Source organism: Thalassophryne amazonica, chromosome 1, assembly GCF_902500255.1.
Source record: "Thalassophryne amazonica chromosome 1, fThaAma1.1, whole genome shotgun sequence".
In the NCBI taxonomy this organism is placed as follows: Eukaryota; Metazoa; Chordata; class Actinopteri; order Batrachoidiformes; family Batrachoididae; genus Thalassophryne; species Thalassophryne amazonica.
The window spans coordinates 8,923,522-8,995,610 of record NC_047103.1 but is presented as its reverse complement, the minus strand read 5'-3'; the positions used below and the strand labels follow the sequence as shown (position 1 = coordinate 8,995,610).

The 72,089-nt window shown below is 40.1% G+C and overlaps 1 protein-coding gene and 1 pseudogene across 1 annotated transcript; one reads left to right on the top strand and one right to left on the bottom strand.

The window, feature by feature from the left end:
- Positions 1-28,363: 28,363 nt before the first annotated feature.
- Positions 28,364-30,132, bottom strand: LOC117501713 (annotated as a pseudogene).
- Positions 30,133-35,562: 5,430 nt separating this feature from the next.
- bmi1a (bmi1 polycomb ring finger oncogene 1a) lies at positions 35,563-68,680 on the top strand. Its single transcript, XM_034182172.1, has 18 exons — positions 35,563-35,701; positions 36,663-36,681; positions 37,058-37,171; positions 45,538-45,601; positions 45,693-45,727; positions 50,010-50,070; positions 50,151-50,207; positions 50,285-50,338; positions 50,565-50,613; positions 55,605-55,739; positions 57,946-58,042; positions 59,353-59,408; positions 60,682-60,729; positions 60,860-60,968; positions 61,336-61,375; positions 65,576-65,674; positions 65,751-65,831; positions 68,330-68,680. The coding sequence occupies exons 1-18, from the start codon at positions 35,563-35,565 to the stop codon at positions 68,678-68,680; spliced, it is 1,608 nt and encodes a 535-aa protein (XP_034038063.1).
- Positions 68,681-72,089: the final 3,409 nt, after the last annotated feature.

Genomic DNA, 72,089 nt, shown 5'->3' with positions numbered 1-72,089 from the left:
ATCAGTAAAGATACCTGAACTGGACATTGGCAGCTGTAGGAGCCTTAACCGAACAACTGCATGCCACCTCGCTAATGACAATGCAAAATAGATTAGCTATCGAGATGATGATGGCTGATGAACAAGGAGTTTGTATTATGATCAAAGCCACCGAATGTTGCACAGCTATTCCCATGCGTACAGGGGAAGACGGAAATTTGACAGAGCTCTTAATCACACTTGAAGAGATGCAACAGGAACTGTTAAGTAACTCCATAGGAGGGAGAAATGAAACTGACGATTCTGGATACATTGTAGGGAATGGAATGAATATTGGCCCACTGTTTTCACTGTTTGGGACTCTAAGGAGAGGGTGGATATCATGGAAAGACTGGTTATACCAGATAGGTGTAATCTTGGCACTAACAGGGGTGGCGGTCTTGCTGGTAATATGTTGTGGTATTCCCTTGATAAAATTTCTGGTCAATAAATTGCTTTCATCCACAGTAGGACAGCTCCCACTGTTAGCCATCCGAGCCCTAGAAGAAAGCACAAACGAAACAGACAGAGAACCAGAATATATGGAAATGGATGAAATACCAATTATCCTCCCCGACAGCCCCCAGCTCCCTAATATTGTGGCGTACACCCCAGATAGGGAGGACTGGGATGGACCGTGCTTGGTGATATTGTAGACGAGGAAGAAGACATGCACGCACATTTACATTCACACACATGCACCCACAAAAATGAGGGATAGGATAGACAATATCTGAAAGAATGACATGGAGCTGTAATAATGAACGTATATGTATATTACTAGGACACAGGAGTATGGCTGAGAGACCAGACTCCTCTGATCAGGGACCTATGCCTGATCTGCCTCTATCAAGTCTGATTGGACTCTCAGAACTGTTTGGAGAAGAGGATATACAGGAGGGATGGTCGAGATATGATTGGTCGCCACAGCCGCCATCCATCCAGCAGCTAAACCAGTTGGCAACAGAAGGATCTTCATCGTTCCAGCACCTGGCGATGACGGCTTCACAGAATCTGCCTGCAGCAAGAGTCGGCCCGAGGACTCCACCATCACCTGAAGGACCCTTTGGACTCAGGAACACACCCCTTCCGCAGATGCCATGGAGACAGCCACATGTGCCAGTGGCAACGATACCCTCCAGGGGAGGCAGCCAAGGTCGGCCATATGCAGCAACTGCCCGAGTGCATCCTAGACCCAATTCACTGCTAGGACCTGTCCCCAGCTTTCCACCCCCAAGGCAGGAGAGATATTCTGATCAGCCCAGTACCTCTGGAGGAGGATCAGCAGGGGTAGACCTTAGCCGAACTCACCACCAGGACAGAGGGGAGCTTTGTACAGGCTGCTAAATGCCCAGAGTGTCCCACCCACTTGCCTGTGCGACATCAACAATACTCCCCCCACACACGAAATGCCTTCCCCCTTGTACTTCCTGTCCCCTGGACTGCACAACCTTAATCTGGTCATGGTCACCCCACAGTACATGGCAATCTTGGTTCGAGAGCTTCGTCTTCCACAAGAGTCTGTTCCAAAAACCTTGGAGCAGCTCCTGCCCCTCACAAATCACATTCCCCATGAGCTATTTGAGGAAATCATGCCACAACTAAGTCAGACAGCTGCATACCTGTTCAGGATACACCGTGACAATGCCAACATCTCTTGTGCTCAGGAGGGCCTCCATACTCAACTGTGTGGTCTTCAGTCTAGTATGGACATGCTAGCCTGCATGATGGAGCATATGGAAAGGGAACAGCTAGGGCTGGCCACCACCACCCTGAATGTGGGCAAGAATTCTCTGGGGGCCCTGTACAACCTGGCCAAGCAGCACAAGGAGCTGGAAAGATCCATCAGAGAACTGCACGACTGTCTGAAAGCCAGAATTCCTGATCCTCCCCCCACTACCCCTGAAAGGCCAACCTCCCCATGTTCCCCAACTTCTCCCAAAACTTCAGATGCTGAGTAAATGCTGAGGAGCGCGGACTGACGTAATGGCACTGAACACGGACTATGATCTTGGTTCTTGAGTTTGAATTGCGGACTGGTTTCAGAAATCTGAGTGTAAATAAAACAAAGAAGGATATATGTTAGTAACGAAAGTTGGGTAAATGTCTGTCCTTACCATCATCTGCGTAACACAGATAAAGCTAAATGCATACACATAGATATCACATTGCAAAGTTATAAAAAGGGGACCCTTACACGGCGTGTTTGTAGATTTAGTAGTAAAGATGCACCATAGGGACCCCTTTTTTCTTAAATTATAGCATGCCTCAAGAGACATGCATTGCCTAAATTTGGTGTCTGGCCAAAATGGGCATTAGAAAACAAGCTGAAAAAGAAGAAAAACAAAGTGGAGAATGTTGAGAAATGGCCTATAATGAAAACCATTATACGACTGACTAAGGCAAATGACTTCAGGACGGACATGAAGGGAAACCATTTATTGTGTTTATCATTTAACTAGACATAGCTGCGCTAACCTTAGAATAGTTACTTGATTGGTTGACTAAATAGTGGTAACGTAGGGGTTATTTGATGCATTTAAATAATAAATGTGTGACGCTTTAACAAAATAATATGTAGAACCAAGTATAATGGGTTGGAGCCTCTGGTTGAGTGAGTCAATAGATGCCAGAAGATGATTGGTTGCACTGATGTCAATGTGAAGCCTTTACTTTGCCATGATTAAGAGGTTGATGTAACTTGTTTTATGTGGCCATTTTAAGTGCCTTGAATTACACCAAAACTCAATGTTTGAATGTCACCTTGTGTTGATATAATCCAGCTAATTGCTCACCTTGTGCCTTAGTATGTAGGTTCACCTGCACTGCAATATATTTACCGTGTGAAGTATCACTGATATTCATATCCGCACCAGAGTTATCAGTAAGTCGAGTGCTGTGTTTTTCTTTTATATTGCAATGCACAAATGAGGATGTCTTGTCAGTAAACAACCCAAGAGTATAGTTGATGTAATGGGACTCTTTCGAGTCCCAGAGGAGGGACTGTAGAAGAATTTTTAGGTCCATATTTGAACTGTGATGAACTATCAAGTGTCCTGATCCGAACTGTATGTCCTCTGGTTGAACTAGCAGGTGTTCAACCCAAAAAAAGGGCTCTATTAGTCATTTAGTCTGTCAGGGGCTTTCCAAGGCCTTTTAGGTGCTTTCCCGCAGGCCGCGTGCAGGGGCCTCAGGCCAGCTGCACGTGTGGCTGAGGCCACGTGCGGAGGGGGCCTCAGGCCAGCTGCACCTGTGGCTGAAGGTCTTTTAAAAAAATCAGTTGTAAATCCTTCATGTTTTAATGGGAGCGTTTGTCACATTGAAATAATGGCCTAACACCTGCTTAGGGTTCACTAGAGGACGCTTCCAATAGAAAACCATGTCTTGGGAATGAAATAAATAAAAAAGTCGAAGGAGGAGCGATGCCCGCGGGTCTCCAATAAATAGACGAGCGCGGTTGTCATATTCAGTCTCTCTAGAGGACTCAGTTTGTCTAAGCTTTGTGTCGAAGGCTTAAATAAACTTAAAACTCTGTGCATTTTATCTTGCTTAAGGCTGAATTATTCTAAAGTGTTGTGTCCTCTTTCTAGCATATCACTTGCAATTAGTTTGTGTTATCTAAAAGACGACATCCTGAGAAGACCAAAAAGACGAGCCGCGACACATTGTTTCATTTAACGTTTCAGCATTTCAAAACAAGTCATTTTTCTGAAGCCATTGTTTCATTTAGAGTTTCAGCATTTCAAAATGAGTCATTTTCTGTCACTATTGTTTCATTTAGAGTTTCAGCATTTCAAAACAAGTCATTTTTCTGAAGCCATTGTTTCATTTAACGTTTCAGCATTTCAAAACAAGTCATTTTTCTGAAGCCATTGTTTCATTTAGAGTTTCAGCATTTCAAAATGAGTCATTTTCTGAAGCCATTGTTTCATTTAGAGTTTCACCATTTCAAAACGAGTCATTTTCTGAAGCCATTTTTTTCCATTTAGAGTTTCAGAATTTCAAAGCAACAAATCATTTTCTGAAGCCATTGTTTAATTTAAAGTTTCAGCATTTCAAAACGAGTCATTTTTTGAAGCCATTGTTTCATTAACGTTTCAGCATTTCAAAACAAGTCATTTTTCTGAAGCCATTGTTTCATTTAGAGTTTCAGCATTTCAAAACGAGTCATTTTCTGTCACTATTGTTTCATTTAGAGTTTCAGCATTTCAAAACGAGTCATTTTTTGAAGCCATTGTTTCATTTAACGTTTCAGCATTTCAAAACAAGTCATTTTTCTGAAGCCATTGTTTCATTTAGAGTTTCAGCATTTCAAAATGAGTCATTTTCTGAAGCCATTTTTTTCCATTTAGAGTTTCAGAATTTCTAAGCAACAAATCATTTTCTGAATCCATTGTTTCATTTAGAGTTTCAGCATTTCAAAACGAGTCATTTTTTGAAGCCATTATTTCATTTAATGTTTCAGCATTTCAAAACAAGTCATTTTTCTGAAGCCATTGTTTCATTTAGAGTTTCAGCATTTCAAAATGAGTCATTTTCTGAAGCTATTGTTTCATTTAGAGTTTCAGCGTTTCAAAACGAGTCATTTTCTGAAGCCATTGTTTCATTTAGAGTTTCAGCATTTCAAAACAAGTCATTTTCTGAAGCTATTGTTTCATTTAGAGTTTCAGCATTTCAAAATGAGTCATTTTTTGAAGCCATTGTTTCATTTAGAGTTTCACCATTTCAAAACGAGTCATTTTCTGAAGCCATTTTTTTCCATTTAGAGTTTCAGAATTTCAAAGCAACAAATCATTTTCTGAAGCCATTGCTTAATTTAAAGTTTCAGCATTTCAAAACGAGTCATTTTTTGAAGCCATTGTTTCATTTAACGTTTCAGCATTTCAAAACAAGTCATTTTTCTGAAGCCATTGTTTCATTTAGAGTTTCAGCATTTCAAAACGAGTCATTTTCTGTCACTATTGTTTCATTTAGAGTTTCAGCATTTCAAAACGAGTCATTTTTTGAAGCCATTGTTTCATTTAACGTTTCAGCATTTCAAAACAAGTCATTTTTCTGAAGCCATTGTTTCATTTAGAGTTTCAGCATTTCAAAATGAGTCATTTTCTGAAGCCATTTTTTCCATTTAGAGTTTCAGAATTTCTAAGCAACAAATCATTTTCTGAATCCATTGTTTCATTTAGAGTTTCAGCATTTCAAAACGAGTCATTTTTTGAAGCCATTATTTCATTTAATGTTTCAGCATTTCAAAACAAGTCATTTTTCTGAAGCCATTGTTTCATTTAGAGTTTCAGCATTCAGCAATTGCAGAAGCTTCCTCAGCTAAAATTCTTTTTAGAGTTTCACATTTCAAAACGAGTCATTTTCTGAAGCCATTGTTTCATTTAGAGTTTCACCATTTCAAAACGAGTCGTTTTCTGAAGCCATTTTTTCCATTTAGAGTTTCAGAATTTCAAAGCAACAAATCATTTTCTGAAGCCATTGTTTAATTTAAAGTTTCAGCATTTCAAAACGAGTCATTTTTTGAAGCCATTGTTTCATTTAACGTTTCAGCATTTCAAAACAAGTCATTTTTCTGAAGCCATTGTTTCATTTAGAGTTTCAGCATTTCAAAACGAGTGATTTTCTGTCACTATTGTTTCATTTAGAGTTTCAGCATTTCAAAACAAGTCATTTTTCTGAAGCCATTGTTTCATTTAACGTTTCAGCATTTCAAAACAAGTCATTTTTCTGAAGCCATTGTTTCATTTAGAGTTTCAGCATTTCAAAATGAGTCATTTTCTGAAGCTATTGTTTCATTTAGAGTTTCAGCGTTTCAAAACGAGTCATTTTCTGAAGCCATTGTTTCATTTAGAGTTTCAGCATTTCAAAACAAGTCATTTTCTGAAGCTATTGTTTCATTTAGAGTTTCAGCATTTCAAAATGAGTCATTTTTTGAAGCCATTGTTTCATTTAGAGTTTCACCATTTCAAAACGAGTCATTTTCTGAAGCCATTTTTTTCCATTTAGAGTTTCAGAATTTCAAAGCAACAAATCATTTTCTGAAGCCATTGTTTCATTTAGAGTTTCAGCATTTTAAAACGAGGCATTTTCTGAAGCCATTGTTTCATTTAGAGTTTCACATTTCAAAATGAATAATTTCTGAAGCCATTGTTTCATTTAGAGTTTCACCATTTCAAAACGAGTCATTTTCTGAAGCCATTTTTTTCCATTTAGAGTTTCAGAATTTCAAAGCAACAAATCATTTTCTGAAGCCATTGTTTAATTTAAAGTTTCAGCATTTCAAAACGAGTCATTTTTGAAGCCATTGTTTCATTTAACGTTTCAGCATTTCAAAACAAGTCATTTTTCTGAAGCCATTGTTTCATTTAGAGTTTCAGCATTTCAAAATGAGTCATTTTCTGAAGCTATTGTTTCATTTAGAGTTTCAGCGTTTCAAAATGAGTCATTTTCTGAAGCTATTGTTTCATTTAGAGTTTCAGCGTTTCAAAACGAGTCATTTTCTGAAGCCATTGTTTCATTTAGAGTTTCACATTTCAAAATGAGTCATTTTCTGAAGCCATTGTTTCATTTAGAGTTTCACATTTCAAAATGAGTCATTTTCTGAAGCCATTGTTTCATTTAGCGTTTCAGCATTTCAAAATGAGTCATTTTCTGAAGCTATTGTTTCATTTAGAGTTTCAGCATTTCAAAACGAGTCATTTTCTGAAGCCATTTTTTCCATTTAGAGTTTCAGAATTTCAAAGCAACAAATCATTTTCTGAAGCCATTGTTTAATTTAAAGTTTCAGCATTTCAAAACGAGTCATTTTTTGAAGCCATTGTTTCATTTAACGTTTCAGCATTTCAAAACAAGTCATTTTTCTGAAGCCATTGTTTCATTTAGAGTTTCAGCATTTCAAAATGAGTCATTTTCTGAAGCTATTGTTTCATTTAGAGTTTCAGCGTTTCAAAACGAGTCATTTTCTGAAGCCATTGTTTCATTTAGAGTTTCACATTTCAAAACGAGTCATTTTCTGAAGCCATTGTTTCATTTAGAGTTTCAGCATTTCAAAACAAGTCATTTTCTGAAGCTATTGTTTCATTTAGAGTTTCAGCATTTCAAAACGAGTCATTTTCTGAAGCCATTTTTTCCATTTAGAGTTTCAGAATTTCAAAGCAACAAATCATTTTCTGAAGCCATTGTTTCATTTAGAGTTTCACATTTCAAAACGAGTCATTTTCTGATGCCACTGTTTCATTTAGAGTTTCAGCATTTCAAAACAAGTAATTTTCTGAAGCCATTTTTTTCCAGTTAGAGTTTCAGCATTTCAAAACAACAATCATTTTCTGAAGCCATTGTTTCATTTACAGTTTCAGCATTTCAAAATGAGTCATTTTCTGAAGCTATTGTTTCATTTAGAGTTTCAGCATTTCAAAACGAGTCATTTTCTGAAGCCATTTTTTCCATTTAGAGTTTCAGAATTTCAAAGCAACAAATCATTTTCTGAAGCCATTGTTTAATTTAAAGTTTCAGCATTTCAAAATGAGTCATTTTTTGAAGCCATTGTTTAATTTAAAGTTTTAGCATTTCAAAACAAGTCAATTTTCTGATGCCATTGTTTCATTTAGAGTTTCAGCATTTCAAAATGAGTCATTTTCTGAAGCTATTGTTTCATTTAGAGTTTCAGTATTTCAAAACGAGTCATTTTCTGAAGCCAATTTTTTCCATTTAGAGTTTCAGAATTTCAAAGCAACAAATCATTTTCTGAAGCCATTGTTTCATTTAGAGTTTCACATTTCAAAACGAGTAATTTCTGAAGCCATTGTTTCATTTAGAGTTTCACCATTTCAAAATGAGTCATTTTCTGAAGCCATTTTTTTCCATTTAGAGTTTCAGAATTTCAAAGCAACAAATCATTTTCTGAAGCCATTGTTTAATTTAAAGTTTCAGCATTTCAAAACGAGTCATTTTTTGAAGCCATTGTTTAATTTAACGTTTCAGCATTTCAAAACAAGTCATTTTTCTGAAGCCATTGTTTCATTTAGAGTTTCAGCATTTCAACATGAGTCATTTTCTGAAGCTATTGTTTCATTTAGAGTTTCAGCGTTTCAAAACGAGTCATTTTCTGAAGCCATTGTTTCATTTAGAGTTTCACATTTCAAAACGAGTCATTTTCTGAAGCCACTGTTTCATTTAGAGTTTCAGCATTTCAAAACAAGTCATTTTCTGAAGCTATTGTTTCATTTAGAGTTTCAGCATTTCAAAATGAGTCATTTTTTGAAGCCATTGTTTCATTTAAAGTTTCAGCATTTCAAAACAAGTCATTTTTCTGATGCCATTGTTTTATTTAGAGTTTCAGCATTTCAAAATGTGTCATTTTCTGAAGCTATTGTTTCATTTAGAGTTTCAGCGTTTCAAAACGAGTCATTTTCTGAAGCCATTGTTTCATTTAGAGTTTCAGCATTTCAAAACGAGTCATTTTCTGACACTATTGTTTCATTTAGAGTTTCAGCATTTCAAAACAAGTAATTTTCTGAAGCCATTTTTTCCAGTTAGAGTTTCAGCATTTCAAAACAACAAATCATTTTCTGAAGCCATTGTGTAATTTAAAGATTCAGCATTTCAAAACGAGTCATTTTTTGAAGCCATTGTTTCATTTATTATTATTATTAGTAGTAGTAGTAGTAGTAGTAGTAGTAGTGGTGGTGGTGGTGGTGGTGGTATTAGTATTATTATTAGTAGAATTATTATCATTTGTGTTGTTTGTTTTTGTAAAAAAAAAAAAAAGAAATGCCCAATCTATAAAATCTTGAGCTGCACCTAGAGTCTTTACATCAGAACAAATAACTAACTGAATACTGGAAAAATAAATTCCAGCAGTGCTCTGTATTAGAATTATGAATAAATGTACAATAACTGGTTCAGATTGTTACTGCGGAGTCCACTGCTAACACACACACACACACACACACACACACACACACACACACACACACACACACACACACACACACACACACACACACACACACACACACACACACACACACACACACACATATATATCCACAGTGATATTCCAGAGTTCTTCCTGGTCATTGAAAAAAGCTGCTCTTTGGGAGTGGCCAGGTTTTGAAGAATGTCTTGCACAATGTCCTTGAGCAAGGCAGTGAACTAAAAAAAACTACTCAGCCTTGGAGCACACTCCACAGAAGTGTTGGAAAAGATTTAGACAAATTTCTATATCGCAGCCACAAGGACCCAAATGTGATTTTCAAAGCATTGTGTTTCAAAGTAACAATTAAATCCCCTCAAGCTCATGTGACAGAAACACAGCAGTTTAGCTCCTATCATTAGATCTTTATTGCAGAAACTGTGTAGACTGAAAAAGATTTATGGATGGATGGATTTATGTCCTACACATCATGTTAATGTACACATCACCCTGGAGCTGTAGGCAGCAGCTCCACTATTCATAACATAGGATCCCGGTCCTTCTGGACCCTATAAAATGGGCTTTCGGATTTAAGACTGCAATATAATAGAAGAAAACAAAAACGTTCAGGAGTTTTAATTTTGGCACTTACGAGACATTTACTTCCTTTCAGCAAAATATATGGATGTCTGTTGCTACCAGCTGAAAACAAAAAGTTCTCCAGGATTATCAAACAGGATAATTTAGCATATTTCAAGTAATTATTAGGAATGTCAAAATTTTAACTGAAATACTCATAATTACAATTAGTATCTCATTAGTCTATGATAAATTAAAGCTGTTGACTATGACTTCTCATCTCATGTCCATATATTTCATTATTATGACTTAGAATTTCATAGTTATGACTTGGTGTAACTATGAGATGCTAGTGCTATGACATGGTGTCTAAAACTTGTGACTTAGCGTGCCATAATTGTGACTATCTCATAAGATAGTCACAATTATGAAAACGTGACACTCATTACTTAGGTATCACAGTATACCATAGATATGACTTAGTATTTCATTATGTTGTATGTTGCGCTGTAATTATGAAACACTATCAAGTCACTTAACATCTTGAAATTATGACTTGGAATATCATATTTAATACTATTTCATACAATAGAGGTAATTATGAGATACTAATGCTGGAGATCTATGACTCCCCATCTCATGCCCAGGCATTTCATAATTATGAATTTCATAGTTATGACTGGGTATCTCAATAAATACCCAGTCATATCTATCACAGCTTGGGACTCCGGCGAGGGCGGTCGCATTTCCTCCTCTCTCCTCTCCTGTTTGCCTCTATATCTGCCTCAACCTTCAAAGTCCCAGCTTCACCAGGCTGTGAATTCTTCGAACTACAGTCGGAATAACCATGGAACTGATCAGCTGGTCTCTCAATGCTATTGACACCATCTTTTCAACAAGGAAATCAGGGTTGGGGGACCCTGCGTGCCCAGAAGGAACCTATCCCGTGGGCTACATTCTCGACACCTGGAAGAATTGGCGCGTAGCGTGCTTGGTGCCACTCTCCGTGGAAGACATCAAGGATCTGTTCTTTTGTCTTTATGGTAGGAGGGCTTCTGCTTCTAGGATTAGGCGCTGCCCTGATCTACTGGAAAAAATGCTGGAGATCTATGACTCCCCATCTCATGCCCAGGCATTTCATAATTATGAATTTCATAGTTATGACTGGGTATCTCAATAAATACCCAGTCATATCTATCACAGCTTGGGACTCCGGCGAGGGCGGTCGCATTTCCTCCTCTCTCCTCTCCTGTTTGCCTCTATATCTGCCTCAACCTTCAAAGTCCCAGCTTCACCAGGCTGTGAATTCTTCGAACTACAGTCGGAATAACCATGGAACTGATCAGCTGGTCTCTCAATGCTATTGACACCATCTTTTCAACAAGGAAATCAGGGTTGGGGGACCCTGCGTGCCCAGAAGGAACCTATCCCGTGGGCTACATTCTCGACACCTGGAAGAATTGGCGCGTAGCGTGCTTGGTGCCACTCTCCGTGGAAGACATCAAGGATCTGTTCTTTTGTCTTTATGGTAGGAGGGCTTCTGCTTCTAGGATTAGGCGCTGCCCTGATCTACTGGAAAATTGGCAAACAGCTGCCACCAAAACCAAAATCCGACATCAGTCCAACGAAGGGCTCTTGCCCGAAACATTACATTTGTTTTTTTTTTTAATAAAATTTTCTGTATTGGAGCACTGTGGTTGTGCGCATCATTTGGTTTCTCTCTTTAATATATTTTTTTTGGTCCTGCACACCTTTTACGTGTTTTGGATGTGCGTGTCTCCATTGCATCAAATCCCAGCCTGACCAGAAAATTGCTAAGGGTCATAATTATGAGATACAAAACTTTATTACTTAGAATCTAATATCGCATGGCTAAGACTATTTCAGAAAATAATCATAATTTTGGGACTCTAAGAAATAAAACGTAGAATAAGGTAACTTTTTCCACATAACTTTGTCAATTAAGTGTAAAACAATATTGGGATTTAAGTAATAATGTTTCATTTGATTTAATTAATTTCAACCAAAATATTGTTTTGCACTTAATTGACAATGATATGTGGAAAAAGTTACCTTAACTTTATCAATTAAATTCAACGTTTTATGCCTATGAGTGAAACTTTGACATAATCTGAAAATCTCCTTGAAAATTTTGTAAGACAGTCATAATTATGACACACAAATCTTGATTACTTAGAATCTCAAAATCTCATAGCTATTTTGTACAATAGTCTCAAGACACTAAACTTAATAACAGAATCTCTGTGTCATGGTTAAGGGCCCCTTCACACATAGTGTGAAGTTTGGTCAAATTGCGGATTAAGTGCACATGAAGCAGGAATCGTATGCAAACAGTGTAATATGTACCTACCTCCAAAGCCTCTTACAGTTGCTACAACTGTTTGCACACACCAGTGGCTGAAAGACAGAGCTTGCAGTGTGCGAACTCATCAAACCCTCTTGCAGTAGGTGCCGGCCAAATTCCAACTGACACGCAGGAACATCTAACACCTCTCGTTTGGCACTTAGAAAAAATGTAACCAGTCACACTCTTGACATGACAACAGACTGCAGACAACCACTGTCATACTTACAGTGAAATTTGTCTAAGTTCCCCATGAGTGTGGCTTTGGTCTGTGCGCTGAACTGACAGCAGGTGTGGCCGCGGACAGAAGTGGCTGTGGTGATCTGTCATTCTGGACATTCCATCTGGACAATACGTACTGTGTTTGGACACTCATGGACTAACAACGGTCCACTGTGACGCGCATGTGTCTGTTTGCTGTTATCAATCAATCAATCAATCAATTTTTTTATATAGCGCCAAATCACAACAAACAGTTGCCCCAAGGCGCTTTATATTGTAAGGCAAGGCCATACAATAATTATGTAAAACCCCAACGGTCAAAACGACCCCCTGTGAGCAAGCACTTGGCTACAGTGGGAAGGAAAAACTCCCTTTTAACAGGAAGAAACCTCCAGCAGAACCAGGCTCAGGGAGGGGCGGTCTTCTGCTGGGACTGGTTGGGGCTGAGGGAGAGAACCAGGAAAAAGACATGCTGTGGAGGGGAGCAGAGATCGATCACTAATGATTAAATGCAGAGTGGTGCATACAGAGCAAAAAGAGAAAGAAACAGTGCATCATGGGGAACCCCCCAGCAGTCTAGGTCTATAGCAGCATAACTAAGGGATGGTTCAGGGTCACCTGATCCAGCCCTAACTATAAGCTTTAGCAAAAAGGAAAGTTTTAAGCCTAATCTTAAAAGTAGAGAGGGTGTCTGTCTCCCTGATCTGAATTGGGAGCTGGTTCCACAGGAGAGGAGCCTGAAAGCTGAAGGCTCTGCCTCCCATTCTACTCTTACAAACCCTAGGAACTACAAGTAAGCCTGCAGTCTGAGAGCGAAGCGCTCTATTGGGGTGATATGGTACTACGAGGTCCCTAAGATAAGATGGGACCTGATTATTCAAAACCTTATAAGTAAGAAGAAGAATTTTAAATTCTATTCTAGAATTAACAGGAAGCCAATGAAGAGAGGCCAATATGGGTGAGATATGCTCTCTCCTTCTAGTCCCCGTCAGTACTCTAGCTGCAGCATTTTGAATTAACTGAAGGCTTTTTAGGGAACTTTTAGGACAACCTGATAATAATGAATTACAATAGTTCAGCCTAGAGGAAATAAATGCATGAATTAGTTTTTCAGCATCACTCTGAAACAAGACCTTTCTGATTTTAGAGATATTGCGTAAATGCAAAAAAGCAGTCCTACATATTTGTTTAATATGCACTTTGAATGACAAAAATGACTCCAAGATTTCTCACAGTATTACTAGTGGTCAGGGTAATGCCATCCAAAGTAGGGATCTGGTTAGACACCATGTTTCTAAGATTTGTGGGGCCAAGTACAATAACTTCAGTTTTATCTGAGTTTAAAAGCAGGAAATTAGAGGTCATCCATGTCTTTATGTCTGTAAGACAATCCTGCAGTTTAGCTAATTGGTGTGTGTCCTCTGGCTTCATGGATAGATAAAGCTGGGTATCATCTGCATAACAATGAAAATTTAAGCAATACCGTCTAATAATACTGCCTAAGGGAAGCATGTATAAAGTGAATAAAATTGGTCCTAGCACAGAACCTTGTGGAACTCCATAATTAACTTTAGTCTGTGAAGAAGATTCCCCATTTACATGAACAAATTGTAATCTATTAGACAAATATGATTCAAACCACCGCAGCGCAGTGCCTTTAATACCTATGGCATGCTCTAATCTCTGTAATAAAATTTTATGGTCAACAGTATCAAAAGCAGCACTGAGGTCTAACAGAACAAGCACAGAGATGAGTCCACTGTCCGAGGCCATAAGAAGATCATTTGTAACCTTCACTAATGCTGTTTCTGTACTATGATGAATTCTAAAACCTGACTGAAACTCTTCAAATAGACCATTCCTCTGCAGATGATCAGTTAGCTGTTTTACAACTAGCCTTTCAAGAATTTTTGAGAGAAAAGGAAGGTTGGAGATTGGCCTATAATTAGCTAAGATAGCTGGGTCAAGTGATGGCTTTTTAAGTAATGGTTTAATTACTGCCACCTTAAAAGCCTGTGGTACATAGCCAACTAACAAAGATAGATTGATCATATTTAAGATCGAAGCATTAAATAATGGTAGGGCTTCCTTGAGCAGCATGGTAGGAATGGGGTCTAATAAACATGTTGATGGTTTGGATGAAGTAACTAATGAAAATAACTCAGACAGAACAATCGGAGAGAAAGAGTCTAACCAAATACCGGCATCACTGAAAGCAGCCAAAGATAACGATACGTCTTTGGGATGGTTATGAGTAATTTTTTCTCTAATAGTTAAAATTTTGTTAGCAAAGAAAGTCATGAAGTCATTACTAGTTAAAGTTAATGGAATACTCAGCTCAATAGAGCTCTGACTCTTTGTCAGCCTGGCTACAGTGCTGAAAAGAAACCTGGGGTTGTTCTTATTTTCTTCAATTAGTGATGAGTAGAAAGATGTCCTAGCTTTACGGAGGGCTTTTTTATAGAGCAACAGACTCTTTTTCCAGGCTAAGTGAAGATCTTCTAAATTAGTGAGACGCCATTTCCTCTCCAACTTACGGGTTATCTGCTTTAAGCTACGAGTTTGTGAGTTATACCACGGAGTCAGGCACTTCTGATTTAAAGTTCTCTTTTTTAGAGGAGCTACAGCATCCAAAGTTGTCTTCAATGAGGATGTAAAACTATTGACGAGATACTCTATCTCACTTACAGAGTTTAGGTAGCTACTCTGCACTGTGTTGGTATATGGCATTAGAGAACATAAAGAAGGAATCATATCCTTAAACCTAGTTACAGCGCTTTCTGAAAGACTTCTAGTGTAATGAAACTTATTCCCCACTGCTGGGTAGTCCATCAGAGTAAATGTAAATGTTATTAAGAAATGATCAGACAGAAGGGAGTTTTCAGGGAATACTGTTAAGTCTTCTATTTCCATACCATAAGTCAGAACAAGATCTAAGATATGATTAAAGTGGTGGGTGGACTCATTTACATTTTGAGCAAAGCCAATAGAGTCTAATAATAGATTAAATGCAGTGTTGAGGCTGTCATTCTCAGCATCTGTGTGGATGTTAAAATCGCCCACTATAATTATCTTATCTGAGCTAATCACTAAGTCAGACAAAAGGTCTGAAAATTCACAGAGAAACTCACAGTAACGACCAGGTGGACGATAGATAATAACAAATAAAACTGTTTTTTTGGGACTTCCAATTTGGATGGACAAGACTAAGAGTCAAGCTTTCAAATGAATTAAAGCTCTGTCTGGGTTTTTGATTAATTAATAAGCTGGAATGGAAGATTGCTGCTAATCCTCTGCCTCGGTCCGTGCTACGAGCATTCTGACAGTTAGTGTGACTCGGGGGTGTTGACTCATTTAAACTAACATATTCATCCTGCTGTAACCAGGTTTCTGTAAGGCAGAATAAATCAATATGTTGATCAATTATTATATCATTTACCAACAGGGACTTAGAAGAGAGAGACCTAATGTTTAATAGACCACATTTAACTGTTTTAGTCTGTGGTGCAGTTGAAGGTGCTATATTATTTTTCTTTTTGAATTTTATGCTTAAATAGATTTTTGCTGGTTATTGGTGGTCTGGGAGCAGGCACCGTCTCTACGGGGATGGGGTAATGAGGGGATGGCAGGGGGAGAGAAGCTGCAGAGAGGTGTGTAAGACTACAACTCTGCTTCCTGGTCCCAACCCTGGATAGTCACGGTTTTGGAGGATTTAAGAAAATTGGCCAGATTTCTAGAAATGAGAGCTGCTCCATCCAAAGTGGGATGGATGCCGTCTCTCCTAACAAGACCAGGTTTTCCCCAGAAGCTTTGCCAATTATCTATGAAGCCCACCTCATTTTTTTGGTGGACATAAATAAAAACATATACGAGGTCTGTCCGTAAAGTATCATACCTTTTTATTTTTTTCAAAAACTATATGGATTTCATTCATATGTTTTTACGTCAGACATGCTTGAACCCTCGTGCGCATGCGTGAGTTTTTCCACGCCTGTCGGTGACGTCATTCGCCTGTGAGCACGCCTTGTGGAAGGAGTGGTCCCGCCCCCTCGTCGGATTTTCATTGTCTGGAAATGGCGGAATGAAAAGGACTTTTTTTCCATCAGAATTTTTTCAGAAGCTGTTAGAGACTGGCACCTGGAAACCATTCGAAAAATTTATCTGGCTTTCAGTGAAAATTTTACGGGCTTCACAGAGAATAAGGACTTTAACTACAGGTTTAAGGACCCCTTTAAAGGACGGTCGGTGCGCCGCGCTGCGAGCTGCGACGATGCGGCACAAACCACTGGATCATTTCTAAGCTGATGGCTCTGTGGATACGAGACCGTCGTGTGCTCTTTCTCTGGTTATCACAAGACCTGGACATCAGCCATTTTCCGGCAGATTTCACTTTTAACAAGAGATTTTGTCATGGAAAGCCGCGCGGAGGCTTCGCGCGTCACGACCGATTCGCTGATGAAGCGAGACAAAGGAACACCTCCGTTTCGGCGTGTTAGAGGACAAGTTGGGACATGTCCAGCTCTCCACAAGTTCTTTTATACTCACTCCACTGGTAAGCACTGAAAGCCGAGATAGACAGGTGTTCCTTTGTCTCGCTTCATCAGCGAATCGGTCGTGACGCGCGAAGCCTCCGCGCGGCTTTCCATGACAAAATCTCTTGTTAAAAGTGAAATCTGCCGGAAAATGGCTGATGTCCAGGTCTTGTGATAACCAGAGAAAGAGCACACGACGGTCTCGTATCCACAGAGCCATCAGCTTAGAAATGATCCAGTGGTTTGTGCCGCATCGTCGCAGCTCGCAGCGCGGCGCACCGACCGTCCTTTAAAGGGGTCCTTAAACCTGTAGTTAAAGTCCTTATTCTCTGTGAAGCCCGTAAAATTTTCACTGAAAGCCAGATAAATTTTTCGAATGGTTTCCAGGTGCCAGTCTCTAACAGCTTCTGAAAAAATTCTGATGGAAAAAAAAGTCCTTTTCATTCCGCCATTTCCAGACAATGAAAATCCGACGAGGGGGCGGGACCACTCCTTCCACAAGGCGTGCTCACAGGCGAATGACGTCACCGACAGGCGTGGAAAAACTCACGCATGCGCACGAGGGTTCAAGCATGTCTGACGTAAAAACATATGAATGAAATCCATATAGTTTTTGAAAAAAATAAAAAGGTACGATACTTTACGGACAGACCTCGTATTACCATGGCGACAAGCTGCATTGAGCCAGCGCATGCTCACTACAGCTTGATAAATGAAATGTTTTATACTTTGAAACTCTGATCAGACTGAAATGATGGTTCTTGGTCCAGTGAGATATTGGCATCAGTTTGAGCAGCTGGCGCTCAGCCTGGGTTCGTGTGTCATACATCATACAGACAAAGTGAGGAACCTTGGGGTAATTTTTGATCCCACATTGTCCTTTGACCTCCAAGGATGTTACTAGGGCTGCTTTTTTTCATCTGCGAAATATAGCGAGGATCTACCCCATCCTGTCTATGGCTGATGCTGAGACCCTAATTCATGCTTTTGTTTCTTCTAGACTGGATTATTGTAATGTTTTATTTTCAGGGTTACTGCAGTCCAGCATCAGGGGTCTTCAGCTGGTTCAGAATGCTGCCGCCAGACTTTTGACACATAGCAGAAGGTCTGAACAAATGACACCCATTTTGGCATCGTTACACTGGCTCCTTGTCTCTGTGAGAGTAGATTTTAAGGTTTTGTTATTGACTTATAAAGTTGTTCATGGACTGGCGCCATCCCATCTTATCTGGCTGATCTGGTGAAGCCATATGTGCCGGCCTGGGCTGTGCGGTCGCAGGATGCAGGACTTCTCTGTGTTCCCAGGGTGAAGAAGTAGTCAGCGGGTCAAAGAGCTTTTTCTCATCATGCACCCACCCTGTGGAACGGTTTTCCTGTGACCATGAGGCAGTCGGAGTCCGTGGACATTCTCTTTCTTATGAATAGTTTTTATTTTTATCTGTTTTATTCTTTTACTTCTGTTTTTAATTATGTATTTGAATTTTTATTCATTTTTAATTATTTATTTATTTTTTATATTGAATTGTTCTGTGTGAGGCGCCTTGAGATGGCTTTTGTTGTGATTTGGTGCATTATAGATGATTAAATTGAATTGAATTGAAATTAAATTAAATTGAAAATTGATATGGTGTGTGATTCAATTTTTTTGGTAATACTTCCATGAAAATTCAGTAAGGTATGTCTTCTATAATATATATATATGTCGTTGTTACATATGTTGTATAATATACATGTCCTTCCTGATATGAGGCAGATTCTGACAGCTTTCAAAGGACAGCTCTATAGGTCAGTGGTAAAGTTTCTGACTGGCAATCGGAGCTTTTGGAAGGCGCAGGTTTGCGTCCCATGGATGGTATATTTTTTCTTTTAATTTTTTTTTTATTTATTTATTCCATATAAGTGGCGCGATGTGGTCCCACAGGTACCGGCTGGTTTTTATTTTTTATTTATTCCACATAAGCGGTGTGATGTGGTCCCACAGGTACCGGCTGGTTTTTATTTTTTATTTATTCCACATAAGCGGTGTGATGTGGTCCCACAGGTACTGGCTGGTTTTTATTTTTTATTTATTCCACATAAGCGGTGTGATGTGGTCCCACAGGTACCAGCTGGTTTTTATTTTTTATTTATTCCACATAAGCGGCAGGATGTGGAACACACTATGTTCTTGCTTGAAAGACACCGCTGTGTGCACGAACTCTCGCACTGGGATTGTGCACACCTGCCGACCAGTGTGCTGTTTCTTGGTGCGCAAATTCAAACTGTTTTGCACTGTTTAGCTGTTTTCGACCAAACTTCGCACTATGTGTGATGCCTTAAGACTATTCCATCATCATAATTATGAAATACTAACTTCTATAATTTGGGGCAGCTGGTCTGCTCTGTCTAAGCCTGATCCCGTCAGATCTCAGAAGTTAAGCAGAGCAAGATCTGGTTAGTACTTGGATGGGAGACCTCTTTGGAACACCAGTGGCTGTGTTTCTCCAGGTAAAACTGGAGTTGCGTCAGGAAGGGCATCCAGCGTAAAACTTGTGCCAATTACCAATGTGGATCTGGCTGTATCCGCTGTGGTGACCCTGAACAAAACTGGGAGCAGCTGAATGAACAACAACAACAAATTTCTTACTTAAAATCTCAAAATCTTACTGTGATAACAGTGTCTAATACCCAAAGCCATAATTATGAAATGTCTTAAGACTGATCATCTTGTAATTATGATTTGCAGTTAGTCTGTGATGTGCTGAGATATGAGGTGTTCATACAAAATTATGACACTGTTTGCTTAGTTAGTATCCCAAAACCAAAAGACATAATGATGGCTTATGTTTTTTATTTTGGAGATGCTATAAATGATAAATATCACTGCTATTTTTCCAGCCACTACTGTGTCATTTTGGCTGAATCACTATTAAACACTGCTTAACCTAATTAATGGTGGGAAAGGACGAGTTGGATTTGTTTTTCTTTCAAACTGACTGAAACAGTCGACCTGTGTGAGCTGAAGCGTGGACGGAAAGCAGCACATTTTTCTGGCAACATGTCAACCGAGACGGCAACCTTTCTAACCACAAAGTTCAACTAGTCAGTTAGCATTTTGATCCAGAACGCAGACCCGGGACCTGTGGCTCCGATTCAAGCTGGAACACGTGGACCACATTAATCAGCCTTCAACGGCACAAAAACACCCTTCATAAACAGCAACACCGCTGTTTAAACACATACATTTAGTTACTGTAGTACACAGCTGGTTGTTTTGGGAGTAACGAAGTCTAAATGTGGCTAAAAGCGATGCAAATAACCCGAAAAGAAACGGCAGTCTGTCGTCTGAACTGTTAAACATGGCGGGTCAGCGGCGCGCGCATCCACCGCCGACACCGAAATAACCGTTAATTTAACCGCTTTGAAAACACGCAAAACGAATTTTAACACGGAGAGAATCCCGCCACCGTTTTCCCGGTTTGTAAAATTTCCAAAGTGCCGGACAGCCGATCAGGAAGCGAGCAGGACGTCGAGCTTCCGTCAGCGGTTGCTGCCGCCGCAGCAGCCCGCGGGAGGGCTGCTTTTCACCGGGGAGGGAGAGGAACAGCTGCCGCTGCCTCCCCGCGGCTCCGCGGACACCAAATAAATCCAAATAAAAACACATCACACCGGAGATACGTTTAAAACAAATACATCTGCCCATTAACTGACAGATTATTAAAACAATCACCTGAAAATCGATTATATCACTTGGATTTTATGGGGGGGTTTGTGTGTGTTTATGCTCGCTGCATATTTATACAATTTACAATTAGAATCTATCTGTATACACGCGTATAAATGTTAGGAAATAAACCAGTTCAAAAAGCATTATACATTTATTTTTGACTTACCATAAAGCAACTAATTCTAAGAACAGAACGCAAAATTATCTGGAATAAACAAGTAACGTAAAACAACACTAAAAATATATTACAAGATCAACAACAATAATAATAACATAAAGGAGTTTGTTGCATTATATTTAGAACAAGTTATTTCTGGCACAAATGTAGACTAAGTCAAATTTGAAAAGGTTTAGAATCTAAATTAATTGAAATATTTAATAAATGTGGTTTTCATCCATAATTATTTAATCAAATGTTTTTGTTTGTGTTTTGTTCATATTAGTAAACTAGTTTTTATTTATCATTATTATTAATTTTGTAGATCATTTTCGACTTACAGCCCAGTCTCACGGTTTTTTTTTTCGTGCCTCTGTCACGAAAAGCGCCTGATTTTCGTAACACGGTTTTGAACTGCCGTGAGACTGAGTTGACAAGAATCCGTTAAATGAGTAGATGTCTTTGTGGGTTACTAGTGCGTGCGCGCGCGCGCACACACACACACACACACACACACACAGGCTACAGTGATACATTTTAAATATGGAATTGTTGCGCACGTGCTTTTGTGGGCTGTATGCGCGTGCAATATATTGACCTGCTCTGACAGAGCGCGTGCACAGCGAGCTGTGGTGAGGCGATGATGATGATGATGATGATGATGCACACATGCGCGCTCTAGCATTGCGCGAACACGAGCCATTCACAATTTCCTTACGCGTCCTCCTGTCACAAGGGACACGCCCCCTCCCCTCCCCCTCCCAGTTCTTTTGTTCCCCTCCCGCACACAGACAAATCACACCACTGCCACCCAGCGGCGGGCCCCGGGTGCGCATGCGCTTTGTTTTCGCACCATCCCTCCGTGAACTCCCGTCGACGTTTTGCACACGCACGCGGCTATCCGCCTCATAACCTTTTTTTTTTTTTCCTTCCTCCTTCTGCTGTGCTGAAGTGCCCATGAGCAAGACAGACTGCGACCTGCAGGAATGTTTGTTGGGGGAAAAATCCTGAAGAAAGAACACTGTCATCATCATCATCATCATCATAACAACAACAATAATAATTTATTTTATTTTATTTATTGTATTTTATGGAAAGAGGCAAACGATTTTAATTACAAACTTCTTTAAACATTTATTAATACCTTTATATTGTCAGAAAATATATGCATTAAAAAAAACAGCCATCACATTTTTTCAAAAACCTCATAATAAATCTTTACATTCTAACTCCAGAGTTTTAAATGTATCATATTCTTTACTGACAGGTGCTCAGTAACGTCTGATATATTTAACCTCTTAGAATCTAAACCACGAATGGATTTAAGCTAAAAAGGTGCACTCAGTGTGCAGACTCCTGCCAGCGTCATATCTCTTGGTGCCGTAAAGTGCATCAGGCTGAAAGTCTCTCTCCTGTCTGCAGAATGATGCAGCTGCTGCAGACAGACGCTGCTATTTCTGTACAGTCATAAGACCACTTCCTGACTCAAAGACCAAAATCCATCCTCTGCTTTTTGAGTCATTATGCACAAACATACAGACAGATGGTCACATAACCTCCGACCTCCTCCCTCTAGAGTCAGAATAATCTGCTTTAAAACATTTTTATAGCAGTTTTTTGTTTTTTTTAAATGTGTGTATTCATTTGACACAAAGACGGGATTCCATTAAACAAGTCTTCAAAACTCACATTGGCATCAGGCTGTTTAACACAAATTTAAAATATTAACCAGTTTACTGCTAATTAAAATGTGTTTGAAGTGCTTTAAAGCAGTTTGAGGAGGATAAAACTACAAAAACTGGCACAAGTCAAAAGTGAAATCAACTTACATGAGCAGTTTAAAAGATTATCTAAACAGTTACAATATTTTTCTCTTGATTGACTAATTAATTCCACATCATCTGGGTGTTTTTTAGACTGAATACACACAGAATATGTGAAAATCCAGTGTGGACGGCACTTTATCACATATATATGTTTTTGTTATTGTTGTTTTTTGTTTGTTTTTTAAAGCTGAGAGCAATAGGCTCATTTAAAGCTAAGCCTTTTTGTTTTACACTGTGACAAACTCTCTAGAATTTTCAATAATTTTTTGGCCAAAAAAATTCACCAATAAAATATTGTGAAAATGTTGCCAGAGTACACTCTAAAAAAACAAATTATCTTTATTTAATCTAGTTATGTCAACTGGCTCCACAAAACAAGGTTGCTTAAGTGGGAAAAAGCAAATTGTAACACATCATTACTGTTAATGCTACATTTCACATTTAAACAACCAAGTTTTGTGGGGCTGGTTGACATAACTAGATTAAATAAATACATTTCATTTTTACAGTCTATTACAGGATGAATTTTACAGTTTTATGTTGTATCTGAATTTCTGTCATTTATTATGTTCACTGTAACAAAATGTCATAAATATACAGCCAAATTCCCACAGTAACTTACAGTTTTCTATTAAAACATCATATACTGTAGGAAGCAATGCATCACAGTATATATGGCCAGTTTGCCATTTCCAAAAAAAAAAAAAAAAAAAAAAAAAAATGCTGCAATATACTGTAAATAGTGTTGCCATGAAAGAATGTGGAAGATATATTGTTGAATACTTTTGAAGAAAAACTACAAATGAAGATGTTCAGGCTGTCCTCCTCTCCCGGCTGAGGTGACACCCATGTGGTCCAGCTGCTGATGGACCCTTTCAGGGGGCTCATCCTTCTTGCAGACGTAAGGTTGTTTCTCTTCTTTCTTAAATTTTTACGACATTGAATAGCTGCCATCTTAAAAATCATTTCATGAAACTTAGATTCTCACATGTATAAATTTTCTGTGCCTTAGAGTCAGGTGTCTTCCACAGTGGCTGATAAGCCTAAAACTCGCCTAATACTGCTTGATATGTATTTAGTGATTTAACACACTGTTTATTTTACATCAGATGAGATGAAGTTATATTCATCCCAGCAAAGCATGAATGTTAATCCAATTTGAGATATTTTCAAGGTGCTTTCTGAATTTCCGGGTTGTATGTGAGGGCATTTTGTGACAGGACTTACTGCTACCTCTTTAACTTAGAGCACCAAGAGGAGGCTGCAGACACACTTGAATTAATTTGGGCTCATCTTGTCCAAATGATCTCATTCACAGCAGTCATTTTGACATTATACTGTATTATGGTGCTGTAATGACATGAAATGAAATGAAATTAACAATAAGGTTCACTTCTTGTATTAACAATAATCATCTTGTCTGGTTGGTCATTTATCCAAAACTATGAGTGATTGTTTATCAACAATCCTGTATATGTTTTGAATGCACCAGTAGACACCCTGAACTCACAACATTCATCAATGTATTTGGTTAAACTTAAGTTGACATTTGATTTTACTTCCCAGCCATGTCCTATATAGCAGACTGTATTTGTCTCCAACCTCTGATCTCAGACTCCTGTTCTTCAGGCGAGTCGTTGGGATCAATCCTGAAAGGTGGACCAAGGCCAGCCCTTCCAAGAGGACAGGTAGAGTTGTTAAAAAAAAGTCTGCCACAGTGAGTCCCCCGGTAGCCACGCTGCTCAACAACCTGGTGGACTTCGAACGGCCTTTCAGAGTAAGAGTGCTCTGCTTAGCTCTTTATGTCAGCCGTGTTTGAATTTTGATCTTTTAAGGTGTTCAGCTATTTGTTCAGCACTAGGATTTCTGAGGTGCACCTGAACGCCCCATGAGGTGAACCGCGTGCGCGTGCGCAGCTCAGATGTGACTGCTCGAGGCTGATGGAAGAAACAGACATGCACGGAGACGTCTCCTTCCTAGTTTTGTGCGCGTTTTATGGACACCAAGTAAGTTTGGTTGCTTCTGTTGCATGTTTATAGTGTTGTGCATTTCTTATGTTCATGAGGTTCTTAACTACACTGATTGTTATCACACTGTGTTTTTCTACTTAAACAGGCACATAGCAGGTATTTATTATGTTTAGAGTTTATGTACTCTGCTGTTGTAATAGTGAAAATAGGCAGAGTAGTTTATTTGTGTTTATCTGCTTGTTTATTCACTATCATTCTAATTGCATTATTCATTTCTATCTTTCTGTTTAGACCACACACACACACACACACACACACACACACACACACACACACACACACACACACACACACACACACACACACACACACACACACACACACACACACACACACACAAATACCTGTGTACCTCCTGCATATTGATGACCTGCAGTTTGGAATAAAGCTGATAAAAGGATTCTCTGACCAGAATCTATCTGTGGTGTTCCCATCCTAAAATGAACCACCGTTCCATACTTTACAAGGTGTGAACTTATATTTGAGTTTTCACTTTTAAATGCATGTTTGAGTTTGGCTTTTAAGGTGTGAACCTTCACTTTGAGTTTTCACTTTTAAATTTGTGTGAACCTTCACTTTAAGTTTTCATTTTTAAAATTTGTGCTTGAGTTTTGATTTTAAAGGTGTGAACTTTCACTGTGAGTTTTTACCTTTTAAATTTATGTTTTGAGTTTTGACTTTAAAGGTGTGAACCTTCACTGTCAGTTTTCACCTTTAAATTTATGTTTGAGTTTTGACTTTAAAGGTGTGAACCTTCATGTTAAGTTTTCATTTTTATAATTTGTGCTTGAGTTTTGACTTTAAAGGTGTGAACCTTCACTTTAAGTTTTCATTTTTTATAATTTGTGCTTGAGTTTGGCTTTTAAGGTGTGAACCTTCACTTTGAGTTTTCACTTTTAAATTTGTGTGAACCTTCACTTTAAGTTTTCATTTTTAAAATTTGTGCTTGAGTTTTGATTTTAAAGGTGTGAACTTTCACTGTGAGTTTTTAACCTTTTAAATTTATGTTTTGAGTTTTGACTTTAAAGGTGAGAACCTTCACTTTAAGTTTTCATTTTTAAAATTTATGTTTGAGTTTTGACTTTTAAGGTGTGAACGTTCAGTTTATGTATTGATGGAGTTGCTAATTGATTAAAGTAATGCCTTACTTTAACGTTGTTATAATTTATCATATGTCTCTTCTTTTCTATAGAATTTGTATTGCTGCATTTTAGTTAACTAAATGATTTCAGTAGGCTATATGTTGTATACAATAAAGAATACACATTAAAATAGCTAATCAAGGTTACTGTATAAGACGGTGCTTAATTGGTTGCCACGAATACTGTAATCTTTATTTACAAAGGAAATACTGCATGGTACTGTATTTGAGTTTGTAGTTACATTCCTTTGTTAAAGGGGGAAAAATGTTTCTATCCTGCCACCAGCATATTATAAATTAAATGAAACACAGCACTATATCATGTTCTAGTACTTAGGATTCTAACAAAAACTGTAAATTACTTAACAGTAACCAAACTAGAAAAACGGTCATTTACTGGCAACCCTGCTGCCATTATTTTACTATGAATTCAAGAAAATACAGTAACATACTGTAAAATAGATAACTATCAGAAACTGTAAAATTAAGAGGAAGTTACTGGCAACAAAATTGTAAAATTTTGTTACTGACATAAAATTCCTAATGGAGGATCTTAATTTAAGGAATTTATTAAACTTTAGGCACTAAGTCATGTTTGTGATCTCAGGATGGAGGTTAATTTGTGATTGAAGGGTTTTTCCATCTTGTGCTTCTATCTTGTGGCACATTTTTCACATTTTTTTAATGTGTTGTTATGGTTGCTGCAGTTTTATGTTTCTTTTTAAATGTGGTGTTTTTGTTTTAATTTCAAACATTTAAAATTTTCTGACCTGAGAGTGATTTATAAACAGAATGGTTATTATTGCAGTGTAAAACTTTTTCCCATTATTCCTCATCTTTTGGGTATTCATGTTAGGGCTCAGCATAGCAGATCATCCATCGCTCTGATTTTGTGATCCATCCCATCTGTGATCTGGATATTTGATTTGGCACAAGTCTTCCCCCCCGCTGGACGCCGTTCGTGATGCAACCCTCCTCTTGGACCGGTACTACACATGCCCAGCATGTTTTGCTCCATCGTGCTCCCTCCAGTGTTTCTACAGTTAATTAGTGTTCAGTGCATTAGCAGCTTTGCAATTAATTTTTGTTCATGTTTGGGTGCTTTACCTCAGGTCAAAAGGATTTACAGCCAAAACATGACATTTATTTTTATTTATTTTGTGGATTTTAATTACTAAAATGAAACATCAGTGATGAAAACTCAAATACACATTTTCATGCAAGTAAGTCATGCTATCATATGATTTTGCTCCACAGATTTATTTATTTATTTATTTTAAACATTTTTTTCCAACTATGATAGTGGATAGGTGTTGTCCTCAAATTTGACCTTGACCTTTGACCTCAGAGAAAGTATGAAAGCCGTTTTGTTGATCGGTGCTATTGATGATTCATGGAACAATATTATTGCACAAACAAACAAAGAATTTGGCAAAATCCATAAGATGTGAATAGAACTCAAGCTGAGTCTGTTCAAAGTTAATTTCAAACCAGGCGGCTGCTGCACAACAAACAGCATCATTTATCTTTTTTTCAGTGACGTTGTCACAATCAGATGTTCTAAATATTACATTTTGTTAGTTTTGTTTGGTTACTGTTGCCTAATTAGAATATAATTTACTGCAAAGAAGAGCCTGTTTATCCACTTTTGAAGGTCAAAGGGAAAATCTGATTTGACTTTGATAATTGGCAAATTACATTTTTCTTCTTTTTTAAAAAGATTTTCCATCTTTGTGGATGGAAAAACTAATAAACAAAACAAAATACCCCCACCAAGTGACAGTGGATGAAAAATTGCCTGAACATTGTTTCCAGTGACCCGTGCTCAGGGGTCGGACAACAAAGGCCCACTGCTGCTGACAGGAGGATCTGCACGGGCAGATTTCAAATGATCCTGTCGTGATGATTATTTCATTCTTGTTGTGGTTTCAAGAAAGAATATGAATTGAATTCCATGCATGATACAGCCGAGTAACACAAATTCATTTAGTCAAACACTGTCGTCCAGTCGGAGGTGAAAAGAGGAGACAGGTAACCCCTCAGAATCCTGACAGCTCATGCTGTGTTCATGGGACGTTGGAATTTCCATCTTCACTGCTGGAAAGTGCATCATCTAAACAATTGCAGAAGTCGTTAACTTTTATTTGGTAAAATATACAAAGTAAAATTTTTTAGAGTAAAATTGACTCTTCAGTCAGTATAAGTGGTCCCACTCCAAATGTTAAATCAAGATGCATAATTTTAAAATTATTGTGTGACAAAGCTGATTTAACATTATTTGCAGTGGGACAGTTTAACTCTGCAAAACTCTTTTCACAGTCAAAACTCTGCTTGATTGGTCATCAGCTTTAGAAGTTTTTTGTTTTTTTTGTTTTTTTACAACGTGTCTCCATTTGTTTTAAAAAGTATTTATAATTTAATTTTTCTGCATCACCACATTCATTCAAATTCAACAAGTTAAAGGACTGTGAATCTTGGGAAAAACCAGATGAACAGTTTTTCACACCTTTGTGATATTTTTATGTTTAATAAAAGAAAGAAATAACTGTAAAATTTCATGGGCATGGTGGGGGGGGGTGTCAGTGCTTTATGTAAATTTAATTTCTACACATACAGTTAGCATTGGATTTTGTGATTACTGGAATTTTTTAAATTATGTTAAATCCACAGAACTTCACTATTTCTTTTCTTTTTTAAGGAAGAATAAAAGAAACTGGAGTAAAGTGTCAAATATCAGTTATAACTTAAGAGTTTGGAAAATCTGTTGTGTTTTCATCCACCTTTAAGGACATTTGGCACCTGTAATCCATGACTTTCCATTTGGCTGCTTTCTGTCTTAAAATCAGATTATTAGATTCTCTCAGCATGCTTCCAGATAATCTCATTTTTCAGGAAAACCATTTTTTTTGTTTTCCATTGTGAGAAACTCTAGTTCAGATCAGGACACAAATTATGTGTCAGGCTCAAAACTGCAGGGCTGTTCGTGCTTGTTGCTGGATTTTTATTCTGAAAAGTCCAAAGCACGCAGCGAGGGGACCTTCACACGGTGAGGGATGCACTCTCACGCTGAGAAGGGGGGATCAGGTGGCCCGGAAGTGTGTCGGGCAGATTGTAACCCTCCAGCGCCGCCCTGGTAATGTGGCAGGCCAGAGCAAACTCCTCGTCATCGAGGTACCCGTCTTTGTCCACATCTGACAGGTCCCAGATCCTTCTCAGGATTGTGGCAGGAAGGTTGGACTTGAGCATCTCCTCTCTGGCCACACGCCAGCTCACTTTGCCGTCGACTGGTGAAAGTGTTTTGAAGATTGCATCATATGCTGCCTTGTCTTGATTCACCACCCAATCCGGCTGGTTGAAACCTTCATTAAAGCCCACGCCGAATCTGTGGTGGAAGGGCCCGCTCACATATAAGTCAGAGGCTCCGCCCGTGACAGGGTGAGCCGGTGAGGCAGCCTCTTCCTGCTGCACGCTGGCTAAGAGACGGGGAAGGTCGATAGTCAGCATGTCGTTCGCTGCTTCCAGTAACCTCGGCTTAATGACGGTAAACTTGGTGAAGTCCTTGTCTTGCAGCAGCTTCTGCATCTTCGTAATACTGGGAAAGTCTGCAGGCAAGATGTGGTGTTCCTTCTGGATCCTCTTGTAGATCTCTGCCAGGTTTTTGATCAGGTCCTTCTTCTTGGCATTCTTGCTGAATGCACTTGCCATCTGCTCTTTGAGTGCACTGATAATGAGGGCATTCACCTTGGCGAGGTGGGCCCGTTTAACAAAGTCGTTGAGTTTATGCAGTGCTGCGTTGCGTGGCAAAGACCGAATGTCTAACAGCAGGTCCTGCTCCTCCTCTTCAAACAACCTTCTGCTGTCTGGGAAAAGCAGAGGCTGAGACCAAAATGACACAACGTATACGTGCACGACTTCAGGGGTGTTAAGTATTTTTCCCAGGGACCACATCAGTGCTCCGTAGACCCTCATCAGCTGCTGGGTATTGATCTGGTCCGCCTTGTTCAGCACAATGCGCATCTTTCTTTCGTAGTCCTCCAGGGAACTGATAACTTCAGAAAGCTCATCGGGGATGTCCATCTTGTAGGCATCGAACATGAGTATGATACGGTCCGCACGCTCAGCAAACCACTGAAGCACTGCGGCAAAGTCGTACCCCCTGTTTTTCTTCTGTTCTCTCCAGCCAGGATCCCGGGAGTATCGATGATATCGATGCTTTGAGGATGGGGTGGGGAAACTGGGCACACATGAACCTGCTGAGGAACACACTGCCGAAAGTGTTCAGTTTGCCGAAGGGCATCCTGGGATCCAGGACCACAGCATTGCCCGGGATCACCCTCTCCTGTTCATCATGTGTGAGCACGGTGAAAGAGTCTGTGGTCGGCTCGGGGCCGATGCACATGCCGGGAAAGTCCTGTTCCAGCAGGTGCTGGATGAAGGTGGTTTTCCCGGTGGAGTACTGACCCACCACGAGGACTGTGGGCTTTTTGTTGAATTCTGCATTTTCAAGTGCAGCAGAGTGGAAGTCGTGGAACAGATATGTGGACTCAAGTGGGAGTAATTTGGTGCGGTACAGGTGCAGCAGCCCCCCTGACACGCTCTGGAATGTTTCTGGAACAGCGTTCCTCATTCTGAATCTTCTCATCATGTGGTTGGAAGAGCTGAAGTAAAGCTGGCTGACGTCCTCACCAGACCAAACGCTTGAAGCATCGAAGACTTCTGTAACATCAAAGGCAGAAGAAGTGGTTCAAGTTAATGATGTCATAAAAACACCAAACCTCTAAAGTCTGACTCTGGAATTTTAAATTGTTGTTTGTTCGTATTTCATTTCAGCCAAGCAGCAAGATTTGTGAAATGTGCCACATGAGGTCCTGAATTCTGTTTAGTCATTAATTAATTAGTTAATTATTTAAAATCTTGTAATAGATCATTAGTTAGAGAAATGACCAGTGTGTATAAATAATTATTTTTTTAAAATCAGTTGTGGGTATGTGTGTATTAATGTGTGGATGTATGTCTGATTTTGGACTGTTGCTTAGCAACAATAATCAGGATTAAAGGTCTGTCTGTGTCCTTCTTAAGTCTCTGCTGTTTGTTTTGTTTGTTTTAACACACATTTGAGTTTGGATTTGTTTTCACAAATGAAGCTGACATGCTGCTGCAAATCCAAACATGAAGAAGGTGTTAAACTTCATGTTTGACCAAATGCTATTTTAAAAAAAGAAAAAAAATCACCCTGCGGCTGAAATATCAAAAACGGCAAAGCACGTGACATCAGGTCGGTTGATCATTTAATGTTTCATAATGAAGGTGTTGAAGTAAAACGTAAATACGCACGTTTTAGCACATTTGTTAACATTCACAAATGTTTCTTGTAATTTTAAAATTGCTTTTTTTCCACCAAAGCATCCATCTGAAAAAAAGGATGAAATAACCAACTTTATTTTTAGATGAAGAGCGTCTGAATCCATCAAAGTTTTACTTCGCAAAGTAATTATCGGGGTGTTTGTTGGTGGAATCCTGCAAGGCTTAAATTGATGCACACTTTATGAACACAGATTTACATACACACACACACACACATATATATATATATATATATGCTAAATATTCAGTTCTGCAAACTTTACTGTAGCGTCTTAATCCTCCAAATCAAATTAATCTTATGTGTATGTTCAAGTTTTAAACCACAAACGACATTAAGCCTATTTGTGATTATTTGTATGCAGTGAAAATGTCCTGCTGAGGATTGAGGCAGAATCTAGTATTTCCTTCAGTGATTCTTACTGTGTAGGAAAATCTCAAACAATTAATGGAAATGAATTGAAAAACTTTGCAACAAACCTGTAAATAAATATTTACAACAGAATAATAAATATCACAGCTGAAGGACACTGTGCCAGTTTTTTTTTCCACCACTTAACACGATCACTTGGAGATAATTTGACTTTTTTTTTTTTTTTTTTTGTCTACAACCTTTGTAGCTAAAATACATGAATAAATCCTTAATTAAGAAGGACACGCATGAGGTCTCGTCTAAACATCAAGGCACTTTGTGTAATTAAAAAAAAAAAAACTTTAAAGTTTACAAAACTCACACCTGTTTATATTTGGTCTCAAAGGAGGAAACACCAAACTTGGATAAAAACTTATTTGCATTCATTAGTTTGCGGTTAAATCTTGTGCACGAGATCCGGATTAGGACGCGCGCCCCCGGTACCCTCCCGGCTATTATGTTGTAAATCAGATAAGCTTTTTAAAAATATGACGCTTTTTCACGAACCTTTAACATCCGCTCCATTTAAAAAGCGCAGCGCGCAGAATGAACACAACAGAAAATGAACTTTGCGCAAAGTGTCAGAGGTCGTGCGCGTAAAACTGCACAAAACTTCCAGGACCCCTGTTTGCGATACTCAAGGAAAGAGAGAGAGAGAGAAAAAAAAAGCAAAACAGCATGAGGGCTTATTAAGAAGCGCCAGATGAGACTTTAGCGAACATTGCTGCGCTCCAAAAATGCGCTTTAAGCGCCACACGCAGCTCCAAATATAAAATTAATATAAATAAATCAATGAAAACATCCATATGTGATGTAAATGGACATTCCTCCATTCGGTTTTAGTCTGAACTACAACTTTACCCAAAATTAAATTAAATCCGCAGCAGTTCGTGTATAAAAGTGACAGAGACACGGAGGATGCAAGAGTCCTATTTGGAGACTTTGCTGAAGTCTCCAAATAGGACTCCAAATAACTAAGGCAAAGCCTTGGACCGAACATCGATGTAGGTTGATGTAAATATATCATGTCGATTTTTTGTGATACACCATAGTTTAAAATTACTTGAGATGAAGTTACTTTAAATAGACTGACACCATTTGTTAATGATAAACTATTGTAGATACATGAGGGTCTGTTAAAGGTATTCATGAAAATATCGTTGCTAAGTAGAATGTCAAGAACAGAAAGTTCTTATTCTTGAGATAGATAGATTGATTGAATGATCAATGTAATTTACAACAACAATAAATGACATGTTTATGTCACCAACATTGAGTGAAGCTGCTCACCATCTCACCATGTCCTTCAGACTTCTTTTTCAGTAAAATGGCTCTGGGGAGCATTAGCATGGCTAAAACCCTTCACCCCCCCCCAGACCCCCCAACCAGGGCCCTCTTGACCCTCCACCATTTTAAGCATTTTTCTTTATTTGCCTCTCACATGGAAGCTCTTCTCCATCTCACCATGTCATTTAGGTCCTTCAGACTTTTTAACTAAATCCCTTCAGCTTCTGTATTGAAATGGGCAAGCACGGCGGTGATTGCAACAAAAGTCAAATACATTTGATTCAGAGAAATAAATTGGCAGGAAACATGGCCTAGAATAAAATATTCTTAACTCTGTATGTTATTTTCACACTTGCGTGAATATTCTGCCTGCGATTTAAAGAATATTTTTTGATTAATTTTGATTTTGTTGCAGATGACAGAAATCTGAGTGGCATGCTATGTGGTGCTTTACAGTAAAATCACAGATTCACAAAAATAAAACACACAATAAAGTTAAAACAGCACATAAAAAAAAACAAAACATGGCATGGCACCACTAGGTATTAACCTCTTAAAACCTAGAGTCTCCAAATTGGGGACTTGCCCTGTTTTGGAACATTTGAACACTCATAACTAACCAATGCTGACACCAACATACACTTATTATACATCAAAATGTCAAGCAAAGTCTCCTCTACAAAAGTATCCACTTCAATCACATATCAACTAACTACAGCTGAAACGCCAAGCAAATAAAGACATACATCGGAATTCATTTTTTGGGGAAAAAAAACAAAACAACAAAGACCTGTCTTTTAGCTGATCCAAACCTTTGCATTTTGACCTTGTACAAGCTGAGAAATAAATCATGATGTATGGGTATGTGATTTTGGGTGAAATAGGCTGTAGGGCTTAAGGGGTTAAAAGCCAGCTTTTTTTATTACTATTTTTTGCTTAAATTGTTTGGGCAATACTCACTACTTACTTGGAAATCCGAGATGTGTTTTCAGTTGGTTGCACATCTGGATACTTCACCTGAGAGGTTTTACCAACGTGCTTAGCAATGCTGGTGACTGATGTAATGCGGAAGCAAACTCGAAGTGATGTCGTCGTGACAGGGTCCTCATGGCGGATGAAAGGGATGGTATGGCACGGTCTCACTAATTAACCACTCTGTAAGTCTAATGCAGAAATTCGGTAAACTTTCATGGGCTGTTTTTTCCTCAAATATCAGAAACAGATTTTTTTCTGGTTGGCCCCTAATGAAAATACTTTTAATATATAATGCAGATGTGTTGGGATGTCATCAGTTTCCACACACCAGACTTAGAGTGGTTAATTAGAGGCGATGGTATGGCACAGCGCCCACATTCAAAATGGCTGCACTCACGTGTTCTACTGGTCCTCATGGCGGATGATGCAGATGGCCCAGTTAGATTCTTTTTTTGTTGTTGTTGTCGTCATCACCCTATTTAAGAGGTTAAAAGTCACATTCTGTTTTATTGTGTTCAGTTCAGTTTTGAGTGGCAGGGGGTGACAGCCAATCAGAGTAGAGCTGCATAGTGACATCACAGGCTGGGAGCTAGCTGCAAACTCTGTTTTGTTTGTGTGTAAATATAACCTCTTTGTCATATATTACTGAAGATGCTGTTTTTGGAACCTAATAACACCTCTGGAGTGATTTGCAAAACATTTAGCGGAGTTAGTGTGCACGCTAACTTCCACTAACTCAAGCTAACTTGTACTACAAAAGCTCATGTTCATATATATATAAAGCTAACACTTCTAAAACTGAAAACGCTGTTTTTGTAAGCTATAAACACACCTATTTGAACCTATTTAATATATATATAGAGAGAGAGAGGGAGAGAACTGAAGACAAACACAGGGACAGACAGACTGAGAGGACGGGATGATGTGTTGCTCCAGGGTGCTCAAGTTCGGTCCTCAAGAGCTACCTTCCTGATACTTTTAGTTGCCTCCCTGCTCCAACCCACCTGAATCCAATGAAAACTCATTAAAAGCCTGCTAACGAGTCTTTCATTGGATTCAGGTGTGTTGGAGCAGGGAGGCAACTAAAACTATCAGGAAGGTAGAACTCGAGGACCAAACTTGGGCACCCCTGCACGAAACAGTTCTCACCACATAACCTCAAAAAATATATAAATAAGGAATATTTTTTCTCACCACTTGTGGCAGATTGTCTACTGGACAAATTTAAGTTCATCGTGTGATGAGATGGTTTTAGGGTCAATAATAGGTTATTCCATTTGTTTAATGGTTATTTATCTTTTATCTATTTCTTTGCTGTGGCAAAGTAGATATTTGTTTTGTTTGTTTTTTTTATCTTGCTCTCTGTCACAAAAATTTGATGCCCTCCTCCGTAGGTTCATGAAGGCACCACTACAGAAGAATACATACGAGTGCACTTCTAGTTTCTCTGTATGTTCACAAACAATTGTACAATTGTAGGGGAAAAAAAATTGAACTAAAAAATTAGAACATAAAGCATGTTGTTTATTATAAGCCCCCACATGATCTATCATGTTGCTATCAAATGTAGGTCATGACATCTGATCGCTCGAATTTCTCCCCTTCAGGGGTCAATATTCTAAACAGTTGCAAATTTTGACACATATTGGCAAAATCATACTTAAATGCTCAGGAATAAAAATTATAGTGCCTCCAAAGAAAATTATTTTTTATGATTTAAATTTTTTTTTTTAAGCCTATACAGGTTTAGCTTTGATCATGTGTCAGAGGTGGCTTTAGCCCCTCCTGAAACCCTCTGAGCCGCCGGTGCTTTGAGGACATTTATGTTTTGTCTCGGATCTTCCCACTTATGTATTTTTTTGGGTGTGATTTTGCCCAAAGTCCACTTTGACCTTCGGCCCCGTGTTCTCGCTGCGCCCCCTTATGGGCGGAGCTTTTGCAACCACATTTGCGGTCTGGCTCCACGGCCCCGCCCCCCTCCGCCTCCTGCGCACGCTGCGTCAGCTGACGCGTCACGTGGTCGCGCTGTGCAAAATGGAGCTGTCGGAGTCCGTGCACACGGGACTGCAGTCTCTGGCCGACCCGTCCGTCTTCGACCCGACCAGCTTCCCGGTCCTGGTGGACGTGTCGTTCCGGAGCCTGCTGTCCTCTCACGCGGATCCCACCGTGCTCGGTGAGCTGAAAGCGCACGCGCTTTTGTCTCTTTTTTTTTTGTTTTGTTTTGTTTGTTTGTTTTTGTTTTTTTCCGCATTGTGTTTCCGCGGTTCTGCTCCGAACCGGACTTCGGATCTGGGTCCAGATTAATAAATAAACATTCTGCGACGCTCTTTCAGTTTTCTCTGGTGTCCGATCCGGATCCAGCAGCGATCAGTCTGGACGCCTTTTGTCCTTTAAACCGGATCACAAAACACTTTAAACTGTTCACACCATAACCCTGATAATGGTGTGTTACCGTTTCAGCCTGGATCCGAATCCGAATGTGGAATTTGGATCATTTTATTGCTTCGTTTTGTGGAGTGAGGACCCCCCCCCCCATTTTTTTTTTTTTTTTTGTCTGTTAATTTACCCAAAAGGTTTTTGGCAGGAAACTCAATCTCAAGACAAAGACCCCCTTTGATCAGGATGCAGATTCTCTCTGTGTGTGTGTGTGTGTGTGTGTGTGTGTGTGTGTGTGTGTGTGTGTGTGTGTGTGTGTGTCCTGCCTCCCTTTTTTATTTACATGTAATATTTTTTCAGTCTTTTTTTCTGATTTCTATGAAGATTTGTGGGATGATCAGTCCTACTCAGAGGAACACTCTTAAATTTTGGTGTCAATTCGTATCCAGATGTGGAAGTGATTTTTTTTTTAAATCTATATTACAGTTTATCTTAAAATGTTACAGCTGAGCATCACAAAGTGTAAGAACATGTCCAATTGTGGTGTTGAACTGGATGTAGGTTTTCTTTTGGCCCGAAGCCTGATATGGATTCTGAATCAGTTCTTCCAGTTTTTTTTAAATCCTGAAGTAATCGTTAAATTTTTTTTTCTGTAAATTTCTGGTGAAATATCCTTTCAAGAACAAGCTCCATTAGGTTCACGGTGTTGATTTGAATCTGGATGTGTTTCTGGATCTTTTCTGATTTTTGTCTTTCAGTGTTAATCTGGATCAGAATGTGAATTTGGGATTATTATTACTAATTTTTTAAACATAAAAATGTCACATGATGGACACTCGAGTGATATTTTGTGCAGATCAGGATTCAGGTTTGTGATCCTGTATGATCATCCACATGCTAAATCTCAGTTTTGGCAGAGGTATGCGCACTCCCTGCGCCCGTCAGATTTTGCTTAGTTGTCCGTAATTTGCAGCGTTCTGCATCCTTTTAAATGGTGGATTTATTTGGTGAAATATGAGCTACTCTGACAAACAAAAGAGGCCCCCAGCTGACGCAGCTGAGGGGCCCATTCACATGCAGATGCACATTGATCTCTATCCTGACGTCATTCTGGATCCTGGTGTTCAACGCGTCGCTTGTCCTCTGGTTGCAGATCTGCCCCGAGCTGCAGCGGGTTCAACCGGATCCAGCTGAAGCAGAGCCACGCTGCCGTGGCCACCTTCATACTGGAGGCGGTCAAACAAAATGCAGACAAGTCCACTGTCAGGTAGGAGACACAGACAAGTCCACCGTCAGGTAGGAGACGCAGCCGAAATGCAGACAGGTCCACGTGAGGTAGGAAACGCAGACAGTCCACCGTAAGGTAGGAGACGCAGACGAAACGCAGACAAGTCCACCGTGAGGTAGGGAGACGCAGCCGAAACGCAGACAAGTCCACCGTGAGGTAGGAGACACAGACAAGTCCACCGTGAGGTAGGAGACGCAGACGGAAATGCAGACAAGTCCCACCGTGAGGTAGGAGACGCAGACAAGTCCACCGTGAGGTAGGAGACGCAGGACAAGTCCACCGTGAGGGTAGGAGACGAGACAAGTCCACCGTGAGGTAGGAGACGCAGACAAGTCCACCGTTGAGGTAGGAGACGCAGAAGAAATGCAGACAAGTCCACCGTGATGGTAGGAGACGCAGAAGGAAATGCAGACAAGGTCCACCGTGAGGTAGGAGACACAGACAAGTCCACCGTGAGGTAGGAGACACAGACGAAACGCAGACAAGTCCACCATGAGGTAGGAGACGCAGACGAAACGCAGACAAGTCCACCGTGAGGTAGGAGACACAGACGAAACGCAGACAAGTCCACTGTGAGGAAGAGACAGGACAAGTCCACGTGAGGTAGGAGACGCAGGACAAGTCCACCGTGAGGTAGGAGACGCAGACGAAACGCAGACAAGTCCACCGTGAGGTAGGAGACGCAGACGAAACGCAGACAAGTCCACCGTGAGGTAGGAGACACAGACAAGTCCACCGTGAGGTAGGAGACACAGACGAAACGCAGACAAGTCCACCATGAGGTAGGAGACAGACGAAACGCAGACAAGTCCACCGTGAGGTAGGAGACACAGACAAGTCCACCGTGAGGTAGGAGACACAGACAAGTCCACCGTGAGGTAGGAGACACAGACAAAACGCAGACAAGTCCACCGTGAGGTAGGAGACACAGACAAGTCCACCGTGAGGTAGGAGACGCAGACAAAATGCAGACAAGTCCACCGTGAGGTAGGAGACGCAGACAAAATGCAGACAAGTCCACCGTGAGGTAGGAGACGCAGACAAAATGCAGACAAGTCCACCGTGAGGTAGGAGACGCAGACAAAATGCAGACAAGTCCACCGTGAGGTAGGAGACGCAGACAAAATGCAGACAAGTCCACCGTGAGGTAGGAGACGCAGACAAAATGCAGACAAGTCCACCGTGAGGTAGGAAACGCAGACGAAACGCAGACAAGTCCACTGTGAGGTAAGAGACACAGACAAGTCCACCGTGAGGTAGGAGACGCAGACGAAACGCAGACAAGTCCACCGTGAGGTAGGAGACGCAGACGAAACGCAGACAAGTCCACCGTGAGGTAGGAGACGCAGACGAAACGCAGACAAGTCCACCCGTGAGGTAGGAGACGCAGACGAAACGCAGACAAGTCCACCGTGAGGTAGGAGACGCAGACGAAACGCAGACAAGTCCACCGTGAGGTAGGAGACGCAGACGAAACGCAGGACAAGTCCACCGTGAGGTAGGAGACACAGACGAAACGCAGACAAGTCCACGTGAGGTAGGAGACACAGACAAGTCCACGTGAGGTAGGAGACACAGACAAGTCCACCGTGAGGTAGGAGACACAGACAAAATGCAGACAAGTCCACCGTGAGGTAGGAGACACAGACAAGTCCACCGTGAGGTAGGAGACACAGACAAGTCCACCGTGAGGTAGGAGACACAGACGAAACGCAGACAAGTCCACCATGAGGTAGGAGACGCAGACGAAACGCAGACAAGTCCACCGTGAAGTAGGAGACAGACGAAACGCAGACAAGTCCACCGTGAGGTAGGAGACGCAGACGAAACGCAGACAAGTCCACCGTGAGGTAGGAGACGCAGACGAGACGCAGACAAGTCCACCGTGAGGTAGGAGACGCAGACAAAACGCAGACAAGTCCACCGTGAGGTAGGAGACGCAGACGAAACGCAGACAAGTCCACCGTGAGGTAGGAGACACAGACAAATCCACCGTGAGGTAGGAGACACAGACGAAACGCAGACAAGTCCACCGTGAGGTAGGAGACACGACAAGTCCACCGTGAGGTAGGAGGACACAGACAAGTCCACCGTGAGGTAGGAGACGCAGACAAATGCAGACAAGTCCACCGTGGAGAGGTAGGAGACGCAGACAAAATGCAGACAAGTCCACCGTGAGGTAGGAGGACGCAGACAAATGCAGACAAGTCCACCGTGAGGGTAGGAGACGCAGACAAAGTCCACTGTGAGGTAGGAGACGCAGACAAAATGCAGACAAGTCCACCGTGAGGTAGGAGACGCAGACAAAACGCAGACAAGTCCACCGTGAGGTAGGAGACACAGACAAGTCCACCGTGAGGTAGGAGACGCAGACAAAATGCAGACAAGTCCACCGTGAGGTAGGAGACTCAGACGAAAAGCAGACAAATCCACCGTGAGGTAGGAGACGCAGACGAAACTCAGACAAATCCACCGTGAGGTAGGAGACGCAGACGAAACGCAGACAAGTCCACAGTGAGGGTAGGAGACTGCAGACGAAACGCAAACAAGTCCACCGTGAGGTAGGAGATGCAGACGAAACGCAGACAAGTCCAACCGTGAGGTAGGAGACGCAGACGAAACGCAGACAAGTCCACCGTGAGGTAGGAGACGCAGACGAAACGCAGACAAGTCCACCGTGAGGTAGGAGACGCAGACGAAACGCAGACAAGTCCACCATGAGGTAGGAGACGCAGACGAAACGCAGACAAGTCCACCGTGAGGTAGGAGACGCAGACGAAACGCAGACAAGTCCACCGTGAGGTAGGAGACACAGACAAGTCCACCGTGAGGTAGGAGACGCAGACGAAATGCATACAAGTCACCCTGAGGTAGGAGACACAGACAAGTCCACCGTGAGGTAGGAGACGCAGACGAAACACAGACAAGTCCACCGTGAGGGTAGGAGAGACAGACGAAACGCAGGACAAGTCCACCGTGAGGTAAGAGACACAGACAAGTCCACTGTGAGGTAGGAGACGCAGACGAAAAACAGACAAGTCCACCGTGAGGTAGGAGACGCAGACGAAATGCAGACAAGTCCACCGTGAGGTAGGAGACGCAGACGAAATGCAGACAAGTCCACCGTGAGGTAGGAGACGCAGACGAAATGCAGACAAGTCCACCGTGAGGTAGGAGACGCAGACGAAACGCACACAAGTCCACCGTGAGGTAGGAGAGACAGACGAAACGCAGACAAGTCCACTGTGAGGTAAGTAGACACAGACAAGTCCACTGTGAGGTAGGAGACTCAGACGAAAAGCAGACAAATCCACCGTGAGGTAGGAGACGGCAGACGAAACTCAGACAAATCCACCGTGAGGTAGGAGACGCAGACGAAACGCAGACAAGTCCACCGTGAGGTAAGGAGGACGCAGACGAAACGCAGACAAGTCCACCGTGAGGTAGGAGACGCAGACGAAACGCAGACAAGTCCACCGTGAGGTAGGAGACGCAGACGAAACGCAGACAAGTCCACCGTGAGGTAGGAGACGCAGACGAAACGCAGACAAGTCCACCGTGAGGTAGGAGACGCAGACGAAACGCAGACAAGTCCACCGTGAGGTAGGAGACGCAGACGAAACGCAGACAAGTCCACCGTGAGGTAGGAGACGCAGACGAACGCAGACAAGTCCACGTGAGGTAGGAGACACAGACAAGTCCACCGTGAGGTAGGAGACGCAGACGAAATGCAGACAAGTCCACCCTGAGGTAGGAGACACAGACAAGTCCACCGTGAGGTAGGAGACGCAGACGAAACGCAGACAAGTCCACCGTGAGGTAGGGAGAGACAGACGAAACGCAGACAAGGTCCACCGTGAGGTAAGAGACACAGACAAGTCCACTGTGAGGTAGGAGACGCAGACGAAAACAGACAAGTCCACCGTGAGGTAGGAGACGCAGACGAAATGCAGACAAGTCCGCCGTGAGGTAGGAGACGCAGACGAAATGCAGACAAGTCCGCCGTGAGGTAGGAGACGCAGACGAAACGCAGACAAGTCCACCGTGAGGTAGGAGACGCAGACGAAACGCAGACAAGTCCACCGTGAGGTAGGAGACACAGACAAGTCCACCGTGAGGTAGGAGACGCAGACGAAATGCAGACAAGTCCACCCTGAGGTAGGAGACACAGACAAGTCCACCGTGAGGTAGGAGACGCAGACGAAACGCAGACAAGTCCACCGTGAGGTAGGAGAGACAGACGAAACGCAGACAAGTCCACCGTGAGGTAAGAGACACAGACAAGTCCACTGTGAGGTAGGAGACGCAGACGAAAAACAGACAAGTCCACCGTGAGGTAGGAGATGCAGACGAAATGCAGACAAGTCCGCCGTGAGGTAGGAGACGCAGACGAAATGCAGACAAGTCCGCCGTGAGGTAGGAGACGCAGACGAAATGCAGACAAGTCCGCCGTGAGGTAGGAGACGCAGACGAAACGCAGACAAGTCCACCGTGAGGTAGGAGAGACAGACGAAACGCAGACAAGTCCACCGTGAGGTAAGAGACACAGACAAGTCCACTGTGAGGTAGGAGACGCAGACGAAAAACAGACAAGTCCACCGTGAGGTAGGAGACGCAGACGAAATGCAGACAAGTCCACCGTGAGGTAGGAGACGCAGATGAAATGCAGACAAGTCCACCGTGAGGTAGGAGACGCAGACGAAATGCAGACAAGTCCACAGTGAGGTAGGAGACGCAGACAAGTCCACCGTGAGGTAAGAGAGACAGACAAGTCCACTGTGAGGTAGGAGATGCAGACGAAATGCAGACAAGTCCACCGTGAGGTAGGAGACGCAGACGAAATGCAGACAAGTCCACCCTGAGGTAGGAGACGCAGACGAAACGCAGACAAGTCCACCGTGAGGTAGGAGACGCAGACGAAACGCAGACAAGTCCACTGTGAGGTAGGAGACGCAGACGAAACGCAGACAAGTCCACCGTGAGGTAGGAGACGCAGACGAAATGCAGACAAGTCCACCGTGAGGTAGGAGATGCAGACAAGTCCACCGTGAGGTAAGAGAGACAGACAAGTCCACCGTGAGGTAGGAGACGCAGACGAAATGCAGACAGGTCCACCGTGAGGTAGGAGATGCAGACAAGTCCACCGTGAGGTAAGAGAGACAGACAAGTCCACTGTGAGGTAGTAGACGCAGACGAAACGCAGACAAGTCCACCGTGAGGTAGTAGACGCAGACGAAACGCAGACAAGTCCACCGTGAGGTAGGAGACGCAGACGAAACGCAGACAAGTCCACCGTGAGGTAGGAGACGCAGACGAAAAGCAGACAAGTCCACCGTGAGGTAGGAGACGCAGACGAAAAGCAGACAAGTCCACCGTGAGGTAGGAGACGCAGACGAAAGCAGACAAGTCCACCGTGAGGTAGGAGACGCAGACAAGTCCACCGTGAGGTAGGAGACGCAGACAAGTCCACCGTGAGGTAGGAGACGCAGACAAGTCCACCGTGAGGTAGGAGACGCAGACAAGTCCACCGTGAGGTAGGAGACGCAGACGAAACGCAGACAAGTCCACCGTGAGGTAGGAGACGCAGACGAAACGCAGACAAGTCCACCGTGAGGTAGGAGACGCAGACGAAACGCAGACAAGTCCACCGTGAGGTAGGAGACGCAGAAGAAACGCAGACAAGTCCACCGTGAGGTAGGAGACGCAGACGAAACGCAGACAAGTCCACCGTGAGGTAGGAGACAGACATCTTGGTGCTCCAGCTCGAATAAAACAGGCTGGTGCTTTGATAAACCAGTGAATCTGGAAGAGCGGAAAAATCGTTTTATTAATCCCAGGAGACGTTATTATGTTCTTGTTGTTATGTTATATAGAGCGTCTCCAAAAAGTATTTTGCCAGCACAGAAAAACCAATCAGTGTGATCAGACATTTTCTGTATGACCATGTGGCTGAAGCTGGTGATTTTTCTCCACAATGCACAGTTTTTAGTTCAGTCTTTCCTTTTTTATGTTTTAACCCTTTATGTTTTAAACCACATGATCAGAGTAACCTCCTCGTCTGAAGTTTCCTAAGAAACAAATCGTCCGTCTCCAGTTTTCCAGAAAACCACCCAGCAAATTCAAGTCTTCTCGCTGTTTGCTGGGGAGTTAGTTCGCTCTGAGATTGAATTTTGTTTGGAAAGAGATGCAGGTCCGCCCTGAGGATGTGCTGCACAGATTTTTGTTCCCTAAATTAGGGTCAACTGCGGAAGTTTTCCTGGACTTTAGGGTTCCTTTTGGGTTCCTGAAATGAGAAAAACGCCATTATTTCCCAGTAAAACCATTTTGTGGTGTTCAGATTTCAGAGTACTTGTGGGTATATTTTTTGAGACACCCTTTATATTATTATGTCATTGAACATGAAGTTTATATTGATTATGCTCACCAGGCATGGACGGGCCATCTGGGGTACTGGGCAATACCCGGGGGGCCGACGTGCATTTTGGGCCGGCTGTCGGAATTTAAGCAACAAAGTTTATTATAAATCTTTTTTTTATCCACCGTGACGGTCCATTGGTTGCTTTTCTTGAAGGACATTGAGCTAATCCAATGAAATCTCTCAGCCTGCTCCTCCCTTCCCCTCCCACAGCAGCTGAGATTATTTTCAACAACATTCATTAAAACATTGTATTGTACTTTTTTTTTTTTTTTTTTTTTTTTTTTTCAATAAATTGAAATTTGAAGGTCTGATTGTCTAAAGACCACACCAGACTTGGGACGAAGTCACCATCAAGATACTCTCAAGTCATGAATCATAAGTCCCAAGTCAAGTCTCAAGTCATAATGACCACCAATTGTTTGTACGCTGACTTGAGACTTCCAGATTGAGAATAACTTGACAGTGACTTTGTCCCACCTCTGGACCACACACACACACCTAAAAACAACTTATGTAAAACAGTCCCTCACAGTGTGGGTCTGTAATCCGGCTAAACGGTCCACAAATGACTGTACGTAAATAAATAAATGGCTACAGTGGTGTGGTTCCGCTGCCCTGATGACAGCCCTGATCAGAGCGCACCCCCCCCCCCCCCCCATTCCAAAAAAGGGTGGAATGAGAATATTTTATATATTTTATCTCTGTACCACAAAATGTTTCAGCGGGTTTAATTAACTTCCTGGATTTTGTTTAATGGTAGTATTGGAAATTGACCTTTGACTCTTTAAGGCTGCTAACCAACTTGTATTAGATATTATCATATTGCTGAACCTGCAGACTTCAGATGGGATTTTGTGTGAATTTTGCTGAGACTCTTTAAGGATGTTTTTGGCATTATGTCGCACAGTATTAAAGGCTGAATGTCTGATATTCGTTAAAGATGAGAGGTGGAATAATCCTCTCATTCCAAGTGTTTAATGAGGATAAAATACAAAAAAGCCAGCGTTTGAGAAGTAAACCTTTATTTGTTCTATCTGCTTGAATTCTGTGGATTAACGTGACCATGAGAAGCTTCGAGGCACTGAAACTATTAGCAGTTGAGCTGATTTGATTAAAGTCGGTGTTGAGGTTATAATGGCAGCAAACACACAAACAAACAAACAGTCGGAGGTGAAAATGTTAGAGATCCAAAATAAGGTTTTGCTTTATTTATTAAAAGTTTGGCCAAGAAATCAAACGTACACATTCAGCCGTCCATCACGTCCTTGTCGACACGTGACCCAGATTCTGGTCACTGCCTCCTCTGTGTTCCAAACAGGTAATCGTCATCTATTAATTGATTGATTTTTATTAGTTTAACACTCTGTGGACTGAACAAGTTTGGAAACTCTCGGTAACCTTTATGTGACCTTTACTGTCCACAGTGGAAATCAGTGTTGGACCATGAGAACTCCTGCAGACGCCTTTTCCCACTTTTTTTGTGACAACAAAAAACAGCATAAAAGTATTAAAATTACGACAAAGTCAGGAGTAACGGTAGAGTTATGCTCATGTGATCGTATTTGCCGCACGAGTCCGCAGCGAGACGGCTTCTGAAAATGACGGGATTTGAGTCTGTGTGCATCCGGTTTTGATGGGCTGTGACATCGAGCTGAGGGACAGATGAACAAACCGTGTACCGAACCGAGCTGACGCCCTCGAACGCGAGCTGTTCAACGGACAGAAAATCAAACGGGAGCTGAAGAGGCGCATTCAGACGTCGTCATGGCGCCGACGACAAGATTCACCAAATCTGTTTTTGGGGGAAAAAGAAAATTGAGGGTGGATGTGAGGAGAGGCGTGGCTACTTGTGAAACATTGAAATGTTATTTGCGTGTGTGTGTGTGTGTGTAATCAGCTGTAATAGATGTTTGTTTGTTTGTTGCAGTTCATGTCTTGAAGAAAACTCCTTCAGTGCAGAGAGAATAGAAATATTCTACGACTTATATCAGGTAAAAATTTACTTTCTATATTTTACTTTTTTTGTTTCTTTTTGTTGCTAAAGTGTTGATTTGTTGTTGTTTTTTTTGTTGTTGTTTACAGAAACATAAAAAAGAACTCAGACGTCTGTTAGCAAGGTAAGTTTTTTTTTTTATTATTATCTTACTTTCCGATCCTGACTGATGTATCAAATAAAATTTTAATGAGAATTTATAGAAACATAGCAATAAATAAATATTACTGAACAGTGTTACTGACTTTGTATTGCTGATTGCGGGTCCAAGTTTAGCCGCATTTTACAGAATGTGGATTTGAAACTGGTTTAAATAAACTGATTTCAACTGTTTTGGACGCAAATGTCAAGACATCTTAATAAATCTATGATGTGCAAACAGTTGTACTTTTATTTTGCACCAAACACAGTTTGATGTGTTTTACATCAAAACAAGGAAATAAAGTAATGCAGATTTAAAACTCAAAGTGCAGTTTGTTTTTTAAAAGATGTTTCAGTGAAGTGACGAGTATGAAATACAGGAAATAAAAGGTTAATTGGGGAAAGAAAAGGAAAAGGTATTGAATTTGTATTTAAAATGGGCTGAAATTGTTGCTTTTTTAAGTTTCTTTTGAGTTATGAGGAGTGTTGTAGGTTTTTCTTTTTTCTTCTCCGTTTTTTTTTTAGTTTTGAATGCAGACATTTCCTGTAAATCATCTCCTGGAATTTGGGTTTGATCCCTTTAGTCGTGCTTTAGATCCGGTTTGTTGACTTGTACACTGATTTAAGAATTAAGACATTCTGTTTTTCTGATCCTTGTTCGAACTCTGGTTGTTTGAGGTTCTCTTTGGACAGATAAGACGTTCCAGTCTGGTTTTCTGGAAACGCGGATCACCAGCTCGGGTTTGGACGTATACAGAACAGACTCTGTTGTGTTTCTTTAAGATTATCAGAACACATTCTGCATATTACAACACTTCTTCTTCTTCTTTTTTAAGAACTGGACTTCTCCCAAAAGATGATAATGAATATTAGTTTGAAATAAAGATCTGCATCCACATTAAACCCTGATTGTCAAAACCACCTTAAAATTGTAACCATTTCTTAGGTTCAGAGTCTCTTCTTTTACATTAAACTCACTCACAGTATTTTAACACAACATGTCACATAACAACTAATTTAATCTCATTCTGGATGATCTCAGAATTCAGAGATGAAGTTTGTCCAGCTCAGTCTCACGTTATTTTTCGTGCTCCCGTCACGAAATGATTCAAATTTAACCATAACCACCACCACCACCCCCCTGCTTCACTTTTAATTTTATGCAGCCATCGTGGAATGAATTAGAATAAATTAGTGCTCCCATGATGAACATTTTGCACTTTTTGTGACAACATCATGAACCAATAGATTAACGTGTATTTTGTGCTGCTGAATCATGACTTGCTGTGAGACTGGGTTGGTTTGTCGCAATATTGAACAGAACAAACAGTTTTACATCTTTTCTGCCACCAAATGCTGAGATATGGAAAACTTTTGTGGTGCCATAAAGGGTATTTTGTGTGTGTGTGTTGGGGGGGGGCAGTTATTGGAATAATAATGATTCAAATTCATATCACCTCCAAAATTTCATCAATTCTTCCTGACACTTGCATTCACTGAATTAAAAAAAAAACAAACAAAAAAGAAATAGACTGCTGTTCTCATAATTACGAGAACATTTTTTTTCTCTCTTTTTTTTTTTTTAAATAGCTTCTGTACGACACTGCACTGCCATCACACATCACTTCTATATGCACACAAAGTGTGGATTTTCCCCTAAAATGTTCATGGATGAATCATGAATGAAACTCCTCCAGCGAGGCGGGGCACGGGGCACCCAGACTGGCATGTGCCTGGCTGGGAGTGAGCCCCTCTGTGTCCCTCCGTGGTCACTGGATCTGTGTGAGTGAAAGCTGGAAGTCTGGAGGAGAGAGAGAGATGGATGTTCATCCAGGAGCACCTGAGGGGAAAATGCACACTTTGTGTCTCAGCCTGTTTCTTTACTGAGGGACTGAAAGTATGGAAGTGTGTATCTATCTATATATATATAATATGAACAATTTAGACACCTGATCTTTTCTCATATAGATCCTGATCTCGTAATTATGAGATCAGCAGTCAAATTTTTTTATTATCCAGTGAATGCAATACGCTTCCATACTCTTCCTTCTTAACATCAGTATAATAAAAAATCTGAATGTTTTGTACTTACATGACCTTGTTATCAGAGCTATGCAGTTGTTTTTTTAATTGTTTTGTCCAAACACCCTGAATGAATGTTAGTGTCAAAGTTTGCACTTGTGTGTTTTAAATTGTAAAATAAATGAATAGAAAACAAGCTGAGGTACAAAAACTTGATAACACAGCAAGATCAGTCAGTGTTAAATTAATACAAAGTGTCTGTCCCTTCTTTTCAGTGTTAAATTAACACTGGCAGCTTTATGGTAACTTTATTCTAATGACCGACTTTTTGGACACCGTGAGGCTTTAAAATGGGCTAAAATCGAGCTGGATGTCATCATCATGTTTAGATTCTGTAACTGCAGCTCAAGTCCCAAAATGAGCATCTTCTTTACCAAATGTAAATACAAATGAAAAAACAAACAAACACATAAATTGTATGATACAAACTGACACACCAATGTGCTGTGATTTTTTTTTTTTTTTTAAACGTGTTTGTCGAGTAACAAAACAAGCGTGTTGTAGAAATTTGTCATGATGTGAAAGAGGTGCAGCTGAAGCACAACAGATGAAGAGTTTATGAATATTAAAACAGTAAATAAAGAAAAACCCCAACGAACAATAAAAAAGATTTATTGAGCTGTAGCTGCGATATTAGCCACCCTCAAACCCGTAGACTGACAGCAGATGGTTCAGATGATTGTTGGATTTGACCTTTGACCCCTCAAATTCTCATGGAGATGATGGTGAGGGGGTCTGAGGTGATGTTTTTAGCTTCTTCTTTTCTTAACAAAATTGAATTTCCCCTTTTAAAGCACTCAGATTTGTGCTGGAAAATTTGGTCGACATTATCAGGAGTCCACGCTGAAGAGTTGCAGTGAATAATGAAAACGTTCCTTCCGGTTTCTCCACTGGGGGAGCTGAATGTTCTGAGCTAGAGGTCCGAACAGTTTCTCAAATGGGGCCTTTCCCCGTGTAGAACTACAGATTGGCTACTCACATTTACAGTTTAACGGGAGGCACCCGTTTCACACTTCAGGGTCCCATCACAGCTTCCTTAACTGGGGGGATCCCCAGTGTGTTTTACAATACAATACGATACTTTATTGTCCACATTGTGGAAATTTGCCTTTGGTTTCACTGTAAAAACATGTAAAAAAAAAAAAAAATTTCACATGATCACAGCAAACAACCACAAAATATCTAAATAAAAGTTCACATAGCCTCTATAAATAAGATCAACACTCACATCACACTGACCCACTGCAACCATTCCTGCTTCCTCAAACTACAAAATCCTCACTTCAGTTCTCTATAACACTTCTCTGAAGGTAAAAGTTGAAATTCTCTAAAGAATGGATGCGACGGGTCATTTGTAATTCTGTCACCTTCAGCTCTTTAGACGTCCTGTTGAGCTGCTTTTGTGGCTTTCAGAAAATTTTGGGAGCCTATTTTTGTTTTGCAGCTTGCTCCTCCTCTCCACATTTAAATTACTGCACCACATGACAGTGTTCAAAGATAAAGTTCTTTCCACTAAGTTCTCATGTCTATCTTCCAGACTTGGCAGGGGATTGCTGTGTAATCAGTGGAGATTTGTAGGTGTTCAAGTTACATTTGATTTCTCCAAAGCAAATTTTATAACAGTTTTTTTCTTTTTTTTTATTTTTTTATGTCTTAGCTCCAGTGTTATGTTTGTGGCTTTTCTTTTTAACTGTTGCTGTTTTAAAATTTGTTCACTGATGTAAAACCACTGGAACTGTGTTTACTATTTATGGTGGAATTTTTAAAAAGTATTTAATTCTTACCCTTAATTGGAGTGAGCTTGAAAATGGACACAGTAAGTCCCTTCAACTGCTCTCTCGTTTTCACAGCAGATACGAGGTGGATCTGCATGTTGATTTTACACCGGATGCCCATTACGTGGATAAATGTGGCACGGGTGGGGCTTGAACCGGGAACCTTCCGCATTGAAACCAAGCGCGCTATAAGCACTTGGCCACCACCGCTGAGTATAGATGGATATAATTCTTCTTATTGACCCTCATGACAGTTAAGAAGTTGATAAATTGCTTATAAAACTCCAGTTTGTCATCCAGGACTCAACGCTTAAATGTGTTCAGACACAAATTCCGCTTCCCGCAGTGAAGAACAGATAATCTGAGGTCAGTTCCAGGACATAGAAATAAGTGTCTTTTGTGTTCCAGCGTCGGACGGCGGCCGCCTCACATTAACGACGTGTCCTGGCGTCTGCAGTACCACATGAAGGTACCTCTGGCACCATTTGAGCCACTTTCCGTGTATTTTAGTTTTATTGCCTATTTTTAAAATTGTTAATTCTCCCTCAGAGCGCGCAGGTGGATAAAGTCAACGAGCCTTGCTACCTGATTTCTCTCAACACTGAGGTCAGACTCCGTCTGTTTGGTCGATGTGTGTCCGCAGATGGGATCAAAATTAACCCCTTTTTGTTTTATCCCATCAGAATCAGGGATCGTCAGAAGACATCAGCTTCACCTGCACGGTGGAACAGTTACAGGTAGAGGAACGCACGGCGTCATGCGTAATTACGCACAGCAGGAGACGAGAATCAAACCAAATTATAACGAGTTTTCTTTATCTGTCCAGGATGCGAGATTTTAAAATATCCAAAATAAAACGAGGGAATATAAATTAGATGACGCAACGTCCTCACGTCTGATACGAGTCAGAATCCGGATCATTGGTGTTGATGACAAATTTGCTTTGTCGGGTCTTTGTTCCAGGATTTGGTGGGAAAGCTGAAGGACGCCGCGAAGAGCGTGGAGAAAGCCAGTCAGATGTGACGTCACAGTCCGGATTCGCCCCCAAGCTCTTTGTCTTTGATTCCCGTGCGCGTGCCATTATAAGAATGTTCACCTGTTTCCATAAATAAAAATGACTTCATTAAACTGTGTGTGTGTGTGTTTTTGTTTTTGAATGACGTCCGAGTTACAGCGGAACCAGAACCCGCGCCAATCTTTGAATCCGGATCCAATCAGCGCCGCGCGTTTTGTTTTGTCAACACGCAGCACCCTGAATGGGATTTTTGTCATAGTTTCATTACACCAGTGGATTTGGTCTCCTTTGTGAGAACAGGCTGCTTATTTTCATTAAAAAAATTTAGCTCCCCGAACCGACACGTGGAACTGATTTGTGTGTGTGTGTGTGTGTGTGTGTGTGTGTGTGTGTGTGTGTGTGTGTGTGTACGCACGCGCGGGTGTGGGTTCCACTGTTATTAATTTATTAAAGAGCTGTTTGGTGGAACGTGAACGCACCGCTCAGACTCCACAAACATCAGAGAGGACTGGAAGAAAACTAAATCAAAAGATTTGATGAACCAAAAGGAGTGAAGCTAAAAAAAAAAATAAAAAAAATGCGAAGGAAGCAGCTTCGTGGTCGGTGCCAAAAATAAACCGAACGAGCTGCGCAAATTAACCGGGTCACGTGTCCGTGAAACCTTTCAACGGATCTCCACGAAACGAGATGGAATCATCAGTCAAGAGGGGGAACTCACGAACTGAGATGAAGATCCGGATCCAGGTGTGGAGTCTGGACCATCACCTTCATAGGAGATGTGTGTCTTTAACATTTGTAGATAATATTCAACGGATCCGGAGAAAGATCTGGATCCGGATCAGTTCGTTTACATCAGGAGATGTGGCTGGATTTTGATCTTGATTTAAACCTGACAGTCATTGATATGGCAGACAATCATCAGGTCTTAACCCGGATCTGCAATGATTTTCTTTTAATCTAAAGTGGATGTATTGTGGATGTGGACGGTTGTTGGACTCTGGCGGACTCACGCGCTCTCTGAGTGCTCGTCTAGTTTGCAGAGCGATTAAAAAAACAGCTCAGTTTGGGAAAAAAGTCAAACTCAAATGTGATTTTTTTGTTTTTGTTTTTGTTTTTTGAAAATTTGAAGCCGTCTGAATCTTTACAGACGTATCAGAAACATGTTTCGAACAAAGCACATCGATGCGCATTTTTTTCTCTCAAGTGTTTGTTTTAAAAAAAATGCGCATTTGTGCGCTTTTTGTGGCGTCTGATGTCACGCGCATACACCGACAGTAATTCCTAGGCACCCTTAAGCAAAAGGCACCACGTGACCAAAGCGGGGCGGTCGAACTACAAGCCATTTTGGGAACGGTGTCAGTTTCCACGGAGCACACAGACGCTGCTCGAAGCGGCGACGCCGATATTTTGGAGACAAACTTATCGGTGCCGGAAGGGGATTGGAGCCGAACCCGGGGGGATTCTGGTCCGCCGGAGCCGCGCGTGTGATCGTTTTGGCGGCGTGAGGTGGGCGCTCCGAGTTGTTGTTGGCACGTCTGAAACGCGCTCCGGTGCGCCGCGCGCTCTGACAGCGTCTGCAGCTTCAAGATGGCGGCTCGGCTCCTGTTGGTTTGCTGCTGATCGCTTCCCAACTTTCATTGTGTCTCCGCGCCCGGACCCGCCGAGCTCCAGCGCAGCCTGCAGGTACGTCACCGCACGCATCGTCCCGAACCGACGGGCGGATCCGGCGCCGGTCGCGCTCCGCGGTTCTGGCTCTTCTTTCTGGTCCCGATCCAGCGGTGGATGCGAAGCTTTGATACGGCGGCTGCGACCGACGTGGAGCTCTCCGTGTGCGTGTTTCGTATCTGCGCACCACTTTTTTTTTTTTTTTTTTTTTTTTAAGAAAAATTATTTTAAAATGCTCTCGCGCACGCGCCCGAATTGATCTCCGCGTTCGCAGCACCGTGTACCGATCGGCGGCGATGTCGGGTCACGGATCGGTTTGTGCTTTGGCGTCGTGTAAAGCGGGAGATGTCGGCTGTAACGGCGGCGGCGGAACGGCAGCAAGTGCTCCGAACCGTCCCCGCGTGCGCGCCGTTCCACGCACGCCCTTCATTTTATAGAGTTCGGGTCTCTGGGTTGTTGCGGATCGGATCTCGGGTCGGGTTTGAGCGGGTCTGACGTCGTACGGGATTTATGAACTTAACTCGGATGGGTCGGTAAGCGCGGCGGAGTGACGCCGCTCCGTGAACACGGCGGCGCTTTGATCCTCATTAGGAACATTTTCGGAAAATCAATCGAATGAGGTCGAACATCAGTGACAGATCATTTAGTTCGCTTTAACATTTGTTTCTGGCATAAAAATCGTCGTTTTGGGGTCTTATTTTTCCACTCACAGTTGCTGGACGTCGTCTCGCAGCTTTTGTTCCTGTCACGTTAACGGCTTTATTAACGTTTTTTTTTTTTTTCCCCGTCGTTCCACTGACAGCTCGCGCTCACGCTGACCGTGTTTGGTCGTCCGTCAGTTCAGCCGGTTTTGTTTTTGTGTTTTTGTTTTTGGGACGTGCCGCCGACGAGGATCCGCGTGTTTGAGCCTCTGAATTGAAATACAGCTGTTGTTGATTTAAGTTGTAACGTTACACTTTTAAAAGAGGAGCTGCTCCAGTTTGACACTGATTGAGGAGATTATAAAGGTTCGGAAGGTTTTTTTTTTTTTTTAAATCTCATTTTATTGTTAACTGACACGACGGACTCTAAAATTAAACCCATTAAAGCCAGAATTGCGCAGAGAAACGACCGTTAATTTACCGTTGAGTCCGATAACGGGGCATGAGAGGTTACGTAATACTTAAGAAAAAATATTACTACACAGTAATTACAACTGAGAATGTCACTCAGTGTTGTAGTACTTTCCTCTGGATACGATCAGTAATATGTAGCTGCGGTGTAGTGTACTGTTTACTACACGTGTAATACAACATGGATTGTACTTACTTTTGGTACAGTTGTTTGGTGGTAATGATATAGTTGTGTACTTCAGCTGTGTTTGCGTCAGTGTAGTGTGCTAGTACAATTCTCACCATCCCGCTGGTGTTCTTTAGCTCTTGTGTAGTAGTTGTGTAGTATCCAACACTAACAAGTGAAATGCTGTAATTACTTAATCTATCAACTGTTCCTATAAAAACGGTTTGTTTAAATGGAAAACCACATTTATATGGCATTTCTTTGCTAGAGTGTACATGATTTAAATATGTACATTTGTTGCATATGATCAGAACAACCCAAAATGTCTCAAGTTTCTAATTGAGAAACATAAGAAAATGATGTTATGTGGAAATGGTAAGTCGTATACTTTTTTCTGTGCACATGTACTTTGTTATTATAATAGTGATTAGTGGTGTAGCTGCAGTAGTTTTGTACTACACACACTGTCGTGGTTGTATATGCAGTGTGTTACTTTTAAAAATGTAGTACAACGTCAGTGCTGGTAATAGCAGCTTTATGACAGTACAGATGTAACTATACTGTCCTTTGTGTATTATAATAATAATAACCCCTGGTGTGTAGTATTTGGTATACAGAGTATTTTGTCCTTTACGTATCACTAATGTGCTGAAATTATCTATCTAATCTGTCAGACTTGATGTGCTTGTTTATTGTAGTATTTCATATTTTTGATTAATGACGTGTTTGCAATTATGTTCAGTTCTTATTTTGGGTCGTTTTGGTTCCGACCCATTTTGAGTTTTTATTTATTTTTATTTTTATTTATTTATTGACCCCGTGTCTCTTACGGGAGGCACAGCAGTTGTTTAAACACAAATCGATCGATTGATGGCGCAACATTCTGACCGCACGGTCACGTGCACCTTATCAGTCAGCGCGCGGCAGCAGCGCCGGATCCGTGAACCCGCCGTGACCTTTTGTATTTATTTATTTCACTCTGTGGTGTCGGGGGAGTATATTTTGTTGAAACCGGATCAGAATGTGACGGGTCTGGCAGGAATGGCGCACAGTATAAACGAGCGCGCGCCTCCTCGGTGCAGTTCTTCGCGCACACGCCGTGAAATGCGACGGTAACGAGCAGTAATGAGCTCATTTCTCCTCCCGGGGCTCGAACACGGAGCGTCTGTGCGCTTGAGTATCTGCTAACAGCCGGATAGCGGTTTTAATGTTGCGCCATTTCTCTAAGAAATCCCGCAGTCCGCTGTTTGTTTGTTTGTTTGTTTGGAAGCCCTTCCGTCGGTATTCTGTCGGTTCACCGGATCGATGCGGGTTCTGTCAAAGCGTGTTGCCATGGAGACTGCGCCACTCCCCCGCCCAGCCTACCGTGACAGGTGGAGTCCGTCATCAAAAATCAGAATCCGCTGAATGAAAAACAAAACAGCATCGGAAAAACCCGTTTGTTTGGGATTAATGTAAATCCGCCGGTTCATTTCACAGATTGTTAATGATTATGTTTCTTTTTTTTTTTTTGCACTGTTTAACAAATCAATCACAAGGAAGTCAGTTCCACGAAATCTAACGAGCTGTTGTTTTTTTTATTATTATTAATGAAAATTGATTTTATTTTGTTTTATTTAACGTCGGCAGTTAGTACAGAATCAGTCGGTTAAATTTGGAGCTTTTTGTGCTCACAATGCAGCAGCATTAAACTCAGTCAGTGCACGTTACAGCGCGTGGCGGTTTTTTTTTTTATGTGAGCACGCGTGCGTGGTTTATCCTTCACAAAGAATTTCATCCAGATTCAACATACAGATCTGCTGGTCGTTGAAAAGGCACGTGCTCTAAAAGGAGCGCCACCCTTTCTCCTGATTTCTGATTGGACGACAAACGTGTTTGTTTATTAATTTAGAAAAAAAAAATCTACAGAACACCGGGTCAGAATCTGGATTCCTCAAGTCCGCATCAGTCTTTGGATCTAAAAGTCTATTTGGTTCTTTGATTTATGATCGGTGATGTCACGTGGTTCTTTGACCTCTTCCAAATGGTCTTGTTGTTCCACGCAGGATTGTTGCTCCCTCCACGCGCCATGCACCGCACCACCCGCATCAAGATCACCGAGCTGAACCCGCACCTCATGTGCGTGTTGTGCGGAGGATATTTCATCGACGCAACAACCATCATCGAATGTCTGCACTCATGTGAGTCAAATGTTTAACCTCCAGTAATCACGACCAGCTGAAGAAAAAACAAATCAAACAGAATAAACACAAGAATATTCTGTAAGTGATTGAAAATGTGGTGATTGACACGAAGCTGATCTCTGAAAGAACTTAATTTGTCAGTTATTTGGTTTGTTAAATTGGATTGAATTAATCAAGCAGTGAAAAATGATCAGAAAGACATAAAACGGTTAAAATATCAGCAAAAAGTGTTATTCAAACCTCACTCATAAATATTTGTGATGGTGCACAAAATATAACACCACTACAGATTATAACTGTAATTTTATGGAATTGTTTGAAAAACACATAATTCATTCTTTTTTTTTTCTTTTTTTTTTTTTACAATTTCAAATAATAATAATAATAAAAGTATTTGGCCCTTTTTCCATTTTTATTTTTATTTCTATACAAATTATGTTAAAGAGCTTCACACATCTGATATTAAACTGCTTTTTATCATCCGCTATTTTTAAACGGCTTTAAACAGAGTGTGGTCTCATACTGATCAAATATTAACGGTAAAATGACAAACTTTTGTTTTAGGGAAAATTTCATTGTAAACTGTTTTACACTCTGGATGAACTGGAATAAAGTTCTTTTAACATATAAAATGTAGCGTAATAAAAAAATAACAGTTTTAATCTGGATTTAATCTGATTTTAACCTGCACTGTAAAACTCAGTGAGTTAGTTGAACTCAAACCATTTGAGGAAAGTGATTGCCTTAAACCATTTGAGTTTGCCAACTTAAATAAAATAATTTTTAAAAATTTAATTGTTAAACTTTTAGTAACTTAACAATTTATAGTTAATTAAACTTATGTAAATCTAGTTTATGTTTTTCAATAAAAAATGACAAATTTCTGCCTAAAAAAATCTGCATTACATTTTTGATTAGATTTTTTTGATGCTTTCTTTGGTTTACTTGTTGATTCTGCATTGTGTTGTTATGACTCTGCCTATTCGATCCCCTCGGGATGCGAAGTCATGATCTCCGGCATGAAAGTCGGGCTCTCTAACCAGAAGGCTAAAACCCAGGGGTCTGGTCTTGTGACCACAGAATCCTTCTGAGCTGTTGGGAGTGAGGTTTACTAACTACATATGCACAGCGACACCTGCTGGCATCCGTTACATAAACTCAATTAAAATGAGTGAATAGAGCACACTGGAAATACATCACAAACACGTAAATGCCCCAAAACGTTAAATACACTTAAAGGAACTGAGTTGTTATGACAACAATTCATTTTTGAGTTAGTTTAATTAATGGAAATGATTGACTATAACTTTTTACAGTTTGAGTTACATTAACTTAATTATTGTATTAAAATGGGTGTTTGGTTTGGTTTAACAATGTGGTTAAATTTGAGACAAACTGGATTTGACTGCTAAAAAAGGCAGCACGGTGGATTAGTGGTTAGCACTGTTCCCTCACAGTAAGAAGGTCATGGGATCGATTCCCACCTGTGGTCTTTCTGTGTGGTGTTTGCGTGTTCTCCCCATGTTTGTGTGGGTTCCCTGCAGGCGTTCTGTGTTCCTCCCACATATATGCAGGTTATGTGGATTGGAAACATTAAATTGTCTGTAGGTGTGTGTGAATGTCTTTGTTTGTCTGTATGTGGCCCTGTGACAGACTGGCGTCCTGTCCAGGGTGAACCTGCCTCACACCCTATGACTGCTGGGATAGACTCCAGGATCCTGATCTCGTATATCTTTTCCCGTAATTACGAGATCAGTGGTCTAATTACTTTTTTTATCCAGTGAATGCAATACGCTTCTGTAAAACACACTTTAACAAGTTCTTCAAAATTCCTTTGGACAGTTTTTAAAATATCTTTTTGCAGTTGTGTATGTTAAATGGTTACTTGTTTACACATTAAATTATCAATTAATAGTTAATACAAAAATTAAACGCAATCAGTTAATAATAGGAAAATCAGAACACTCACCACCACCAATACCACCGCCCCCCCCCACCAAAATAATTTTATTTGCATGAGCAAGACCTCATCTATTCATTCACTTAAAATTTGTTCAGTCTATTTTTTATTGGAGGGAAAACCTGAAGAAGAAAACAGCAGCAACAACAACCAATCAGACACCTTTTATTGTTTATATATATATATATATATATATATATATATTAATTTGTGTGATATTTGTTTATTTATTTTGACATCCAGTCTGCAAGATGTGCATCGTCCGCTACCTGGAAACCAGCAAATACTGTCCCATCTGTGATGTCCAGGTTCATAAAACCAAACCTCTGCTGAACATCAGGTGAGACCTGTTCATCACTTCATCCTGACACGCTGTGGAGTTATGCGTTTTCATTTTATGTAGCACTGAAACAGCTGGTTGATAAGTAGATTAGTGCTCAAGTATTTTGTTAATCATTGACTGACTTTATTTATGGGGGAAAAAGTGAAATATAGACCTGCTCCAGCTTCTTAAATGTAATGCCTTCTGTGGATTTTTTTAAACTGGTTTAAAATTGGTGGACACCAGATGTTTTTCAAATTTTTCTACATCAAATATATACTGGTTCAAAGTCATTTTACAACATTAAGGCAGATATTAGGAGACTTTAGCAGCTTTAACACAAATTTTAAACTGGATTTACAATGGACATAAACTGCTTTAAACTGTGGACACGAGATGTACTTTTTGTTGAGCTGTCCAACCTCAGCAAGGGATCAGTTTATAATCATTTGTCAACCTCTTAAAAGCTTTTTAAACCAGATATCACCCGCTTTAACATCAGTCTTAAACTGGATTTACATTTGAGATCCACTGGTTTTGATGGAATATATTTGGTTTTTGGACTGTTGGCTTGACAACCATTTTCAAAGATATCTCACTAGTTTTTGAAATATTTTGTAACTCTTAAAAAAACATTTTTAAAGTTTTGTGACATTTCCTGTCATTTTATTATTAAATAATAAGTAGAATTTTATTATTATTTTTTTTTTAAATTGCAGCCCAATTTTTTGTGCTTTTGGCCATGATAATGAAATATCTCATTTCCTCCCAACAAGAAACATATGTTTTCAGTAATGTTTGTTTGGGGTGTATTTTTATTTTTTTAAATCTTCTGTTTCAGGGATTAATCAAAATGTTTGTTAGTCTCATCAAGAGTTCAAATTGATTAGATGTTGGTATTGATCATTATGTAGCAAATTGGTGTCATTATTCAGCATTACTCACAATTTCTCAAAAGGTTTTCAGCTGATTACTGTTTCTTTTGTATAAGTTAATAAGCTTTGAAGTTTGCTGACTCCGCGTCCTCTGGCGTCGGCCCTTTCTTCTAACCGTTTGTATTCCAGGTTAGACTTGTTTGTTTACTGAATTAGTTTTTGGGTAATCCTGTGAACAAACCAGTCTTAGGTGAATGAATGAACACAACATTTAGCCTCCAGTTAATGCGCGCATCAGACTAACAAACGCTTAAACCACAGGTGGCGTCAGGCGGCGTCTCGTCACGCCATCTTTAATGAGGAAAAAAAAAACTAAAATGCTGAAAGTCTCTGATCAGGATTTGGAGTCGGATTGTTGACATTTGAAGTAAAGTTTGTCTTTGTCTCTCAAAGGTCTGACAAAACTCTACAGGACATCGTGTACAAACTGGTGCCCGGCCTCTTCAAAAGTAAGAACACGCTGAACATACGTGCACATGTTCTCACACCGGCTTTAACCCTTCTTAACGACGTGTTGGGTCTTTATTTGTTTATTTATTTATTTGGTTTAATTCTGAAAAACAGGAGATTCCATTCTTGACTCCAACCCAAAACCATTTAAAAACTGTACATTTAATGAACATTTATATTGTTATAATATATAATTACATATGGTCATAAAAAGTATTCAGTTCCTCAAGAAATTTGCAAACATTTTGATTGAAGCCAGTCTCATGCTTTTTGTGTGTGTGTAATGGCTGTGATGCTATGCGCACTCTGATTGGCTGATTTCCGGTCTCATATTTTCTTAGACCGGTTACCATGACAATTGGTCCGGAATGCGTATCACATTCATTACAAACAGAAAGCTAAAAACATGATTATAAAAACCAAGTCAGGCATGAACATATACTCCATAAATATCTAAACAGCATCAAAAAAAAAAACACACAGATGGAAAACTTACCAGCTGACGACCAGATCATCTGTGGAAATTCTTCATGGTTGAGATAAAAATAATAATTTTTATCTCAACATGTTTTATTTTTCTTTGTTCTTCAGCCTTAATGAAGCCAATCCTCCTGTTGGATCTGATCCTCAACTCCACAGTTATTTTCTTAACAGCAGAAACAGACAACAGACGTTTTATGAAACTGTTTACAAACATTATTACATGTTGTCAGTTTCATGAAGAATAAATACCGATGGAAAAGTATCAGTGAGAGAAACAGCAAATTATTTAATATTCCATTTATTATCTTAATGTTTATTCAAAAGAAAGATTTCTTTAAAAAAAAAAAAATCCTAAATTTGTCTTTTCAGTCCTGAAGAGTTCAGACTAAAATATGAAAATGTCTCATTGTGTTTGACTAATGGTGGAAAAAAAAAACATTTTAACTTTTTATTCAATAATGGATTATTTTTAAGTTGTTTTAAAGTTCTGTGCTTCAGGCTTTTTAAATTTCCAGGTTTTATTTTGTTTCATATTTATCTTACTGCAACTTAAATATATATTTAATAATATATTTGATTTGGATTGTCAACTTTTATTATATCCTGAAACTCTACAGAAACAACAATTCATGTTTTTCTATATATATAAGTATTAATGTTCATCAGATTTCATTTATTTTTTTAGTGGCTGCTGTTCTGATGTGGATCAAGTCTTTTTTGTTTTGTTCAAAAGAAGTGTATAAATGGATTTTGTGGTTTGTGACAGTTTGTTTTCCTCACTGTCTATAGATGAGATGAAAAGGAGGAGAGACTTTTATGCAGAGCATCCCGTTGATGGTATGTTTAAAAAGTCCAGATAAAATCTCTGTCTTAATTTAGAGAATGTTTTAGGTACTTTGCCTCACACAGTGTTCCAACCTTCTTTTTTATTGATTTTATAAAATGTTGTTACTTTTTTTTGTTTCAGCCTCTAACGGGTCAAATGAGGACCGCGGTGAGGTGGCAGACGAGGAAAAGAGAATTATTACAGATGATGAGATCATCAGTCTCTCCATCGAGTTCTTTGATCAGAGCAGGTGACGTCACCGTAAATTATTTTTATTTATTTATTTTGCCCTAAATCAAACTGTGTGATTTTGGGTGTAAATCTGGATTAATATGAGCTGCTGTCACTGTGAAATGTAATTTAAATCATACTGTTGTTAATCCCAGTGCCAAAAAAATGGATACATCTTTGTTTTCTTGATGAATGTAAAAATATTTTAAGAGCCACAATTATGATCTCAGCAAAACATAAATAAATAAAACCTGTAAAGTTTTTTTTTAAATTAATCCTTAAGTTAAAAACTAAAGAGCAGTTCTTTGGATCATTCTGTAAATTTGACTTTGTAAAGGAACGATCTGAGGGCTGTCTGTTAATATATTTTATTTTTTTTTCTGCAGACTGGGAGGCGGAACAGACGAGAAGCAGTCGAAAGATCAGGTATTGCTTTTTGTCTTATTTGAAGTAAAACTGTAGTGAAACATCCTGCAATCTCCTTTAATTAAGATTTAGCGTAAGAAGAATGTGTAAGATCTCAGTTCCTAAAAGTAGATGGAACTGTGTTGCCATGGTAATGAAATATACAATGTAAATAAATTTAAGATTATTCTAAATTTCCAATAAAAAGTCATGTTGAAAAAATATTTTTTTACATTTGTGATTAGCACCTTGTTGATCATAAAGTTTGATTATGAGGCTGATAACATAAGTAATTTAAATACAGAAAAATAAAATTCTGCTCTTTACTGTCAAAGTGAACATGAATCTCTACAAAATAACATATAATAAAAAATATCCAAATGGATTTTCACATCCCCTTTAATTTACCACAAGTAAATAATGACTTTTACAGCATTTTCCCCTTTAAACAATCAGAAGATAGAGAACAAGAACATTTACACATCAATATCTGAGTTCTGTTGATTCAGTCATTAAAAATGTGTGTATTTATGTATTAAAGTATGTATTTATGCATTTATTATTTAATTTAGATCATGTTGTAAAGATGAAAAAATGTTGTCACCTATCCTTTATTAACATTTTTACATTAGAAAACTAATTCAAGTAGTGACCTGTATATTAAAATAGTATTAAATAAAATGTATTGATTGACTGGTGTGTGTGTGTCTGTGTGTCTGTGTCTATATATATACACTCAACAAAAATATAAACGCAACACTTTTGGTTTTGGTCCCATTTTGTATGAGATGAACTCAAAGATCTAAAACGTTTTCCCCATGCACAATATCACCATTTCCCTCAAATATTGTTCACAAACCAGTCGAAATCTGTGATAGTGAGCACTTCTCCTTTGCTGAGATAATCCATCCCACCTCACAGGTGTGCCATATCAAGATGCTGATTAGACACCATGATTAGTGCACAGGTGTGCCTTAGACTGTCCACAATAAAAGGCCACTCTGAAAGGTGCAGTTTTATCACACAGCACAATGCCACAGATGTCGCAAGATTTGAGGGAGCGTGCAATTGGCATGCTGACAGCAGGAATGTCAACCAGAGCTGTTGCTCATGTATTGAATGTTCATTTCTCTACCATAAGCCGTCTCCAAAGGCGTTTCAGAGAATTTGGCAGTACATCCAACCAGCCTCACAACTGCAGACCACGTGTAACCACACCAGCCCAGGACCTCCACATCCAGCATGTTCACCTCCAAGATCGTCTGAGACCAGCCACTCGGACAGCTGCTGGAACAATCGGTTTGCATAACCAAAGAATTTCTGCACAAACTGTCAGAAACCGTCTCAGGGAAGCTCATCTGCATGCTCCTCGTCTTCATCGGGGTCTCGACCTGACTCCAGTTCGTCGTCGTAACCGACTTGAGTGGGCAAATGCTCACATTCGCTGGCGTTTGGCACCTTGGAGAGGTGTTCTCTTCACGGATGAATCCCGGTTCACACTGTTCAGGGCAGATGGCAGACAGCGTGGTGGCGTTGTGTGGGTGAGCGGTTTTCTGATGTCAATGTTGTTGATCGAGTGGCCCATGGTGGCGGTGGGGTTATGGTATGGGCAGGCGTCTGTTATGGACGAAGAACACAGGTGCATTTTATTGATGGCATTTTGAATGCACAGAGATACCGTGACGAGATCCTGAGGCCCATTGTTGTGCCATACATCCAAGAACATCACCTCATGTTGCAGCAGGATAATGCACGGCCACATGTTGCAAGGATCTGTACGCAATTCTTGGAAGCTGAAAATGTCCCAGTTCTTGCATGGCCGGCATACTCACCGGACATGTCACCCATTGAGCATGTTTGGGATGCTCTGGACCGGCGTATATGACAGCATGTACCAGTTCCTGCCAATATCCAGCAACTTCGCACAGCCATTGAAGAGGAGTGGACCAACATTCCACAGGCCACAATTGACAACCTGATCAACTCTATGCGAAGGAGATGTGTTGCACTGCATGAGGCAAATGGTGGTCACACCAGATACTGACTGGTATCCCCCCCAATAAAACAAAACTGCACCTTTCAGAGTGGCCTTTTATTGTGGGCAGTCTAAGGCACACCTGTGCACTAATCATGGTGTCTAATCAGCATCTTGATATGGCACACCTGTGAGGTGGGATGGATTATCTCAGCAAAGGAGAAGTGCTCACTATCACAGATTTAGACTGGTTTGTGAACAATATTTGAGGGAAATGGTGATATTGTGCATGTGGAAAAAGTTTTAGATCTTTGAGTTCATCTCATACAAAATGGGAGCAAAACCAAAAGCGTTGCGTTTATATTTTTGTTGAATGTATGTATGTATGTATGTATGTATGTATGTATATATATATATATATATATATATATATATATATATATATATATATATATATATATATATATATATATATAGTGCATTTGTTAAGGATTTACAATGCTTCATGTTTTCCACATTTTAATATGTTACAGTTTTAATTGCAAAATGGATGAAATTTATTTTCAACTCAAAATTTGACTCACAACACCCCATAATGACAATATGAAAAAAAGCTTTTTTAAATTTTTGGGAAATTTATTAAAAATAAAAAAATGAGAAATTGCATGTACATAAGTATTCACACCCTTTCGTCAATACTTTGCTGATGCAAAGTATTTACAGGAGCGTCAGTGCACAGACATTTTTAGATCTCTCCAGAGATGTTCAATCAGATTCAGGTCTAGGCTTTGGCTGGACCACTCAAGGACATTCACAGAGTTGTCCTGAAGCCACTCCTTTGATATCTTGGCTGTGTGTTTAGGGTCATTGTCCTGCTGAAAGATGAACCGTCGCCCCAGTCTGCGGTCAAGAGCGCTCTGGAGCAGGTTTTCATCCAGGATGTCTCTGTACATTGCTCCATTCATCCTTCCCTCAATCCTGACTACTCTCCCAGTTTCTGCTGATGAAAAACATCTCCACAGCATGATGCTGCCACCATCATAAAAAAATTGATTGATTGATCATGCTTCACTGTAGGGATGGTGCCTGGTTTCCACCAAACATGACTCCTGGCATTCAGACCAGAGAATTTTGTTTCTCCTGGTCTGAGAGTCCTTCAGGTGCCTTTTGACAAACTCCAGGTGGGCTGCCATGTGCCTTTTTACTAAGGAGTGGTTTCCATCTGGCCACTCTACCATACAGGCCTTGCTTTAGAGATGGTTGTCCTTCTGGAAGGTTCTCCTCTCTCCACAGAGGAATGCTGGAGCTCTGACAGAGTGACCATCAGGTTCTTGGCCACCTCCCTGACTAAGGTCCTTCTCCCCTGATCGCTTAGTTTAGATGGGCGGCCAGCTCCAGGAAGCATCTTGGTGGATCTGAACTTCTTCCATTTACAGATGATGGAGGCCGCTGTGCTCATTGGGACCTTCAAAGCAGCAGAAATGTTTCTGTTCCTTTCTCCAGATTTGTGCCTCCAGCCTATCCTGTCTCAGAGGTCTACAGACAATTCCTTTGACTTCATGCTTGGTTTGTGCTCTGACTGTCAACTGTGGGACCTTATATGTAGACAGGTGTGTGTCTTTCCAAATCATGTACAGTTAACTGAATTTACCTCAGGTGGATTCCAATTAAGCTGCAGAAACATCTCAAGGATGATCAGTAGAAACAGGAGGCACTTGAGCTCAATTTTGAGTTTCATGGCAAAGACTGTGAATACTTATGTACATGTGATTTCTTAGTTTTATTAAAATTTGTAATAAATTTGCAAAAATCTCAAACTTTTTTGACATTGTCATGGGGCATTGTGTGTAGAATTATGAGGGGAAAAAAATGAATTTACTGCATTTTGGAATAAGTGTAACAGAATGTGGAAAAAGTGAAGCGCTGTGAATACTTAAAGAGAGAGAGAATGGACTGTGTTTTTAGTATCATACACTGGTCAGTCTGCAAAGACATTTTGTTTTTAACAAGAACTGTAACTTAAAGTCATTTTCTCTCATGACAGAAAAAAAAGTCTCACGTTTGATTCCCCAGTATTGGAAGACCTGGACGTTTTTTTTAAGTTTACTGCTGACTGACTGAGAGGACAAAAAAATAAAAACAAAAAGAAAGATAAAAACACAGCAGTTGATTTTTTTTTCTAAGTGGTTGTGTGTGTAAAGGTTTTGCACGTGCACACAGTGAAATGTCTGTTGGTGAACGTGCAGGTGGCTAACAGACGGTACCTGCAGTGTCCAGCAGCGATGACAGTTATGCATCTGAGGAAGTTTCTGCGCAGTAAAATGGACATCCCCAACACATACCAGGTATTTAATTTAACACTGCTCCAGAGTTAATTTGTTATTGTGCTCTTTAAGATTTCACACTTAATGCTGTTTTCAGGTGGAAGTTATGTATGAAGATGAGCCTCTGAAGGATTACTACACCTTAATGGACATCGCCTACATCTATACCTGGAGAAGGGTGAGAATTTTTGTTTATTTTCATTTCTGGACCAAATTTGAATGATTTCTGTTCACTTTCTTATTCACAGAAAGATTTAAGTATCTGTTTAAATAAAAATCACGTCTGTCTCAGCATTTTTGTCGTTGTTCAAACATTAAAAATCAGAAACAATGCCTTTACAAAAAGAAACTAATACTGACTTTACAGAATTAAAATTCCAGCATTAATCCTGAAATTATTACATTTTATCCTAATTGATAGATTTGATTAGATGTTCTGCTAGATATGTCTGTGTGAATGTATATAACTTTTTTTGTTGTTGTTAAAATTAGATAAAATAAGTGATTCTTCAGTGTGAAAAAACATTTTCTAAACTCATTCGAAGAAGTTTGATTGAAGCACTCATCCAAATTTTCATTTCATCTAATTATAATTCTGATCTAATAATTCTTCATTAAAGTCTGACCAGATGAGTTTAGTTAAGCTGAAGGAAACAAAATTTATTTTCAGTAAGTGATGTGTCTTATAAAAGTTGAAAGCAGTCAAGTTTAAACCACTTTAAAAATCATTTTAATAATTTTAGAGGTATTTTTAAATGTTTAAACTTTTAAAATAAAATAATAGTTAATATAACGACTTTTTGGCAAAATTTAAAAATATACACAATTGTTACTGTTTAAATGTTGACACTTTATTTTCCATTCAGTACTGAAAGAGCAATAACAATCTGATGATGGATCATTTTCACAGATACCATGTTACTTAAATTAGACTTTGCTCTTAATTTTTTTATTTTTATTTTTTAAAATCCAATTTTTAAAATAATTTAGGATAATTATGCAAAATGTCTTTAGTTTTCTTTTGGCTGCCTTCAGTAAGTTCAGCAATTCAAAAAAAAATGTTACTTTAATACTTGTTTTTAAACTCAGACTTTGGGTTCAAAACGAACCAATTCATTTGAAATAATGCAGAAAATTAGCATAATAATGCTAATATTTGAGCTGATGGATGCTGTCTGTTTTCTTTTATTTTTATGACTGATCCACCAAATGTTGGTAATTTCATTGAGGTCATGACACCTCTAGGGTTCTGTGATACTGGGGCTTAACTCCTCCAAGAGGGTGGAGATGTTCTCCAGACATTGCAAAGAATCTTTATTCCAACCTGAGAGACAGTTGCCGTCCCTACAGACTGGAAGAAAGGACTTATTGTCTCACGCAGGAAAGGAAAGCCTGATCTCGTGGATTCCAAAAAGTAAAGGGGCATTCATTATTCTGCTCTCTGTCCCGGGAAAGGTGCTTACAAGGTTCACTCCCAGTTAGTTGCTGCTCAGTGACACGGACAGTCTGGCTTCACACCCAAGAAGATGGTCCAATTTCCTGGATCTGGTTGTACTCTTTGAACATAAGCGTGAATATCTTTAGTGCTTCTTTGCAGTCTGTGTTGATTTTTGTGAAGTGTCTGATTCAGTTGTCCAGGCTGCCATCCTCAGGATTCCTGCAACCTCCAAGAGGTTACTGGACATCATAACCAGCCTACAAACAGATACTGTGCAGAGCAGAACCAGAATCTGTGATTTTTTATTTTTTAACCAGTGGAGACTGGTATTCATCAGGGATGAGTTCTGGCTCTGCCACTCTTCAGTACATGGATGCACTAGGTGTTGGATTTGGTTAAGGAAACCAGGTTTTTTTTTTTTTTTTTTTTGGGGAGGAAAGGGTTACTGACCCTGACTTTGACTTAAGAAGCTGTGATCTTTGTGGAATCGATGGATACACTGATTGCAGCACTTCAGAAGCTGAGTAACAAATCGCAGTGTCTGGGTTAGCGATTGTTCTGGATCAAGACTAAGATCCTGGCTTTCAATAACTTCCTGGACTCAGCCATCAGAATTGTACCTGTATGTGGTGAAAGTGTTGAAATTGTAGAGACATTCACTTCTCTCTGCAGTGACATTCATGTCTTTAGGTCCTCTGCCTTTGAGGCCAAGAGACACCTGAGAGGAGCTTTTTGGCGTCATGAGGTCACTGGACAGAGGTGATTGATGCTGATATCTTCACACAAGAACGAAGGTCCAAGACTTCAGGATTCTGATGCTTACTGTCTTGTTGTATGGCTGTGAGACTTGGTTGAAAACCAGTGAATTTTCAGTGATGACTGGATGTCTATGGTGCCAGGTCTCTTCAGAGGGTCTTTGGGTGTCGCTAGAATGGCTTTGTGTCAAATGAACGGTTCCTTCACGAAGCTGAGTATCAGTTAAATTGAGAGAGAGCATCAGCTTCAGTGTTTTGGCCACGTCGCACCTTTCTGTGGACATGATACAAAACTCAGGTACCTTGTTTGAGAACCTGGTGAGGTTCTGTGAGGCGGATATGGCTCTGTACGACACCAGCACATGCTCCTGCCCCGACCTGATCTGTTAATTGACTGATTAATCAACTGTAATTGAATCCAGTGTTTAGATTGTTAATTGTAGACTTCTGATCTGGGTCTAATTTTGTTCTCCTGCTTTTCAGAATGGCCCACTGCCCCTGAAGTACCGGGTCCGACCCAACTGCAAGAAGATGAAGGTGAACCATGCACAACGGGAGGGCCAGAATCACGTCAGTAGGTCCGGTCCGGAGAGCGACTCCTGCAGCGATAAAGCTGGAAGTCCTGCCGGGGTTCCATCCACGTCCTCGTCGCTGCCCAGTCCCGGCACCCCTGCACAGTCCCCATCTGGAACCAACAACGTCAACGGAACCACGGCCAACGTTGCCACCCCCGCCGCACCCCCAACTCCGAACCGGTCCTTCAGCCAGTACGGCAGCGGAGGCGGGAAACCCCGGAAGGTTTCTCTGAATGGCTCGGCGACTTCCTCTGGATGATGTAGAACGCCGGACCAAACCGGACCAGCCAACGCCAGAAACCCGCTCAGCTAATACTGTTTCCATGCCAACGTAGTTCCATTGTATAGTCTCTCTCTCTCTCTCTCTCATATGTAAGTTTTAACGTAACAGGATCAGAGACATTTCAGAAATAAATTCAGTCAGGATTTGTGACCGGCGGACGTTTGTGAAACGTTCACGGGGAAAGAGTTGGAAATTTGAGCATTTATCTCATTTTGAAGCTGCATCTTATTTTACACTGCTGACTGAAGATAGTACTATATTTTCTTTTTCTTTTTTTTTTCCCCACCTTCAGTGTTCTTCATGAGTCCTTCATGCGTGTTGAAGTCATGAGTCAGAACAAGCATGCACATGATAATACTTCTGTTCCACATTTTTGGTTTCTTGCAGAGAATAAAAGCCATGCACACTAAGGGTAAAAGGCGTCTTTGTGTCGCCGATGGCTTCATGGAAGGAAAAAATAAAAATCCACTTTACTTTGCCTTCTACTGGAAAAATGGACTTCTAACTGCAGTGGATCCACGCCTTCAAAATCAGTTCTGGAGAATCCACGTGTAAATACAAACGACATGCATATTTAATCAGCGCTGACGGTTTTCTGCTCCTCTTTGTTCGGAGGGATTCAACTCCATTTCACGCCGGTGTGTCGACGTCTCCCGTGTTTCCTGTATTTGTATCGATCAATTGTATATGGACGACTTATTGTATTGTTACTGTTGCACAGTATAAGACATTAAATAAAACATTTTACACTTACGGCAGAGCTCGGCTGCGTCCTTCCTCCCAGCGAGGTCTGTTTTAATCGACTGATTTAAATGACAAAGCAGAGAGCAGATGTGTCGGTGATGTAACGCGGTTAGCGAGGTCTGCAGCTGATCTCACATCCAATTTATGAATATTCGATTAAAATGCAGACCTTTGTTATCACAGTTCATTCAAATTTGAAATGCTGCAGCTTTATGTAAAACATACATACTATATACTTGGATATAGTGTACTGTGGATTTTATTTTCCATATCTACATATAAATTGTCATTTTAATATAAAGAAAATTTTGTAACAGTTGGAAGATAGCTCATCAAGTGATTTAAATTCATTTTCATATTCTGAAGTGTAGAACCACTGAGATTCAGTGTCTTGCTCAAGGACACACACGTGTAATATGGTATTACAGGGTCACATGCAACAAAATACAGAATAAACCATCTAATGTGTTCATGTGTAATATGGTGACTGTGTTAGGTGTAGGACAACTATAATAAGATAAAAATATGAATTTTTATTTATTTTTACAGTTCTAGTATTAAATTTAATGCTCTTCAAAATTCATTAAAAACTAGTTGGTTAGTTCTGATCATATAATTTTTTGTGTCGCCTGTTTTTGTATTAGAGCTTCTTTATTTACATTTTAAAAACAAAAATCTTAAAGTAAATGACTTGGAAAAATACAGTAAAATGGAGATATTTAACCAGTATAATCATTATAGCCAACCTCTCAGCAAATTGATATTTTCTATAAAAAGTAAATATTGTGAAAATATTAAATATTTAATATGTAAATATTAATTTAACTTCAGCTCACAAATAAAATTTAATTATTTAGGCTGTGTTCTTAACTGATTTTTGCAGCCCAGTCTCACGGCATGTCGTGATTCAGCAGCACGAAATATACATTAATCCATTGGTTCGTCATATTGTCACGAAAAGTGCAAAAGAGAAACAGAGTAGTTAGCAAACCAGATTTTAGTTTTTGTGATGGTCTTTTCAAGTAAAAAAAAATTCTGCCACGATATTTTGTGGCTCATTTATTTTATTCTCTGGCGTTTTTTTTTCCCCGCAGTGCAGCTATGATGCATTTCTGCGCCAATTAAGTCAACTGGCTACATTTCAAAGAAATAAGGACATCTAACGAAAAAATCAGAAGACTCACTTTTAAATAAATCAATAGGGAAGTAACTTCTGAAAAGTCTTGAGAAATTAAAAAACACACACATTTAGATTTCATTGCTTCATTTGTTTTGTAATTATAAAGTGGACTTTAAAGGATAATTTATGTTGAATTTTACTCTACAATTTTAATAAGCATTTAGGTTCATGTCCTATATTTTTAGTTTAATCTCCCCTATATTTATGAGGAAGTTCGATAACTTTGTTGGGAAAAAGTTATGTTTTCACCCCTGCTTGTTTGTTTGTCTGTGAACAGCCTGTAACTCATCATTTTTCTATTGTTATGAATTATTTATTTATTTAATTTATTTATCTATTTTTTTTTAGAGAGGATTCATATCCTGATAGCCAAGAATTGATTCAATTTTCAGGGTCAAAGGTCAAAGTCAGGCAAAATCCCTATCCGTTAACATTCAACAAATTTTCAAAAATTCATAACTCTGCCATAAAACATAGAATTTCTTTTATATTTGAGGCCGCTATGTAGGATTGTATCTTTTATCGACTAACAAAGTTTGATCCAGATCTGATCCGGATTACAGATTTTGTGGCCATTTAAGTTTAACATTGAAGACCCCCTTTAATGTATATTTTACATTATATCTTAATCAAACCTACTCCAATCACTCTCATATTTGAAAGCGAGGTGCAGAATGACACTCACTATCTCCTGACAAAGTTTGATCTGGATGTGATCCGGATGTGGGTTGTTTTGTGGACATTTGAATGCAATATTGAAAAACCCATTTAATGTACATTTTACAATTGCAATTTTTCAATCAAAAGTGCCTCAATCACTGAAAACTGGCACTCACAGTGACTAGACCAAGTTTGATCTGCTTCTGATTCGTATTGCGGATTTAGCAGATATTTAATTTTGACATTGTATTATATTTTAGGTGATGAAAAGCCCAGGGTTGGACTTTGAAATTTTTTTCCCAAGGTAAAAATTTGTGAAATTAGAAACTAGTATTGGCGGAGGTTTGCAGTGCTCTATAGTTAAATTGCTTCTATTTACATTTGTCAAATATTTGGTCACATCACGTTGAGTCCATCTTCATCTAAATATAGAAAATGTTGTTCTTTAATATGATATATGCACAGCATTTTCTTTTCTATATTTATATATTTGATTACAAATATAGCGTTTTAAAATAAACGCATTTTTAATAATTAGAGCAAACTTCAAAATGCAGTAGCTGTTTTAAGATTTTGATTTTAGAACATTTTAACCTCCTGCATTTATTGATATTTGTTTATTTATTGGGTTTGGTTTAGTTGTTTTTTTGTTTTTTACCGTTTCATTCGTGTAAACTCTAAATCACTTAAAACAACAACAACCACAAAGCACCGTCCGTTTTAGTCCTCATACTTTTTGTCGAAAGTTTTATATTTGTTTGCACTTCATGTGTGGCATTGGACTTCATTATATTTAAAAAA

Coding starts and splice junctions, on each gene's coding strand:
- bmi1a (XM_034182172.1), top strand. CDS start 35,563: ATGGAGCTGTCGGAGTCCGTGCACACGGGACTGCAGTCTCTGGCCGAC. Junction 45,602..45,692: donor TATTCTACGACTTATATCAG/GTAAAAATTTAC, acceptor TGTTGTTTACAG/AAACATAAAAAAGAACTCAG. Junction 60,969..61,335: donor GAGTTCTTTGATCAGAGCAG/GTGACGTCACCG, acceptor TTTTTTCTGCAG/ACTGGGAGGCGGAACAGACG.